The sequence below is a fragment of the Ochotona curzoniae genome, unplaced genomic scaffold (genome assembly GCF_017591425.1).
Source record: "Ochotona curzoniae isolate NIBS_2020 unplaced genomic scaffold, NIBS_Ocur_1.0 contig_883, whole genome shotgun sequence".
In the NCBI taxonomy this organism is placed as follows: domain Eukaryota; kingdom Metazoa; phylum Chordata; class Mammalia; order Lagomorpha; family Ochotonidae; genus Ochotona; species Ochotona curzoniae.
The window spans coordinates 61783050-61855138 of NW_024466599.1; the positions used below are offsets into that span (position 1 = coordinate 61783050).

A 72089-nucleotide genomic window follows, 5' to 3' on the forward strand; every position below is an offset into this window, starting at 1 on the left:
TTTTCAAGTGCTAGCATTCTAGTTTCTATCCTCCTGATTTATTTCAATTCTCTCATTTGCCCTGGTTTTTTATTTATTCCAAAACCATTATGAATCATGTTTATCATTTTAGAAGAGCTCATTTGTGTAAATTTTCAGTCTTCCAATCTTGTTCTGGTAACATATCTTACGTCTAATTAGTTTCAGATATTTCAATAGAGGCGATAGTCTGGCTCAGACTAATTACAGCTGTTAATGCAAGATAATGATATGGTAGTAATAAAAAGACCACATCTCCTTTTACATTTTGGAATTTACTATAAGCTTCTCTGGAGCGTAAAGAAGACCATGTTTTCATTGCTTATCCCTCTGACTGAAAGAAATGTCAAAAATTACATTTCAATACACCATTAATATTTCTTTGCCCAACTGACTGTGTGGGCTTTCAGACTTCATATCTAATGTGTTTTGCAAGCCTTTCTACCTAATTCTTGCCTTTATCCCCAGATTAAATACTGAATGCTGTTTCAGCTGCTGATTTCTTTGGACAGGCTATTGGTACTATAAAAGAGGCAATGTTTTCATTAATAATCACTTCTCAAATCACAGATAACCTGTAGTTTTCAGTAAATCAGCTAGGAAACTGTATCAATCTCTTACCATTTATGAATCTCTTAAAGATCTGGGGACAGTTAAAGTGAACAACAAGCAATTGACAACTACCATAGGGGAAGAGGCATAAAAGGGTGAGGGGATTGCTTTTATTTAAAAACACAAAGAAGGGCCCGGCGCGGTGGCGCAAGTGGTTAAGGTCCTCGCCTTGCACGCCCAGGATCCCATATGGGCGCCAGTTCTAATCCCAGCAGCCCCGCTTCCCTTCCAGCTCCCTGCCTGTGGCCTGGGAAAGCAGCAGAGGACAGCCCAAAGCCTTGGGACCCTGCACCCGCGTGGGAGACCCGGAAGAGGCTCCTGGCTTCGGATCGGCATAGCATCAACCCTTGCGCTCACTTGGGGAGTGAATCATCGGATGGAAGATCTTCCTCTCTGTCTCGCCTTTCTGTATATCTGCCTTTCCAATAAAAAAATAATAAAAATAAATCTTTAAAAAAAACACAAAGAAAAGCAAGAATATATCATTAAAATCTCTACACGCAAAGCCTGTGAATAAGGTAGCCAAGGAGCTATTCAAAAAATTCCACAACACAGTCACATTCTAATCTAAAGGAGGTTTGTTGCAGAGGTATGGAGGACATTGTTAATCCAAGATTAAAATTTTCTCAAAGCACACTACAAAATGCACTTATCATTCCATATATGATATGCAAATGTGACAAAAATCCCAAAGTTTTAAAATAGCCCGTTGTTATGGTTTCTTGTGTGAAATAAAGACCAAGAAACTAGAACTGAACTCAGAAAACTAAAAACAGAAATTTACCAACACTGTAAGCAAGAGCCAGGCCCCACTGCTGCACATGGCTCTGGAAGGATAAAGCAAGTTCTAAAATATTCAGTGTCAACAACTGCTCGAAGATCTTGCTCTGTGTCCCTCGGTCAATGAAAAGTGATTGGAGGTGTGTAGGCTGGATAGTGGGGTTGGTTGGGTTGAACTAGGCGTCAATGTCCACTGACATGCATGAGAGCTGAATGGGATGTAGGACAGACTGGACCACTCTGCTGTACATCATGGCAAGTATGGGAACCAGGGCAGGAAGCAGGGCTAGTGGGGGTTATTGCAAGTTATTCTGATTAGGGGGTTGTTCCCACTACTGTATGTGAAGGCCAAGTGTGTGGTGGGCAGGATTGGGCTGGGCTGCAACACCCATCGGTTTGTCTAAAAGACCTGTCTTTTACACAAAATTGACCCAGCAATTGCAACCACCAGCATGTGCATAAGCTGACTGGGATGACAGACTGTGCCAGACCCTATGTGTGGCAAGCACACACATCAGGTCTGGGATCATCCCAGATGAAGTTTCTCTGGGGATCCCCCAACTGACTTGCTGGACTCAAAACCTCAACCATGGAGAGAATGGCAGGTTCCACGGTCTGATCATGAAGTGCACGTGTCAGAGCTGGGCCTCCTCTGGTTTAGATGGAGCAGTGGACAGCACATCCAGGAGCACATGGAGGATATGGCAGTACCCTGGAGCCTGCAGAGGACATTTGGTAACACAATAGATGATGGAGGACAGAACAAATCGATCAAATACCCCAGCCAAGTGTTGGCAGCGAATAATTGGACAAACGGAGACTCGAAGGTGGCTTATCAACCAGTGGATTCTGGAGAGATTTCATCGTGCATGCAGTGGTGAGATCAGCAGTAATTCAGAACTGCTGAATTACTGAAACCTCATGAGTAGGACCCTGGGAGCATGCTCCACATCGAGGACCCTGGTATGGTGTCGAGGGGCTGCCCTCCATCCCAGGATGCAGAGGCATTTGAGAGGTTGGGTGTGGCTTCTCTCCTTGTCTCTCCCCTTCCCCCAGATACAGGAAGAAAAAAGGAGAATGTGGAAATGGTGATCTTACCCTCCTTCCTGTAGCTCTTCACTCTCATCACCCTAATCAACTATTTAAAAATCATCAAAAACAAAAATAATTAATAATGAAAAAAAAAACAAAAAGAAAAGTGACTGCAAAATGTTGACTTTACCTAACCCTAAACCTCTAGGATCCATCCCCATACTACCCAAACTCTAACCCTGATTATAACCTGGGCTGATTAAAAAAAAAAAAGTGTGAGTATTTCAAGATTCTATCAAAACTCTGCCCTTAGCAGTTTTCTCCCTCATCTGGCAATAACTTGAATAAACCAACTCATTTGTTCCTGGGTGATCTTTGAGATGTCTACAGCATTTACTGGCTGAGCTTTCATTTGCTTCTGCTTTTTCTTCTTTATTTGTTTTTATTGCAAAGTCAGATACACAGAAAGAGGAGGAGAGACAGAGAGAAATACCTTTCGTCCAATGATTCACTCCCCAAGTGACTGCAATGGCCGGTGCTGTGCCAATCCAAAGCTAGGAGCCAGGAGCTCTTCTGGGTCTCCCAGGTGAGTACAGAGTCCCAAGGGTTTGGGCCATCCTCGACTACTTTCCCAGGCCACAGGCAGGAAGCTGGATGGGAAGCAGGGCTGCCAGGATTAGAACCAGCACCCATATGGAACCCTGGAGTGTTCAAGGCGAGGACTTTAGCTGCTAGGCCACTGCTCCGGGCCCTGCTTCTGCTTTTGTTTTTCTTCTTTGGTTTGAAATCTTGAAATGTTTTATTTATCTATCTATCTATCCATTCATTCATTCACCTATTCATTCATTCAAAAGGCAAACAGAAAAAGAAAATACTTCAATTCTCTGGTCGCTAAGTCCTGATCCCAGGGCCGGACCTCCAGAATGTCAGGAACTCAATCCAGGACTCACTCATGAGTGTCAGGGACTCAACTCCTGCAGTCACCACTAGCTGCCTGCCAGAGACTGCACTGGCAAGGAGCTGGAGCTGGGAACCAGCGCTGGGAACTGAAGCCAGGCTACTGGATGCAGGCATTTTACCTGGGCACTTCTAGGCAAAATACTAACCTTTTTGCTCACATTATTTACATCCGTATCTATAAACACTCACACCACAGCCCAGGTGAGCAGCTGAAGGTTCATCCTTGATACCTTGCTCACATGCATTCCATGTCTACCCACCCAGCAGCTGCCTCGGGCTGTGAAGTCATGGTTTTTATTCAATCCATCATCCTTCTCCTTAATGCTGAAACCTTGCAAAATACTTCTCCTCCTCAGTGACTCCTAAGACTAGAAAAGTTGTATGAATACTATGAAAAAATACTAGGTTCAAGTTTTAGACAATTGAAGCTAAGTTCTGATTTCTCTACAGATTTTCTCCTTGACACCTGCATTTCCTTGCAATTCCACTTACAGAATGGAGAGCTCATAAATCCAAACCAGACATGCTTAGACTTAGAAAAAGTATCACAAACCACACTCACACACATATACAGACTCACACAGATTCCACCACCATTACAACTTCAAAATGACTCTTGTCTTAACAACAACAACAACAAAAAAGCAGAAGGCCCTAGCACTTACTATACAGAAATGCTCACTGAAATGAACTTCCTTCATGTGGCATAGCCACATCGAGCCTCTCTTCTTCCACTCCCGGCCCATGTGATTTACCTGTCTTCTTCCTCTTCTCTGCCAACACTTCAACGTGCATTGCAGTCACGTGAAGGGATGCATTCCAGGGTTTTATGGCATGGGAGTTCTGGGTCAGCAGCCAAAAACTTGCATTGTTACCATGTCCCTGGACAGTGTGGATTATGCAGGGATCACTCTTGGAGAGCCACCTGCACAGGCCACCTCAGCTTGGCCGATAACATCTTCCTCTTTCTTCGTGCCTTGAAAACTCAATCTCTAACGTTCTGATCTCCTAATTCTCCACCACAAAACTACCAAAAGTGTAAGTCTGAAATATAATTATCTAAGGCAGGTCAGGCTGCCACGACCAAATGCCACAGGCTGGGTAGATTGAACAATAGGATCTATTTGTCACAGTTCTGGAGACTGGACATTCCAAGATCAAGGTGCTGGTCTGTTTGATTCTCCAGTGAGGTGTCTTTCTGCCTTGTCATCTTCATGTGGCAGACACAAAGCACACTCTAATTTCCCTTCCTTTTCTCTCAAGGCTACTAGTTACATCAGAAAAAGCCCCTATGCTCATGATCTCGTCTAAACATAATAATTAGCTCCCAAAAGTCCAATTTTCATGTATTATCACACTGAAAGTTAAGGCTTCAAAATAGGAAATTGGGAGGCCACGGACATTTAGTCCATAATACTAAATTCTCCTAAGACAATAAACATGGAATTCTTCATACTTGGCAGATCATATAGAAAAAAAACTAAGCAGACTCATTAATAAAATATGCACTATAAAGTGTGCAAAATATGAAGAATTGTGCATGAATTTTCAAAATCAGAAAACAAAAAAACTGAAAAACAAAAGATTATGTACTATGTGATTTTATTTACATGAAATACTAGAGATAGCAAAATCACAGTAGCAGAAAAAGATTAACGTCTGCCTGATGTGAGGGGCCTGGAGAGGAAATTCATTACAAAGAGGCGCCAGGGAACTTCTGGAATGATGGTAATGTTCTAATTCTTGATCAAGCTGGTGAATGCAGTTGTATTCAGATGCCAAAACTCATTAAATCATATACTTTCAAAGGAGCAAATTTTACTACATGCAAATTACATCTCAGGAAAACAAAGAAAAATTTAGATACATATTATTGTAGAGTAACATAGGTATTAATTGCATCATGTACTATTTCATATTATAATAGCAGTTACACATAATTTATTAAAACATAATTAAGTTGACAGTTGTGCTATATACTTATTTACATATTACATAATTGGTATTTTAAATACAAAATATTGTAATTTCTCAAGAAATTAAAATGTATTGCAATGCACAAATTCTGTTTAACATAGTTCTGATTTTAAAAGGACATGCTGATTTCAGCCTGTTTTCTCGTCCTCCACCCATGTGCTAACGGACATCACCGAGGCTGCATTGCACAGACAGTATCTAAATTACTGCAAGCAAGAGAGGCTCACTGGCTAGCCCTGGGTTTGGTTCAAACCGTGTCTATGAACTAGTGATCACTGCTGGCATTTGCTTTAGTTGCACACAGCTGGCCTGAAGTAGAGAGTGTAAACCAAGTTCAACCAAAGAAAGTACCAGGCTATGGGCAGAATCTTCAAAAATCTCTCTCTGTGGTAATGCTTAGTATGGTCCCTCTGTTTCATCTCCCAAAAAAGCAATTACCCAAGTTCTGCTTTCTGCTCACCTGCCTCCTCTTGTCAGATGTGGCATCTCTATCGCAAGATAATTGCTGCCTGGAATATTCAATTAGCTTTTAATTAAATATTGCTCATTAATATAACTGCAAGACAATAAAACATATGTCATTTGATTAGCCAAAAATTCAGACATAAATTACATTCATTTTTATGCAAACATGTACTTTACCTAATGGGACATTTGTCACCCTACTATTAAAAATGGTATGTGATCTTATTTTGTTTTAAAAGTTCTCTAGGCCCAGTGCAGTGGCCTAGTGGCTAACGTCTTCGTGTTGAATATGCCAGGGTCCCCATTTCCCATCCAGCTCCCTGTTTGTCGCCTGGGAAGGCAGTCAAGGACTGCCCAAGTTATTGGGACCATGCACCCATGGAAGAAGCTCCTGGCTCCTGGCTCCTGGCTCCTGGCTCCTGGCTCCTGGCTTCAGATCGGCTCAGCTCTAGCCGTTGTGGTCACTTGGGGAGTGAACCATCAGACAGAAGATCTTCCTCTCGGTCACTGCTCCTTTATATATATTTCTGACTTTCCAATAAAAATAAAATAAATCTTTTTTAAAAAAGATTCTTTAAATGTCTGCTAACAAAGTTTTAAAATCATACTTTCACACAACAACTGATATTCTTTCCCATACATCTACACTAACTTCTTGGAACAGATATACACAGTTCCATAGCAATTTTTTATAGCAGCAAGTATTGAATATTAGTTTAATGGTTACAGAATAAAACTTTGAAAATACAGAAGAGTAACCTAGCATTTCTTTTCTATTCTTTTCAAAAGAATTTTTCTTATTTTTCCATTGTTTTTTAAAAAACCATACATTTATCATAACATTTAACTTGTTTTTTTAATTTAAGAATATACTGTAGTCATATAATATGCCACAAACTACTTTGAATTCAGAGATCTAAACTAGAACTGAAAAGTTACATTATATGGCATTTTATCACATTATAATAAGGGGACATTGTGTTTTTCCCCCAAACTTTTCACTATGCTAAGCAAAAGCAAAGCAGATACAATTATGTGTAGGTCTTGGCCAAATCTGAGTGTCTCCTTAGGGCTAGTTTGCAGAAATGAAATCATTCACTCAGAAGTAACGAAGAAAATACCTTCTGAGTTTCTCATATCCTTACAGGGCACTGAGAAGCTTGGCTGCAAACACGTCTAGTCCCTAAGCAAACCCTGAACAGGACCCTCCCCGAGCAAAGAAGGCAGCGGGCCGGGAGTGCTCACTGAACTGAGAAGAGCAGCTACCCCTGGGCTCCTGTGATTTCTGCCAAACACATTTCACCCCTTACCCCTTGGCTCACTTAACTCTAAGTATAACGTCCTTGGAGCAGTCATATCCTGCCAACATCAGCACTCCAAAGCAAAGTGAGTGCTGTTTAAAGTTTCTCAATTTGAAGTGGATGGGACGGGGACAGCCAGTAGGAAGTTAGTTATCACGCCCCAGGTCCACGACTGGAAGGAGGAGAATCCCCAGATTCTCTCATCAGCTCTGCTAGGACAGTTTGTATTCACTGGCTCCTTTGGGGGGTTTACTTCACCTGCAAGAACCCAAGTGAGAAACACTGAGAGTAGATTGTAGGATTCAGGAATCAAATGTTTAACTAAAACTGCAACTAAATGATATGAAGCAAGGGCTTGGGAGAAATGCAACAATGTTTTATCTTTTGAAACACTAATTCTGCTCCAAATAATCAGGAACAATGAGGAAAACACATGAAAACAAATAATAGAATAATTGTTAAAACTGTTAGAGAGAGAGAGAGAGATGGGTTCTGAAACCAGTTCCAGAAAAGTAATACAAAAGTCAGATTTGAGCTTTGGGACAAGGTGCAAACAAGAACCATTAGGAATCTAACATCTGTGAAAATAAAAATGGCCCCAGAGCTGGGAAGGTGATGAGAGAAGAAACTCACTGCCTGAACCAAGATTGTCTGAACATCTTCAATTTATGAAAGCAGACTTAAGAAAACTATTATAAATGCTATCCTAAGATGGCAAAGTGAAATATCCATGAGTTCAGAGTACACAAATGAAACAAAATGTCAAATGATGTGGATATGTCTAATGCTAAGATTAAAAAGCTGACATTATGGGCAAAAATTCATGCAAATGAATTTAATTTTACAGATCAGACCAAGACTTAAAAATGTTAGATCCTTCATGAAGGAAATACAGTCATACAAAGGAAAGGAAATTATGAAACAAAAGCAAGAGGAAATTTTTTAAGGAAAATTGATATAGAAAACACCCAACTAGAAATCTTGAAAAACCATGATCATTAAAATTTTTTACAAAATTAATAAATGAGATAAACTATTGAATTGACACAGGCGAAGAACACAGCCTGAGGATTTGCCAAACCAATGAAGACAGAAAATACACGTACACACACATATTTTCACACCTACACCTGTATAAATATATATGATACAGAAGTAAGGGACATAGAGGGAAAAAATAGAAAATGACAGCATACGAGAGGAATCTTATAAGCTACAAGAAAGACCAATGGATCAATTTTTGATGAGTGGCTGAGATTTTTTTCAGAACTAAAGAAAGTGGATGTTCTCAGAGCAAACATTGACCCCAACTACTGAACAGGGTAAAGAAAAATAAATTCATGCTAGACTTGATGAGAGTGAATGGCAGATTATAAAGAAAAGAAGAGAAAGTTTTAGAATCTATCACAGAAAAGACATTTCAAAGAAGTTGTTAACAGTACATTTCTCTTTTACATAAATTTTGGAAGATAATAGCATAAAAATCAAATCACTGCTTGATAATTCCCATCAGTCTTCCCTTTTGTTGTTTTGCTCTTTTCAAAGTCTACAACATCTAAATTTTGGAGCATCTCGGGTTCCAATCTTCAAATGACCTTCTTTATCTCTTCTCATTCCCTTATAAGCTCATTTAGACTCATAGATTTCTAAGACCTTTGTATGGATAATTCTGTTTATTATTTCATGTTGCATGACAAACCTCCAAAAAATATAGTGGCTTACAACAATAATTCATGGGACTGGCATTATGGCATTCTGGATAAGTCACACTCTGTGGTGTCAGCATTCCAAATGGGTTCCCATTTGTGTCCCAGCTGCTCCACTTCCAATCCAGCTCCCTGCTAATAGCCTGGGAAAAGCAGGGAAGATGACCCCATGCCACTACAAGCTACCCACGTGGGACACCTGGATGAAACTCCTGGGCCAGCCAGATTAACCCTGGCCACTGTAGCCATTTAGGAGTGAACCAGTAGATGGTTCTCCTTTTTTCTGTAAGTCTTTAAAATAAATGCATTATACTTTCTGTCTGATTGCTTTGGGGACTGACAGGCTTAACTGAGCAGTGCTGTTTAGGTCCTTAAAGGGTTTGTGATTGAGGCTGGAGGTAGACAAATGCTTATTCATTTATAGACTCAGTGCCTGGGTTAGGATGACTAGCACAGTCACGGGCACTTAGGTAACTCAATTGCTATAAAGAAGTTTGTCCACATACTGAATATTGATCTCTGGATAGTAGATATCCTTATGTGGTAGCTGATGCCCAGAATGAATATTAGGAAAGGCAGGCTGAAGTACAATTATTGTTATCTATTTGGAAAGCATAAGAGAAAAAAATAGAGATATAAACAGTGAGAGAGGGAATCATCCACCACTGGTTCACTCCCAAATGGCCACAGTAGCCAGTACTGGTCTGTCTGAGGACAGGAGCTTGGAACTCCATCTGAGTCTCCCACATGGGTCCCAGGAGTACAAGTACTTAGGTCATCATCTGCTTCTTCTCATGGTACATTAGCAGGAAGAGCTGGATCAGAAGCAATTAGCCATGATTCAAAATCAGCACTCAAATATGGGATGTGGTCATTCCAAACAGCAACTTACTGCACTGGGCCACAGCATTCACCCTGCAAGTTTCTCATTACCTAGTTCTGAAAGTCTTATTGAGTAGAACATCATTTCTGCCTTAATTGTAGGTTAAGAACGTCACTAAAACTTAGAATCTGTGTTCAGCAAGGCTTCTAGAGTGATGAACTTTAAAAAAGGTATCAGATCGCCTTACTTCTTTGTCCAAAATCTTTCAGTAGCATCCCACATAATTTGGAATAAAAAACTTGAAGCCCTTCCCCGAATGACAAGACCTTATACAAGTCGGCTTTTGTTATTCCCTGAATTCAACTCAAACAATTCTTTCTCACACCCTACCTTGCCTTCTCCTCAGTCTAGGCATGAAATCATTCTTGAAATTTCTTGAAAACATCAAACACAGGAAGCTCTGCTCCTCCAGAGATCTGCACTTGTCTCTTCTGCTCAGAGCACTCTTTCCCCAGCTATCTGTCAAGCTTGCTCCCTCACCACAGAGCTTAGCTCAGATATAAAGTTTCCAGGGTATCTCCTTTTGTAAATCTGCTCCCCATCCCAACCACTTCAACCCATCCTTCACTTTATATTTTTGCCATAACATTTGTGTCCATCAAGAACACTCTTTTTGTAAGAATCAACTATATAAATTTTCAGAGAGGTTTCGACATGGACCCAGCTTGGAAGCCAACACCACATTCTAATAAGGAAAAGCTGGGCAAGCAGAATAATCAGTGACTTCTTTGGGGTCTTTCATAGAATGGAGGGTACAGGGAGACCAACCCTACCAATCTGGAAAGAGACAAATCCAGAGAGTCATGGCCAAGGTTACTGATAAATGTGTAATGAACAGTCACAAAGACAAAAAGAAAACCAAAACCTTGATTTACACAATTTTTCAGTTTTTATGATGTGTAGATTTCTACCAAGATGAATTTTGACTCATGTAACGTTGAACAGGAACTTGAAAAGTGATAGGTACAATGGGCTATTATGAGCAATTACAATTAAACTTTAGATGTAATTTGTGCTAAAAAAGGATGAACTTTTTAAATGAAAGAAGAAAAATCTTTCATTCACAAACTTCATAGAATAAGCTATGAAAGAATATTTTAGTAAGAAAAACACACAGTGATTTTATAGGATACAAAGCACAATGATGGCACTGGGACTAATAAAATGTATGGCTAGATATGTTTACTAGTCAAATGTAAGAAAAATCCTTAAATATAATTCTATATATTTGTACACATGAAACTACAATACCAGACACCAAAATAAAGGTAGAAGTCCATAATAAAGAAATTGTTGAAGGGCCTGCATTGTGGCACAGCAACTAAGCTGCTGCCTGCAACATGGGTATCCCATATTAGAGTAATGATTCCAGTCCTGGCTACTGCATTTCTGATCCATCTCTCTGCCAATGTGTCTGTAAAAGCAGCAGAAGATGGCCCAGACTCTTTGGCACTTGAAATCCACATTGGAGACCCAGCTAGAGTTCCAGGTTCCGGTCCAGCCTAGATAATGCTTGGTCCATCCGTAGCTAATACAGCCATTTGGGGAGTGTACCAAAAGATGGAAGACCCAACTGTCTGTCTATCTCTCCCACATACAGACACACCCTTTGTCACACTGCATTTCAAATAAATAAAAACAAATCTTCTAGAACAAAGTACTAATATAGGTTTTATTTAGGAATTGGACAGAGACAGATATTGAGCATGCACTCATCATTTCAGAATAATCACTAAAAATCTAAAAAAATCTAATCCACATCTTCTAAACCATCTTTAGCAAGAAAACAGGAAAAGGATATGAAAGGCTTCATAGACCAAAATGTGATGAAAAACAAAGAATAATAAAGAGAAAACAAAGTGGTAGAGATAATCCATAACATGCATGAACAGAATCAATGCACCTCTCAATTGGCAAAAGCATGACTTTTTGTAACCCAATTTTATTTTTTCCAAAGCATATATTTAATTGAAGCCAACAAGAGATACTAAAAATGGGTGGAAAGAAAGCCATCCTAGAAAACAAGGTTAAAAAAAAAAAAAAAACACGTGGACTTGCTTGTGAGCTATTTAGAAATCTCAATAAAATGGAAGGTAATGTTTTCAGGCTGAAAACTACAGAAACAGTGTCGAAGACATTTGATATGACATTTTGAAAGCTGGAAAGCAGTGGATTCCTGGTAATTGATTTGGCTGGTAGTGAGGAAGGCAAAAAAACTAAAGTCATTTACACTGCAGACTCAAAGGGCTTAGGCTCTGGTGGCACAAGGGATCTCCAGAATGAAGTAAAATAATGAAAATTATACTGTCAACAGAAAGACTGGCTGGCAGTGTTTGAGTAGTGGTTCCCCAGGTCCTTTCACAAGGTTGCCTGGAGGACTTGGTAAGTAATGTATGTAAAGCACTCAGAGAAGTTAGTGTTCTGGCTCTAAGTAAGCGGCTACAGGTGTTTGGCTATTATTACTTCACAGTTGGAATACGTAATTCTACTTAAAAATGGCAAAGCCACAACATACACACACTACAGAGACAGAGATTCACACCAAACGAATCACATGAAAGGACTTAAAGTTGTTTCATCTAGGGGGAGGGAGAGGTGGATTACTCATTTTTTATAACAAACTTCATAGAATATTTGATCCTGTGGCGATAAAAGCAAAAACTTAAAGAGAAAATGAGTTCAGAACAGCAGAGTAACCATACTTTAAAACACCCTATTACCTATGAGTATTTTTAGAAGAACTACAAGAAGAAGAGAGTTTTAAAGATTCTGAACACTCAGAACTTGCACATCAAGAAAATGTGAAATACCCAATTTTGTTATTACACATTGTATACATGTATAAATTATCACAATCACTCCATAAATATATACATCATGTATCAATTAAAATTTTTAAACTTTTGAAGAAGAAAAAAGGGGAATCTGGCAGGCCGTTCTGTGGTGTTCTTGCTCATAAGATTTTTGACATTGGACATGCTGGGTTGTTCTTCATGCTAATCAGTCATTTCTCCGACTAAACAGACAACGATTGAATTTGTTGTAACACGTACAAGTTTGGCAGTCTGAGAAGGAAGGGAATTAATATCAGGATGTCAGCAGAAATGGGGACAGCATCAATAATGTTTGCCAAAAATGCTCCACCTCTAAAAACAGGAATGGGAACATGAAAAGATATGTTCGGTAATGAAAGCTCTATGTCTATAGTTCTTTTCTTGGTCTTACTACAACATCAAAACAGTATAGCTTCATGTGTTTGAAAGCTGTAGATAGAAAAAGATTATCTTCCATCTGGCGGTGTACCCCCTAAAGACTGCAAAGGTCAGAACTAGGCCAGAATGAAATCAGAAGCTTCTTCCAGATCTTCTGCCTGAGGGAAAGGGCCCAAGATCCAGGGCTATCTCCTGTTACTTTCCCAAACATTTTAGCAGGCAGTTGGACTGGAAATGGTGCAGCCAGGACTCAACTCAACACCCATATTGGATAACAGCACTGCAAGCAGCAACTTTATCTGCAAAACCAAAATGGTAGCCCTAGAAATAGCATTTTTTAAAAGATTTATTTATTTTTATTAGAAAGACAGATATACAGAAAGGCGGACAGAGAGGAAGATCTTCTGCCTGATGATTCACTCCCCAAGTGGCCACAATGGCCAGAGCTGAGATAATCCAAAGCCAGGAGTCAGGAGCTTTTTCCAGGTGCCGGGTCCTAAGGCTTTGGGCCATCCTCAACTGCTTTCTCAGGCCACAAGCAGGGAGCTGGATGGGAAGTAGGGCTGCCAGGACATGAAGTGGTGTCTATATGGGATCCCAATGCATGCAAGGTGAGGACTTTAGCTGCTAGGCTACCGCACCAGGCCCCAGAAATAGAGCATTTTTTAATCTTGATCTGCAAAGCATCAAGCCAACAAAACCTCATTTGCATAATCTTGTATGACTTGGCTGACCACTGACCACATGATTTCATGACATCAAGTACAAAATGAGGTATCTCAGAAGAAACAGATAGTCTCCCACCTCTTAAATGCACAAATGTAGCAGAATCTGGCAGCTCTGGGTTCCTGCTTGTTAACAACTCTGTTGTGTGTAAGCAGCACCCTGATTTTGCCAAGCTGCATTTGTCTCAGGCTAGAAGGTTTCTTGGTTGTGGCACTCCTGAATGGACAGGTAAAGGATAGACATCCAAATAACACATACTGAGAGTACAGTGAATTTCCCAGCTGACTGTTCCAAGCTTTGGTAGCCTGCATGTTTTGCTTTGTCATGCCTGGGGCCCAGAGGCAAGCTTCATTCGGCATAGAAATCAGTAGTGGTTGACTTCTCCAAAGACAACTGACCTCAAATGCAGCTAGTTTTCTGGACATGTGGCCCATGTGCCTTAGATCAAAAAGCTATACAGTACCTAGATCCATCATCAGGTAAACGTGAAGGCAAAAAATCCTACCACATCTGCCCCCGAATTCCCTGAAGCATCCCCTCCTACAGCCAGGATGCAGGATGTGTGGCACAAGGTTTGAGTGTTCAGCACTGCAGCAGGCTTAATATTTGCACGCAGATCCAGTAACAGCAGAAACTGATATATCCATCAGAATACATGATATACTTCCTGGATTGGCAGTAACTAGAATGGATAACGTAGGGGTTCAGGGACAGCAGCTACAAGAAACTGCGTACAAGCTACCATCTGTGCCTCATATTGATTATATGCAGTAAATAAATCTATCCAGAATCTTCCAAGTCTTGGGAACTGCTTAGACTTCACCCAGTGAGATCTCAAGCTGCCCAGAGAAACTATCACCCAAGTCCTATCAGGGTCTGGGGATGGGAACATAGATTATCTAGGCCAGGCCAAGCCAGCCACCAGACACACTGCATGGTTCAGTAAGAGACCCAGTTAATTTTTAATCAGCAGACAAGAGCAACAGAATAAATACTACCAACTTTATCCTTTTCTCTCAAGCAAGGAAGCCCACCAAGCTCAGTTCCCATGTAACACTGTAGTCTGACATTTTCAGGTGCAGCAAGGTTAAACAGATCTAGAAATGGAGCTGCAACAGCAGCAGGCAAAATGGAAAATACATCCTTACAGAAGTGGAAAGTCAAAGCCAAAGGAGACAGTGCCATCATGTGGGAAAAAATATTTTTTCTAAAAGCTGTATTTATTTGTATGAAAATCAGAGTTAAAGAGAGGGAGAGACAGAGATGGAGTTCTTCCAGCTGCTGCTTACTTCCCAGATGTCTATAACAGCTGGCACTGCAACAGCCCAAAGCCAGAAACTAGGAGTTTCATCTAGGCTCTTTATGTGACTGGCAGGGACACAAACACTTGGGCCATTTTACACTGCTCTCCAGGCCATTAGCAGGGAGCTGGAACACAAGCGGAGCAGCTGGAACAGGAACCAACACCCGCATCAGAGGTCTGCATCGCAGGCAGCAGCTTTACCCACTATACCACAGTGCTAGTCATGAAAAAAAACTTTTTTTAGACAAAATCCTATGCGAACCCTGTGGCTGACTATTTTTCAAAACTATATTTAAGAGGTGGGACTGACATTTGGTGCAACAGTTAAGTTACCTCTTAAGGACATCCACACCCTCTACTGTAACACCTTATTTGAGCTCTGGCTCCTCCCTTTCCCAGCCAGCTTTCTGTTAATACAGATCCAGGGAGGCAGCAGGTGCCTCCCTTATGGTAGACCTGCCTAAAGCTGCACAAGCATGGATTCACAGCGTCCATTCCTGATTACTGTGGGCTTTTTAAGTCACAGGATGGAAGCTTTCTCTCCATCTGTCTACCCCTCCCTCTTATGTCCACTCTCTCTGTGTCTTTCAAATAAAATGAAAATAAATACAAAATTTTAAACAACAGAGCATATTATTTCAATATGTTGGGAATTTCAACCTATGTAGAAGTACCCTCTTTAAAAGAGGGTGGGGGGAATATGCAAGAGGCAAGTTCATTAACAGCAGTAAAACGACAATCCTTTACATACCAAGATGGTGGAAATTCTGAAATCAAATATTACCATGAAATATTCTGTTGATGGAACAGATGACAGATTTTATCATATGAAATTTAAATTCCAGTGGCAGACATTGTCCTAGCAGTTAAGATAATGGGTAAGATGTTCGTATTGCTAATTTGAGTAAGCAGATTTGATTTCTGCCTCTAACTCCCTGTTAACACGGCCTTAAGCAGCAGGTGAGGACTCGAGGAATCCGGCAGTTTCACCCCTGTGACAGATTGTGTTGCTGACTCCTAGTTTCATCCAAGCCCAACTCTAGGCACTTCTCAGTTTCAGAGAACGAACCAAGTGATAGAAAGACGGCTCACGTGATGAAGGAGGTCTAAGATTCTATCTTTAGCCACGCCCCAGCTCTGGCTATTGAGGCCACTGGGAAAATAAAAAAGAGGATGAAAGATATATATGTAGGGCCCAGAGCTATAGCCTAACAGATAAATCCTCACCTTGCATGCGCCAGGATGCCATATGGGCAAAGGTTTGAATTCCGGCGGCCCCACTTCTCATCCAGCTCCCTATTTGTGGCCTGGGAAAGCAGTTGAGGACAGCCCAAAACCTTGGGACCCTGCACCCTCATGGGAGACCTGGAAGAGGCTCCTGGCTCCTGACTTCAGATCGGCTCAGCTCTGGCTGTTGCAGCTGCTTGGGGAGTGAGCCATCAGATGGAAGATCTTCCTCTCTGTCTCTCTTCCTCTGTATATCTGCCTTTCCAATAAAGATAAAATAAATCGTTTTTAAAAAAAGAAATTATGTGTGTGTGTGTGTGTGTGAGTGTGTGTGTATGACTGCCTGCCCAAAAATTAATCTTTCTTAAAAATGAACAAACATCTAGTTAATAGAAAATGTCTTTTCTATTCCTCACTAAATAAGAGTGAATTTTAAAAACAGAAACAGCTTGAAAGAATATCTAATTTGTTTGTTTGTTTGTTTGTTTAAGATGTACTTTATTTTTATTTGAAAGGCAGAGTTACACAGAGAAGGAGAAACAGATTTTCCATCTGCTAGTTCACTCTCCAAATGGCTGTGATGGCCAGATCTGGGCCAATCCAACGCCAGGAACTTGGAGCTTCTTCTGGACTCCAGCATAGGAACAGGGCCCAAGGATTTGAGCCACACAGATTCTTAGCCTGCTGTGCCATGTGCCACCCTCCTTGATGTCTAATTCTTCATTGTCTGAACTCTAACACATCCACAAAGAAACAGGGCCTGGACTGCACAAGTTCATCAGTCTTTTTTCCTCCCTGAGGATGCCAGGACCAATAGTGTTTGGGAAGTTTTTTTAGTCCCTAAATATATAGCAGCTGCCAGGACATCTCTGGAAAGAAAAGTTGGGAGGAAGAGAGAGGAGGGTCCGAACATGCACACACCTTTAGTGCAAGGTCTCCAGTAGCGCACAGCCAGAAGTGCTTGGGAAGGTCCCTCTAGCTCTGTTATTGTGCCAGTATCTAACCCACCACAAGAGATCAGCAAACCCTACAAACCAAGGTTTTGTTCCTGTTACTTTCTCTCATTCCATAAGTACTGTAACTTGATGGTTTCTGCTGTGCTTGCATTCATCAGGTGTATCCACACTCCTTTGGGCCTGTTGTGTTTGTTCTACCTGGGAGCACTCTGGGGAACTACATACGTTCTAAACTCTCGCCCAGCCCATAAAACTATATTGCTTACAACCTTAACAACCTAGTCTTGCCCTGAAATTTCCCAACCAGAGTCTAAGCCATTTCCTTCTAATTCATGGCACTAAAGAATCACTGGAGGGTTTTTCACACTTTGGGGTGGTGGAACCATTTAAACCCATGGTATGCAGTCTCACTCTCAAAGTGTCTTAGTAATCTGTGTACTGAAGTTGCCCAGCTTAGCGCCTCTGAATGATACCCACTTTCTCGTAACACATTCATTATCACTCTAGCGCTCACACTCTGCACATTACCTCACTTGCTACTGTAAAAGAAAAAAATAAAACAGAAGCCACAAAGTAGGAATTCTTTGGATTTCTTGATGGTCATCTACCAACTACATATTTTTTCTCTTATTCCAGTTAACTAATTATTCATGAATTACTCCTTATTGTATTTCAATTTCTCAGTTATAAAATAACAGCACTGACTTTATAGAATGTTTTCAAGTATTAACTAAGTTAATACACTGGAAACATTTTCTAAGACTTCAAAAATATCATCCCTGAGATATAATTCAAGTACTATGAGATTTACACATTTCAAATATACAGTTCCATAATTTTTAATATATTCTTACAATCGTACCATCACCACCTTACAATACAAATGTAAGACATTGCAGTGACCTGTAAAATGACCCTGCACCCACTAGCAGTCTGTCTTCCCTCTCTTCTCCCCTCACATCACATGACAGCTTCTCCCCTGCTTTCTGTCTCTATATATTTGCCCACTCTGGACATTTTTTATAAATGAAATCACACGTTTTGTGTTCTTTTATGATTGACTTCTTTCACTTGGCATGTTTTTGAGTTTTACTTTGCAAGGCTTTAGCAGTCTCTGATTCATGTTAAACATAGCATGAGTATTGTTGCTTGTAATTATTATTCACAAGCTATTGCTCATTAAAGACTGAATCTCAACTCAGGCTTCTAGATTCCTTTCTCTGTAGGATTTTCAACTCTTCATCTCTGTCTTGGCAAATAAACCTTCTAAAGTCTATTTAATACTTGCTTATGTCACATTCTCTCTGCAGATAAAATTAATTTTAAAACTAGTCTTCTTCTTCCACATTTTTCTACTCTCTCATGATGACTAGCATAGCATCCAGTAGGAATCATAGGAGAGTTTCTTCATTTAGAATTGCTACTGGCTCTTCAAAGCCACCACCATGCCTGCTATATTAAATTGAGACATATGGAATGGCCAATGTGCAATCATTTTCGAATTATACAAGTTAATTTTATATTGCTCAATCTGTCAATACCCTCCAGCCAAAGACTAACAAGGACACATTTGTAGTTGAGCAAATTGTGTTTATTGCACATGGCGATGAGGGAGAACGCACACCAATGGAAACTGTGGGATGTCTCAGTAGGAGGGTGTTATAAAACATTGCAGGGTTTGAACTTCTCTTAGATGATTGATGGGAGAAATTAAGGATGCAGGGTTCTACTTTAGCTCTAGTGCTGCTAGGGAACTGAAGCAATTCTATCATTTAGTATTTTCATAAATCTTATCTGGGGAGAGATGAGAGCAGAGCAGCAATGGTCACTTCTATTAGGTAGGGTAAGAGGACGTTAAATCATTTTTGTGATTTGGACAGTGTGCATGGACATAATTACAGTGGACTTGTCTTTTGTCTTGATCCATTGTAGCCACAGTATGACCCAGCCTAATGTTGCTGGCCTATGAAGTAATTTTGATACATCACAGAAATATCTCTGCCTACTAGCAGGGCAAGTCAGCAACTAACAACACATTAGCTTGATGATGACGTAGACACATTCTGGAAAACAGAGTCTGCTTGGCTTTTCTTCAGCTCCCTTCCAAAGGCAGATGATACTTAGACTGTTTTGGTCATTGCTGCGATTTTGCTGATAAAAATCAAAAGGGTAACCAAAGTACAGTGTACAGCTGGATGAGGGTAGGCTCCTCACCCTTCAGTCAAAAGATGAGGTGTTGAAAGATCCGACATACTATGCAGTAACATTTTAGGACTGCAGTCCACACATACTGGCCATGTAAAAAAAAAAAAAATGCAGTAGCCTAGACAAAACGATCAGTCATTTACCTTCACACTCAATCTCAAACCCAAGAGCTTACACTATACAACGAGGTAATGACAACACATTCCAGAATTCACCTCTGTTTTTAGACAGTCAGGTAAATTTTGTATCACGGACTGTTCTTCCTGCCCTCTAGCACATAAAAACAAGAAGAGATTGTTGTAGCATAAGTTTTCCTCAACTGGTTAGTGCCGTGTGATTATTCAAGATAATTTTAGCCAATGAATTTAATTCAAATTGTTTATCAGATTTCCAGAGAAACAGCTGCATAATTTAAAGCTTTGTTAAGTTCAAAGGCAAAACTTTCAATCCTTTTCCAGTACTGATTTTAAAATTATGGGAATCATAACCCATATAATATGGATATTGGGCATTATCTTCCTCCATATTTCCAAATAGCTTGTTCAATCTATTTTTTATAGATTTTCTGGACATTCTTTTAAGCGAAATATTATCAGCTGATACTTTTTAAAAAGGGTTTATTTACTTTATGTGAAAAGTAGAGTTACTGACAGCAAGAGGAAGAAAGGGAGAGAGAAACTTCTATCCACTGGTTTTTACTACCCAAATGGTTGCAATGGTAAGCACTGGACCAGTTCAAAACCAGGGGCTTTGGAGCCCGGCGTGGTGGCGCAGTGGTTAAGGTCCTCTCCTTGCACACCTGGGATCCCATATGGGCGCTGGTTCTAATCCCAGCAGCCCCGCTTCCCATCCAGCTCCCTGCCTATGGCTGTTGCGCTCACTTGGGGAGTGAATCATCGGACGGAAGATCTTCCTCTCTGTATATCCGCCTTTCCAATAAAAAAATAATAATAATAAATCTTTAAAAAAAATAAAATAAAATTTCTGTTCTTTCAAAGTTTTATTTTGTTTATGTAGCTTATATTGGTGTATGTTACTTATTCCCATTGATTAAGGTTGGCATAAGTTTATTAATAATTAAAAAAATAACTACAATGATCCAAAAATACATCCAACATGTTTAATCCTTAAGTGTATATAAAACTTCTGAGACATGCTAATTGCTCAGTATTGAAGGATATTGTGAAAAAATTACTATTCTGAAACCTAGTAAAGAAAAAGAAGGTAGGGCCGGGCGCGGTGGCGCAAGTGGTTAAAGGTCCTCGCTTTGCACGCCCGGGATCCCATATGGGCGCCGGTTCTAATCCCGGCAGCTCCGCTTCCCTTCCAGCTCCCTGCTTGTGGCCTGGGAAAGCAGTCGAGGACGGCCCAAAGCCTTGGGAACCTGCACCCACGTGGGAGACCCCGAAGAGGCTCCTGGCTTCGGATCGGCATAGTATCGACCCGTTGCGCTCACTTGGGGAGTGAATCATCGGACGGAAGATCTTCCTCTCTGTCTCTCCTCTCTGTATATCTGCCTTTCCAATAAAAAAATCATAAAAATAAATCTTTAAAAAAAAAAAGAAAAAGAAGGTAATAAATGTGTTTTTAAAGATTTATATTTATTTTTATTGGAAAGTCAGATATACAGAAAGGAGGAGAGACAGAGATGAAGATCTTCTGCCCGTTGATTCACTCCCCAAGTGACCACAACGGCCAGAACTGACTCAAAGCCAGGAGCCAGGAGCTTCTTCCAGGTCTCCCAGTGGGTGAAGAGTCCCAAAACTTTGGGCTGTTCTCGACTACTTTGCCAGGCCACAAGCAGGGAGCTGGATGGGAAGCGGGACCACCGAGATTAGAACCGGTGCTCATATGGGATCCCGATGCATGCAAGGCAAGGAGTTTAGCCACTAGGTCACTGTGCTGGGCCCAGTAATAAATATTTATACTCCCTTTCCTACACGAATGATGCTGCTGAGTAATCCAATATTAGACAAGAAATTTATTAAAAAGTATCATGTCTAATATAAAGTTTGGAAAGATAAAAATAACATATTATCATTTTTCAAGTCTTACTGAATTACTGAAACTTAAATATTAGCAGCATTACCACCATTCATATATACAACACACAAGGAAAAGTTAGACATTATTCATCTCTTGATGGAAGAAAACAACCTTTCCTATGAGGTATTCTTGCCATAAAAGTTGATTTTGGAGGCAGGCACTCTGGTCTAGCTACTACTTAGGATACCATATCAGAATGCCTACGCTTGAGTCCACCTCTGCTTCTGATCCATCATCTGCTGATGTGCAACCTGAGGGGAAGCAGGTGATGGGTAAGTCAGCTTTTCTGGCTCCTGGGTTTCTATTGGCCCAGCCACACTGTTCTAAGTATTTGGAAAATAAAACAACAAATGGAAGCATAAAGTTACTCTCTTTATCTCCCTCCTTCCCTCTTTCTCTCTTTCTACAATTAAAACAAATAAATAAAACCTGCTATCACAAACTTGAACTTCAATTTGAGCAAACTTCTACGTAGAGAAAATATCAGAAATATACAACCTGTTTAAAATGACACCAAGTAAAAGCAATCAGCAAAAATCAAGCTCTGGAAAACATCTTGTTTCTGGTTTGTTGTTATTGCTGCTGCTGCTGTTCTAAGAGGAAAAACAAGAGGCTTAAAAGGGGGCCTCGAGCCCGGCGTCGTGGCCTGGCAGCTAAAGTCCTCGCCTTGAACGTGCCGGGATCCCATATGGGCGTCAGTCCTAATCCCAGCAGCTCCACTTCCCATCCAGCTCCCTGCTTGTGGCCTAGGAAAGCAGTTAAGGACAGCCCAAAGCCTTGGGACCCTGCACCCATGTGGGAGACCCGGAAGAGGTTCCTGAATCCTGGCATAGCATCAGCCATAAGCTCACCTGGGGAGTGAATCATCGGACGGAAGATCTTCCTCTCTGTCTCTCCTCCTCTCTGTATATCTGACTTTGTAATAAAAATAAATAAATCTTTTAAAAAAGCCAACAAGGGTTAAAAAGCATATAAACTAGTCTCAATTTTAGGGCCATGTTTAGATCTTGATTTAAACAAACTATAAAAAGCATTTATGAGAAAACCATTAATTAGACATGTTTGTGATAGTAAAGATCTGTAACTGTTAAGTGTGATCCTTGCATTATAGCTTCAATTAATTTTTTAAATAGTCCATATGTTTTTCAGAGATACCTCAAATATTTATGGATGAAACCTGGCTATGATTTATTTCAAACTAATGTGTGAAGAAAAGTAGATGAGAACAGACATGAAGCAAACGTTCCATTAGTCAAAAATTGTAAGCTAAGTGCTAAGAATTCACTGAACTGCTCTACCTCATCAGTATAACTGTTTAGAAGCTTCTCACAATATAATTTTTAATGGACATCCGAAGGAAAAAAAGTAAAATTTGACCCCATTGCAAAAAAATCTCATAGGAATATTATAGATATACTTCTTTAACACAATAACAGAATGCTTTCTTCACTAAGGTAACAAAAACATTTCTCATATAGCACACATAAAGCCCAAATAATAAAGAAAAGTTCAAGTAAACTGCATTGTGTTAACTGGGAAAAAAATAAGAATTTAACTTGATCAAAATACCCATCAGTAGAGGGAAAGGGCAACCCCAAAACTACGTAACTCACTGAAAATGTATCTATCAACAAAAAGGCTTACACACAAAGAAAGATCATTCACCATCAAGGAAAAAGAAATAACTCAACAGAAACATGGACAACAGACTTGAACAGGCAATTAATAAAAGAGAAATTCTAGAAAACCTATTAATCCATATGTATGTGTGTATGTATTTATGTATATTCACATAAGTATACATATTCGTTACATAAATGAGGAATCATCCTCATGACTAAGCAAGAAAATTCAAAGCCCTGACGGCTTAACTGATTGGATTTCTGCCACACACGTGGAAGACCTGAAGTAAGAAATCAAATCCCTGTGTTAAACAGTACTGGGTTCAAATACATTCTCTTCAACTCTACAGTTTGAGTAGGAAGCATACTGTGTGTGCATGCTTGCTAAACCCACTTATTCCCATAAGAGCCTGCTTCTGGAAGATAAGATTGTGAGCCATGCCACGTGCAGAAAGACAAATTACACATGATCACACTGCTTTATATGTTCTAAAAAATATCAATCTCGTAAAGTTGACAGTAAAACAATGGTGACTAGAGGCTAGGAAGAGTGGAGACAGGCTAGTCTCTGAAGACAATGTTACAGTTACATGTGAAGAACAAGTTCTGTTATTCTACTGCATAGTACGGTGGATACAATTAACAACAGCATATGTTTCAAAATATCTAGAAGACAAGATTTGCAATGTTCTTACCATAAAGAATGATAAATGAGTGAGGTGTTGCATATAGCAATTAATCTAATTGGAAAATTACACATTGTATGCAAATATTAAGACATTACATTGTATCCCGTAAGTATGCATAATGATGTGCCAATCAAAATAAAACAATAGCAACAATAATGAGAAAGCAAAAAACAACTTTGAGCCAAATAAAAACAACATACTAACCAATATTAACAGTTTTCTCAGTCAGGCACACGTCAAGACTTGGCACCCCTGTACCCACCAATCCTAGGCTGTTACGCAATAAACTCTACCTAAACCCAGGTAATTCCATTTCTGGCAAGACCTACTTTACAATCACAGCCATATGGGCTATTATGGATAGTACAACAATGAATGCTGAAGTACTAATACTTCTTTGAAATCTCAGTTTCAATTTTCTTGGATAAGTATCTCAAAGGGAGAATGCCGAATCATACAACATTTCTATTTTTAAGGTTTTTTTCATTTTAGGAATGCCAAGTTATTCTTAGTGTCTATACCATTTTGCCCATCAACAGATCAAACTGATAAACTTTGCTGCACACACTGAAATATTATTCAGCCTTTAAAATAAAGGAAATATAGCACTATATGACAGTGTAGATTAACTTTTGAAACACTGTGCTAGGTGAAACAAGGCAATCACTGAAAGACAAATACTGAAAAATTCTACTTACATGAGGTGTCTAAAATAGTCAAACTCAACATCAGAATTTTGGTTGCTATGGATCCCAGGGAGGGGAAAATAGAGACACACTAATCATTAGTCAACAAATCTCAAATGTGAGAGATGAACAAGCTCAAGAGATTTGATGGACAATGTTGTTCCACAGTTGACAGCACTTGACAATTTCTTAACAGGTACACTTAACATGTGTTAAGTGCTCTCACCACAATGAATCAAGTCAGTCCACACCTAGAAATCCTAAAAACAGACCTCGTTCTCTCTCTCCTCCTCTCTTTCTTTGTCTCTCGTTCTCTGTCACTCTCCCTTTCAAATGATAAGTCTTTTTAAAAATAGATGCTGAGGACACTAAAAACACAATCAGAACTTTATATTTATAGATGTCTCCACAATATCTAATTCTCAGAGGAAGTTAAAATTTTGTTCTCTAATAATGTTCTCTGATACAGTCTAATAATAACTGTAGCAGCTTGGCCTCAAAATGAAAATATACCCACTGCTGATAAGACAGAAGGGTAAAATAGCATATTAAGAAAGGAGGCAATTTCCAAAACGTGCAAGAAGCACGTTTCTCACTAGAGGGCGCTCAGAACTCGCCACTAGCAAGACAAGCTGAACCTGTTTAAATAAACACAACATTTGATTTCCAGAACCTGGGGGATTGTTATATGCAATTTTCTGCCACCATTCAATTCTGCAATTATAAACTAGATAAAAGAGGAATAAAGCAAAGTCTCACAATACTCATCTGATCAATTAATACACTTGTATTGTAACTAAGTGCCATGTTGAGCAGCCAAGAGATATTGCACTATTTTTATCCTCTTGGTAGAAAAACAAGGCTAGTATTCATGAAAAGTAACAGAGAAATAAGATAAGGTCTTGATAAATATGAGTTCATTTAGTGCCCACTGGACACTAGCACTATAGCAACTAAGAAAAAATCAAGATGAGTAATAGAAAGCCATGTCAGGCAGACAGTGTGCTTTCCTCTTTTTGTTTGTTTTTAAGCTTTACTTATTTGAAGCATAGAGCAACAGAGAGAAGGGAGAGGCAGATAGCAGGGAGGCAGTGTGTTTATAACTGGAGAAGCAAGCGTCCAGTTCACGTTAGAAAACCATTCTGAACACTGATCTCTGCCTACTTGGAATCAGTTTCCTCCCTGTAACAAATATCCGAGAGAAAAGACAGGAAAGCAGATGCTTTATTCTGACTTACGGTTTTGGAGGCTGATGGTCCCACTGGGTCTGCCATCTCCTGAGGCCAGAGAATTTCAATGAGGAAGCGTATGCAGGACAATCCCTTCAAGAGCCAGGAAGCATGGGATGGCTTTGTGGCCACAGCAGGTTAGGCTACTACCAGCAAATGTAGAATCCCGTATGAGTGTCAGTTCAAGTCCAACTGCTTTGCTTCCAATCCAGTTCCCTGCTAATGCACCACAGAAAACAGCGGATGCCACTGACACCCAGAATCCCAAACATCCTTGAGGGTCAGACAGAGTTCCAGGCTCCTGGTTTCAACCTAGTCCAGTCACAGCTGCTGTTGTGGCCATTTGGCGAATGAAGCAACGAATACCAGATTAAATTTTCTCTGTAACTGTGACTTTCAAATAAATAAACCTAAAGAGAAAGAGAAAGAGAGCTAGAAAACAGAGATACAGAGAGCCAGCTGTTGGGCCTGACTGAAGCTTACATAACCAACCCTCTTGGGAGAACTACCAGTCAAAAGCATGCTCCAAATGACCTGAGGATCTCCTACTGGGCCCATTTCCTAAATGTTATAATTGAATGAAGTCTCCACTCTCCCAATACCACCAACCCATAGCATCAGGTTAAAGTCCTACATGAGTTCAGGAGCTAAGTGTTTTCACAGTTCTAGCAGTCATGGCTTCTGAGTTGGTAAATTTGAAACAAAATGGCAGCTTCTGGAATACCAACATCACACATGGATTATCTGGAAGTAAATCACACCTTCCTGGGCAACACTGGAAGGGACTTCTCTCCTGCCAACCACCATCCTAACAGCAGATGTAATTTCAGAGACAAACGGGAAACTCTTCTGGAGAAGGTGCAGACATTCCTATGAAGGATAACTTCTAGACTTAGATAGCAAGCACCATGAGCAGGTTTGAATAATAATCTTACCAGGACTATTTAGTTTCCAAATTTTTAGGTGCAAAATTGAATTTATATGCTATTACAATCTTATTAGTACAGTAATCTTAGTAAAAGATTTCTGGGTCAGAATAGTCAAACTCTGTCCTTTCTACATGTCTTTAGTGATTACAACCAGTAGTAGGGTGGTAAATGTTTAATGTTTGACTTCTGGGAGAAAAGTCCTTAACTGTAAAGTCTTGCAATGTTTCTTGCACAAATATTCCCATGATGGTGGATTTCAAGCCAAAGTGACATCACTAACAACAGATTCGGAAAGAAATGCATAGTAGCCTCACATTTACAGAATTTCTCTGCAAATTTACTCTATAAATACACAAGGTTAAGCTACCATAAGGAAGCATAATTGTAAGCTTATGACTTCTTTTTTAATAAAGATTGTGGTTAACAAAAAGATCGCACACTTTCTGCACATTTTCCAGCTTCTCCAGAGTCAATAGGAGCTGATCCCAGACTTCCCAAAAGAACTCATGTTAGGTATTTCTAAGCTGTGACTCCCACCACACGCAAGAAAAGAACTGTAGTCCATCCTCAAAGCTGATAGCCTAAGAAAAAGGTTGCAACTGGTCTTGACGGGTCATTCAACTGTATATTCTGATCTTGTTCGCCTCTCCCAAGAGGCAGACACAGATACAGACTGTGTGGGGACAGAAATTTCTGGAAAATTGGCTTATTCATAAGTATTATTCTTCCTCTAGAATGTACTATCTGGTCCACTGTATCCACAACTCTCTCCTCTAACCAATTTTAAGTACACAACCCCTGTGATAATGCCCAGACAAGAAATGTTGTTCTTTTCTTTTTTTGAGCAACAGGGTCTTCCATAGAGAGTAGAAAGAAACTGGAGTTTGTAATGGTCATCCATGATGGTGGTTAATTCTTTTTCTGTTTTAAATCCCTTTAGGAATTTTTAAAACCCTAGCAATTTTTAGGTAGATAAGTTCTTCAGTTTTCATTATAAGTCTTGACAGTTGCAAGAATGCAATTTCTGGCGTGCTATACACTCTGGGACTTTTTTTTAATATAAAAAAAAATCTAACACCCATTTAAACCTATCTCATGTACTGAAACACCAAATCTGTTTAATTTTCACCATCAGATATCTAATAAATGCACAAGCCCTTTGTAGTTCTTTCTTGCATGAATTCGTATTTCTATTCCTTTACATTTTATCTAATGAAATAGTTTGGCTTGAAAGCATATTACTGATCTGGACCCGGTGCAATAGCCTAGTTGCTAAATCCTTGCCTTGCATGCACTGGAATTCAATATGAATGCCAATTTGTGTTCTGGCTACTCCACTTCCCTTCCAGCTCCCTGCTTGTAGCCTGGGAAAACAGTAGAGGACGACACAAAGCCTTGGGACCCTGCGCTCATATGGGAGGCCCAGAAGCTCCTGGTTCTTGGCTTCCGGTCAGCTCAGCTACAGGCACTGTGGCAACTGTACAAGTATTGTGGCCACTGTGAACCAGCAGACAGAAGATCTTTCTGTCTCTCCTTCTCTCTGTAATTCTGATTTACAATAAAAGTGATAAATAAAATCTTAGAAAAGTATATTCAAGATCTATCTATATTATCCTATAAAACATATATAATAATAATAGTAATAATACACATAATAATATATGCATATATAAGAAGATACTTTTAAAATTTATTATGGAAATATGGAATTAACAGATAACCTTAACTTGGTGACAAAATTGCAAATCTATGCAGGACTCAAAGTCTTCAAAATTAATGAAAATGGACATTATAAAAGAACTGTTCATATACTACAAATAGTACCAGAACAATCTTATCCTTTAATTTTATCTTTGTATATATATACATACATGTACATGTAAATATATACAATATATTATTATTACAACTTACTGTGTTTGTAAGGCTCGAGGTGACCTTTTGCCCTGGACTGAGTTATTCTTACAATTATTAAATTGAAAAAGTGAAAAACCAGCTCTTGTAAAAGTCCAGATCACTGCACTGCAAACTCCCCCAGAGTGACAGCTGCCTTCTCACCGACGCCAGCTCAGCCCCACTGCCCTTCCTCGGCTCCCCCTGCTCGTCGCTAGGTTGTCCCAGCTTCCTGACAGGATGCAATCTAACTCGTCCTGCTCGCCTTAGCTCTCCTTCAAATCTCCTTGCACAAGCCCAAATCATATAATCAACACCCTCTTACCAAGATGTACCGTGATTTTATTGCTGTGTGCTCTCCTCTGCTGATGCAAGTTAAACAAATCTATGTGACTTCATGGCCCCTCTTGGCAGCCTTTGGTTTGAACAACACTACACACGTGACCAACAGAGCACAAATACGTCCAAAAAATTAACAAAACAATGTGTGTTGGAAATTCAAAGCCACATTTAGTTCATGCATTAATAGCCAATCACTTATTGCTAAAAAGATGTACTGCTAGAAATGTGTGCTTTCTCAATGTCTGACAATTCTTATAAGTTCTGAATTACATGCAAAAATTCCACTACTCCACCAAAACAAAAGTCATATCAAATGGTTAGCTGGAAGATAGATTTGGTCCTTCCGATTGTGTTCAAAGACACGGGAAAGTGATCTGCAAGAAGCCTGTTATGAAGACATCCACTTTGTTATGCTGAAAACAGAACACTGCTGAGGTTTCCACAAGCGGGGGGGGGGGTGTACTCCTTTACAAAAAGCCTATGTTGGCACAGGTCAGCATATACACAGAGTTTCTGAGCAGGACTAACTTTAGAATACAGGGACCACGGTTTGGTAAATCAAAGTAACTGCTTGGGGTGCCCAAGTTTCATTTTGGAGTGCCTTACTTTGAGGCCTGGATCGGCTTCTGACCCCAGCTTCCCGTAATATCCTCTGTAATGGGCAGGGGGTGACAGCTCCAGTCCTCAGATCCCTACCACCCACATGGGACACTGGACGGAATTCAGCCGCCTGGTTTTGTCAACCTAGCTGAGCCCTGACTGTTGCAAACAAGCATTTGGGCAGTGAGATAAGTTTAAAAAAAAAAAATTAAACTATCCATATAGTAGCTGACAGTCTAGAAATTTAATCTCATCTGTAAAAATTTTGGAAAGTCTTTTTGAACTCTAAAGCAGGGACAGTAATGTTGCTGTTGAGCGCGTGAGCAAACCCAACAAGAGGAGTTATTCAATACGCTGTTCGCATATAAAAACGGAGAGACATCCAAATAACAGTACATCTTGACAAGGGGATCAGCCCCTCCAAGTTCATAGTGGAGGCTTCCTCCCGTCAGCAGACATTAATGACCAGAGCCCAGGCTGACCCAGTTGTCCTTCTTTATGCACCTTTCTAAATAACACCCTTTCCTGGATACTTCTTTTATAGGGCAAAGCATTTAACCAGATTCCCTCGAAGTCCTGCCTCTTGAGGTTAACCGTCTGATGTTTTGCTTACCCGTGCGCTTATCATTTGTACGCAAACTTTATAGTTCATCCTTCAAGAGGCATCACCCCAGCACCACACACGTGCGCCGTGCACGCAAGTGTCCCGTCCAGGTACACAATACAGAGCCCTGGGCCCACTTCACAGATGCGGCAGGGCGTAACTGCTGCTCTCCCTGCGATTCGGCCGCGGGAAGCTCCTGGCAACCTTTCCCCTCCACAGATTCCCGCCAAGAACACTAGAGGGCCTGAGAGGCGACGCACGCATGCGCAGGACGAAGCCGGAGGCGCCGGGCGCGCGGGTCGGGCGCGTGCACGCAGGCCCGGCGCGCGCACGCAGCGGCGGGGGCGAAGGTGGCTGGAGCGCGCGCCCTGCACTCACTGGGCGCTCCGAGGCTCGGCCATGGCGCACAAGCCGAAAAGGACTTTCCGGCAGCGCCGAGCTGACGACAGCGACAGCGACGGCGCCGAGGAGCCGCCTGTGGGGCTCGGGACGCTCAAGGAACGGGGCCAGCCCACTGGAGGGGAGCGTGCGGAGGCGGAGGAAGGGCCCCGCCGAGCCCCGGGCCCTCGCGGCAGGGGTCGGGGCCCGGTGTGGGCGAGCTCCCGGCGCGCCGCACGAGGGGCTGCCGCCCCGGACCGAGGCTCGGGCGCCCCAGGTGACGCGGGTGCGCTGGGGCTTCCTGCAAGTTTCCCTGACAAGCTGCTGAGCCAGCCGTGCGGGGTCGCGGGCCGGGTGGGCTGCCCGCGTGTGCAAGCCGGGCACCTCGCGGAAGCCGTAGCTCTAACCACTTGCATGACAGTGGGGTGGTTGTTGCTTATGAAGAATCTAAATGGTCACAGAGGGGTTCAGGTCACAACTTTTGTGTACCTTCTCAACTTGCCCAGTTCACTTTTCTGTAAATAATCACTTGATCAGAGATGTGCGCGGGAAAAATCTAAATAGGTTTTGGTGCTTTCTTGTGTGCTTGTTTTGTTTTAATCTGTAATGTACAGAAACTAAAATAATTGGGCAACAATAAATAGATTATAAATGTGAGACAGTACTAGCAAGTAGTACAGTAGAATCATTGTCAAATCTCTTTGATTTTTAAAATACAGGCAAAGACATTAGACAATAGGTTGTTGCACCTGGCGCTCATGCATTTTCTTACACAAATTGAAAAAAATTACTACTAGGGCCACATGAGAGCTGAACTGGCAAATCCTCTGTCTTGTGCCTGCATCCCGTGTGAGTGCCGATTTGTGTCCTGGCTGCTAGGCTTCCCATCCAGGCCCTTGCTTATGGCAATCCCCCTGTGGTCACAAACAATGGAGCGGGGCTGCTCTGAAGCCCAATGCTGCTTATAGACCCTGCTCATGCTTACGGGGCCCAAAAACTGGGCATTTTCCACTGCTTTCGCAGGTACTTTAGCAGGGAGCTGGATCTGAGTTGGAGCAGTCAGGACTCAAGCTGGTACCCCTATGGCACTGCTGCACGTGGTAACTTTACTTACTTACCACAGATCTAGTCTCATGCAGTCTTTTTTTTAAGATTTATTTATTTCTATTGGAAAGTCAGATTTACAGAGAGCAGAGACAAAGAAAGAGCTTCCATCGTCTGGTTCACTCACCAAGTGGCCACAATGGCCAGAGCTGAGCCAATCCGAAGCCGGGAGCCAAGAGTTTCTTCCTGGTCTCCCAACAGGTACAGGTCCCACACTTTGGACCATCGTCTCCTGCTTTGCCAGGCCACAAGCAGGAAGCTGAAAGGGAAGTGGACTAGCTGGAACACAAACTGGTGTCCATATGGAATCCCAGGAATGCAAGGTGCAGACTAGCCACTAAGCTATCACACTGGGCCTTTCCTCATTCTGTCTTAGAAGTTTTGATTTGGTTCAGACATTTTTGAGCTGTATATAGATATAAATTAAGGTAAAAGTTTAAGGTAAACGGATTCTGTGGTCATATTTTAAGGTTTCTGTTTTTTCATGAAGATTGGAATATTATTGTGAATTAAGGATTACTTTCCATCAGATAACATCATTTTCGGTGTTGTCTCTTGGTGTTGCTTAGTGGATTAGTTGAGTATAGCCTATGATGTCACCTCCCTAAATCACAGACTGAAGATGTAGCCCTATGCTTCAGTTTTGACCAAAGTGTTTATTGCAATATTTCTTGCCACCAGCCATTAAACATGGTATAATATAAAGAAAGCCTAAATTCTGGAATTGGCTAGAATTAGGGTGAAAACCCTGCTTCTCCATTTACTTTCTGTTTTTGTCCTCTCCAGCCTTAATTTCTTCATCACTAATAATGTTTACTTTATACATTTATGATGACTAAATGAAGTAAATCTTGTAGCATAGGTTTCAGTGACCCTAACACATCGTAAGCGTACATTATTTTTTTTCCTTTTCTATTCTATTCACTACCATTGTTTTTCTTTTCAAAATACCATTTCAATTCCTAGGCCTTTATTTTTTCACTAATGTTCCCTTACCTCTTCTCATTGCGTCCTTTGCAAATTTTTTATTAGATATGTAGATGACACAAATAGGTTAAGTCTTTGTGTATATATTAGATCAGAAAATTCAAGAGTTAAAGATTTGTATGTCGTCTTTTTAGAATCCAGAGTGATTGATCTTTCATCAGATGAAGAGGGTACGAGCCATGACTCCTCAGAAAGCCAGGGTAACCAGAGTCCATCATCTGACACCTCTAGCCCTCTGGCAGAAAGACCTTTGCCAGCAGGTTGGTAGCATTTGCAATCTGGTAAGAACTTTGTAATTCTTAATTCTCTGTGTATACAAGATGTGTGCTGCTGGAATCTAGAGTGGCTGATATTTTCCCAGGGGAAGAGGCTGCAACTCCCTTCTCCTCAGGAAGCAAAGGTGATGAGACTCCATCTTCTGAAAGCTCTAGTTCTCTGGAAGAAAAAACATTTTCATCAGCAGGTTGGTGGTTTTAAGAATTTTTCTTAAAATTCTCTATTTTGGGCCCGGCACGATAGTGTAGTGGTTAAGGTCCTCACCTTGTACACGCTGGAATCCCATATGGTCGCCGGTTCTAATCCTAGTGGCCCTGCTTCCCATCCAGTTCCCTACTTGTAGCCTGGGAAAGCAGTCGAGGACAGCCTAAAGCCTGGGGACTCTGCACCTGCGGGGAGACCCGGAAGAAGCTCCTGGCTTCAGATTGGCTCAGCTCCAGCCGTTGCGGTCACTTGGGGAGTGAACCATTGGACGGAAGATCTTCTTCTCTGTCTCTCCTCCTCTGTACATCTGCCTTTCTAATAAAAATAAATAAATCTTTAAAAATAATAATAAAATAAAATTCTTATTTCTACTAGCAATATTTTCTATACCAAGGATTCTTACTGTTGATAACAACAGAATATAGTGTAGTGTGGTGATTGTCAAATTTTCAAGACTGACTCATTTCTGTTACCTAGCAAGCTGGAGGTCAGATTGCTTACAAGGAGACTGGGATAATGAAGACTGGGATAAGGAAATTAAATAGAACTCTAGGATGGACGTTCAGCCCAGTACTGGAGACGTCAAAGCCCCTGGGTTCGGATGTGGGCTCTGGCTCTGGGCTCCTGCTTCCTGCCAGTACAAATCCTGGGAGGCAGCAGTGAGGCCACAGCAGTGGGGGACCAGCCACCACCGTGGGAGGCCCAGGCTGAGCTTCCATCCCCAGCGTCAGCCCTGGAGCTGAGCCCTGGCTGGTAGTGGGCCAGTGCATAGGCACTCCCTTTCTGTGTATCTGTGCTCTCAAAGAATTAAAAGTTTGGGTTTTTTTGTTTGTTTGTTTGTAATAAAATAGCTGTTTCTAAAAATGTTTATTTGGGAACTTAACAAAAAGAAAGCAGGAGAGACATATTGGAAGCCTATAGGGCATGGGAATCACCTAAAAAAATTTTTTAAGGATTTGTTTTTATTAGAAAGACAGATATACAGAGAGGAGGACAGAGCTCATTTTCCATCTGATGATTCATTCCCCAAGTGGCTGCAACAGCTCGAGCTGAGCCAATCCAAAGCCAGGAACTTTTTTCGGGTCTCCCATGCGGGTGCCGGGTCCCAAGGCTTTGGGCCATCCTTGACTGCTTTCTCAGGCCACAAGCATGGAGGGAGCTGGATGGGAAGCCGGTCCACTGGGATTAGAACCGGCGCCCATATGGGATCCCAACGCATGCGAGGCAGTGACCTTAGCCGCTATGCTATCGCACTGGGCCCAAAATTTTATACTAGTAGATGTTGACCATTTTTGTTCAGGGCTTGGAACAAATCTGACCTACAGATTTTTTAATGAATTTTTTTAATCAAGTTTTAGTAAAGCACAGTCATTGTGTTTGAGTTACTCATCTGCACACTGTGATTGATTGCACACTAAAGTGGCAAAGAGGAAGCTGTGACCCAGATCTTTTGGGCTGACGTGAGAGTTGGCAGCTTGTTTTGTGCTGTGGATTTCTTTACAGTACAGTGAAGCTAAAGCCTCTTCTAAGAAAATGCAAGGTTCCCTAATGGGAATAAATTATATTGGAATTATGATTGTCAAAATATACTTTAAGGGACTTGAGTATAATTGTAAATGCTTCTTTATAATCCTTTATTACAAATACCTACATCAAAGTGATGCCTTTTTTAAAGTGGGAAGAAAATTTATTTCTGTTGGTATTTGGTTTTCAGCATCTTCCTGTTTGTTTTCTTCAGTTAAGATGCCTGATGCAGCTGTCATTCAGGCAGCCCGCAGAAAACGGGAATTGGCCAGGGCCCGAGATGACTACATTTCATTAAATGTGAAACAAAGTTCCACCCTCTCTGGTCTGAAGGGAGGCAGCGATGAGGACAGCGAAAGTGAGCCTGATGGTCCAGAGGCAAGAATACCATTTACCGCGAAGCCCCAGACACTTCGGCAGAGAATGGCTGAAGAGACAAGTGTGTATTGATCTTATATCCTAATATTTGAAGAGTAGATCACTTTTCATCAGGATATAACATTTCTGAATGTTGATTTTTGTTTAATATAAATTTGGTCTCAGACATTGTGGTCTCTAAAGTACATCTGCATGTGTAATACTGATTGCTAACGTGTAATTCTCACGTGATGTTTTTGACAGGTTAAAAAATTGTACAGTGTGTTGTTTTTAAAACTATCATTATGACACAACTATAAACATTTTTATTAACATGAAAACATAAAGATTCTTTAGGTGTTGTTCATTAAAGTCTATCCTGTGATAAAACAGCTTCTATCAGTAAGTGATGAAGGATTATTTCCGCATTTGTCATTTAAAACATACATGCCAAGGTTTTTATTAAATCAAGTAATACTTTTTTAATTATTTTTATTTTGCTTATTGTAAGGCATATACCCTGGGGAAAGACAGAAAGATCTCCTATCCACTAGCTCACTCCCCAAGTGGCCACAATAGCCAGAGCTGAGCCGATCCATAGCCAGGAGCCTCTTCCAGGTCTCCCACGTGGGCACAGGGTCCCAAGGCTTTAGGCCGTCCTCAAATGCTTTTCCGGGACATAAGCAGGGAGCTGGATAGGAATTGGAGTAGCCGGAATGTGAATTGGCGCCCATATGAGATCCTGTGCATGCAAAGCGAGGATTTCACTACTAGAGCATCGTGCATGACCCCTCAAATAATTTTTGTTTCAAAATGAGACTAATTTCTAATAACCCAGAAATTATTTTAGATGTTTGGATTTTAAGCAAAACCTCAGAGCTCTTTGATGAGGAAAAGAGGGATTTTATTCTTGATAGTTTTTCCCATGAGGCTGTGGTATTTTGACTGGAATAATGGAGTAACAAGGATGCAGTTTACAGAGTTTGTTACTGCATTAAAGTTCCCCAGCTTCCCCGGAGTCCTCATCAAGCTGTGTACCCTCACACCACCTTAATTTCCTTATTTGTAAAATGACAGCAATAATAGTACTTTCTTCCCAGAATTATTGTAATGAATAAGCAACAAGAAAAGTGCTTCTGAGCCTGAATATAGTAAGCCACTCAGAAATGTTAGCTGTGTAGATTGAAAAGGAAAAATATTGAATATTTATCTGTTACTATTTTACCCTAGCAAGCAGACATGAAAGTATAACTGAAGAGAACCAGGAAGATGAAAATCAATATATTTGGGAAGAGCAGCAGATGAGGAGAGCAGTTAAAACTGTGGAGGTAATAACCACTTATGCCATGTATGCTGTTTCTGTGGCTAATGAACAAATTAATACAAATTCAGCCAGTCTCCTTCAACACGGGGCTGGAAATCTGAAATCAAAGCGTTGGCAGGGCTATGCTTTTTGAGTTCTATATTTCAGCCCACTGTACTGATTATATTATGTCCTTTTCCACTAGTTATAAACACTTTCCATTTATGATGACCCTGTCTTTTTTTAGCTTTATAAATATGGACAGTTTACCTTGTATGGAACGCATGTTTAAAAGTAAAATTTAAGCATAAGAAGCCCAAGATGGATTCTGGATCTGCTGTGAGAATGTAAATCCATATGGTGTGTAAAAAAATAAATAAATAAAAGTGGGATATTTGGATCACTGAAAAATGCTGATGATTTAAAGAATTTGAGACCAAAGCCAATAGGAGTATGTAGAGATTTGCTGTTATGATTAGGAACTGAAGGATGCTTAGTCAGAATTGAGGTGAACAATGATGGCATTACATGGAAATTATAAAATGGATAATAAAGCCAGTGAGTTGGCTGAATTTTGTCGTCCACGTGCTTGTGTGTCCTGTGTAAGAGTTCTGCATGACCTTTGAAGTAGGCGTTTAGCCTAGCAGTTAAACTGCAGTTTGAACATTCCTAGCATAGTTGTGATGAGTTATGATTAGCCAAAGAATACTAGTGTGAAACACATCATATTACAATATGGATGTATAGGTGAAAAAGGGATTACCCTACAAGTAACTAAAATCCCAAATAACAGTGGATTAGAGGAAAGTCAGAACTTTGCCTATAGAGCTCCAGCAGACTTCCATTTACTTTTCATGAACTACAATGGAGTTGGAGTTTGATGACTGAATCACAGCTGCATTGTTCATTAATGGCTCTCTATCATGGAAATAAGTATGACTTTAGTTAGACAACTATTTATACCACAGAAAATAATCACCAACAGCACTTTGACCTTGTAGAGTACAGTAGTTTGTAAACACTAATATTAAAAGCCATTGGAACTAGACCTTTTTGAAAAATCAAATTCAGATTACCTCTTACATTTGAATTTAAAGTTCCAGATTTTAAAACTGAGAATTTTAAAAACATTTTATTATGACCATGAAAATTTACAGAGGTATCAGAGTTTTAAGAATAAGGGATCTTGAATTATCCTGTCTCCTTTATGCTATTTTTAAGGTAAATTAAATATTTTCTAAGAAATAAATTTTCATATTTTTAGAGAGGAGGCAAAAAGTTATCCCACAATGGGGAAACTCCAACTGTGAAGAAGTTAAACACTTTGATTTCATTTCCACCAGTAAATTTAGAGATTATAAAGAAGCAGTTAAATGCGAGGTGAGTAGTATTTGTTTTGAAATTTCCATTTATCCTGGGATTTTTAATAGTTAATGAATACACTCTATTTCAGAACAGGTACCTTTTTTGTGCCTTTTTAATCTATGTATTATATGCTTAAACTCTATAGTCTTATTTTTACTTAATATGGTTTAGAAGTATTTTATTGCATGTTAGATAACCCCTGGGTTTTTTTTAATGTTATAGTTATCCATAAAATAACTATAATTTACTTAAGTACTCCCATATTACTCATCATAATTTCTAAAAATTCCCTATCATAGGAAATGCTATAGACAACAAACATTTTATTCTTGTTAGGACTTTTAATAAGTTGGGTTTTTTCCTTAAATTTCCAGAGAAAGTTTGCCATGGCAAAATTAGTGTTTCTGTGGTGTTTGGCAGAGATTGTCTTTCTAAATACCAGCTGTCTTATTTCTGTCAGGGCTAATGCTTATCTCTTAATAAGCAGTGTTAATCTTATATATAATATTTTTTTCTAAAACTAAAGCAAACCCTATCGCAGGTGAGTTTAACTACTTATATTCTGTATTGTACTCATTCCATGGAATGTTCCATAGATTTGTGTACTAGAATATGATTAAATTTTAATTAGTCCATATAGCAGTTTTGATACAAGCATATTACCAAAGCAAGTATTTCTAAAGAATATTTTCTTTGTTTTCAAGATGTATTTTTTCCTAGTACCTGAAAATAAATCTTGAACTATCTTTTTTGTAAATCAACTTCATTGTAACTTTACTCATTATTCACATTGAAATTAAATTTGATTTTGCTTATTTATTTACATGAATAGTTTTATGTGGAAAGGACACCATGTAGAAATTGTTAGTGAAGTGTAGTTATTTCATCTGAAAACTTATTACGTTTAGCCATATTTTACTTACTCTTTATAATTAGTTCATTTAGTTTATAAAGAAAATACATTGTTCTGGTTAAAAAAAAAATAAAAGCACCTTATTCTGGAATATTATTGCTGCTAATTCCTTGTTTCCTTCCAAAAGTGTTCTATATTTGTATGTTTAAAAGTAGAATATCCAAGGAAACTTCAGAAAGTTCATGGAGATTGAAATTAGAAGATAAGTTTATACGGGTGGTATTGTGGTGTTATAGGTTAAACTGCTACCTGCAGCCTACATTCCATATGGGTGCCAATTCAGTTCCCAGCTTTTCCACTTCCTGTCTAGCCTGGAAAAGCAAAAGATGGCTCAAATGCTCAAGGCCACCTGCTCCCCACGTGGGAGACTCACATGTAGCTCCTGGCTCCTGGTTTCAGCTTCCCCACCCCTGACTGTCGCAGCCATTTGGGAAGTGAATCCATGAACGGAAGATTTGTCTGTCTCTCCCTTCTCTCTCTCTCTTTCTCTCTCAGTCTCTATAAATGCCTTTTAAGTAAATGCATCTTTTTTTTTTTAAAGATTTATTTTTATTATTTTTTATTGGAAAGGCGGATGTACAGAGAGGAAGATCTTCCGTCCGATGATTCACTCCCCAAATGAGCGCAACGGCCGATGCTATGCCGATCCGAAGCCAGGAGCCTCTTCCAGGTCTCCCACATGGGTGCAGGGTCCCAAAGCTTTGGGCCGTCCTCGACTGCTTTCCCGGGCCACAGGCAGGGAGCTGGAAGGGAAGCGGGGCTGCTGGGATTAGAACCGGCGCCCATATGGGATCCCGGGCGTGCAAAGCGAGGACCTTTAACCACTTGCGCCACCGCGCCGGGCCCAGTAAATGCATCTTTTTAAAAAATGGGTTTATTTGGTGCAAAACACTTTTAAAACCCTTGGTTAGTTTTTTCATAACACATTTTTCCCTGAACTTTCTGGAGACTATTCATATGGATAGTTGAATTTTTTTAATCATAAATTCATTTTATTTTGATGATGTTTACATAGTTGAAAGGGATGCATGCCCATGTGGACCACCAGTTAGGGTGGGGAGAGGATATAGGGAAGTGCAGTGGAGCAAGAACAGGAAGCAGAGCAATGCACCTCAGAGGACATCTAATTCTAATGACAGATAACACCAAAATGATTATGAAAAAAAGATACATCGAACCAACCCATTCCATGCTCATATGGCTGTAATTCCAGCTCATTTAGATGACTATACTAACAGTGATGCTACATGGACTCCTGTGTTTGGGGTATAATATCATTGAGTGTTCTTACAACTCACCTGCTTTGTAAATTCTCATCAGTCTTGGCTGGAAAACCTAACCACTTAGGCTTTTTCTCTGAAACAGTAGCTGCAGCCTCTGAAAACCTGTGTCTTCCTGTGCCACATGCCCTTCGTTGTGGCCTCCAGCAAGTCTGATAAATCTAAGCTTATCCACTCATCAGTTTCCTTGGTAATCTGTGAAAACATTTGCATTCCGCAGTTACTTTTTAAAAGAATATTTGAAAAATGAAACAAAGCTTTTTTTTTTTACTCATTTAGGTTAACATTACTGCAAGATACTCATCGCTCACACCAGAGGGAATATGAGAAATACTTGCAAGATGTGGAGAGCTCAAAGAGTACAATCCAGAACCTAGAAAGCTCATCAAATCAAAATCTAAATTATAAATTTTATAAAAGCATGAAAATTTATGTGGAAAATTTAATTGGCTGTCTTAATGAAAAGGTATGTGTAAGTAGTTTTATTTTGTTTTCTGGGAGAAACCTCTGACATCAGTTACAAAACAGAATAAAAGGAAAGTTTGAATTTGGCCATTAATTACTTTTCTCTAGTACTCTTCCTTCATATTTTAACATATTCTTACATTAAGCCTTCCGTTAATGTTGACTATTTAGAATTTTTTGCAGGATTTTAATCTGGTAAGTAATAATAAAATCTTGAATGTAAGCTTTTCTTTCCAGATTTCATCTGTTTAAGACAAATTCCTGAAAGATGAAGGGACATCACTGAGTGAAAGGATGTTGCCCAAGAAACAAAAGTTTCAATTAGTCGCACCTTTCTGCATCACAGCTTTGTTACCTGTTTCTGATTAGACCTCTTTCATTCTCTGGCTTTCCAGATTTCAACAGTTTCTTATGGCATCCCTTCTGTATACCCCATGCTGTGGAAACCAGCTTCCCCATATATATAGATAGAGGTTACAATATGTTAGTTGATTTTTTTTAATTGAAAGTATTTGTAGGTCTGTTGTACATAATATTTTTCCTCATGTGATATGCTTAGTATTAGAAATATTTTTATGACAGTTGAGCATATGCATTTATATACATATTTTCTTAGTGTTACCTCTTTATGCATTTTATGACTTATTCGTGACAAGCTGCAAAACGGTACTTATGTATATATTTCAGGTTATCAACATACAAGAAATAGAGTCATCCATGCATGCACTCCTCTTAAAACAAGCCACGACCCTTGTGAAACGCAGGCAAGATGAATTAAAACATGAATCAACGCATTTACAGCAGTTATCATGTTAGTGTTTTTAATGATCAGTATGCTTTATTATTTATTTAATTACCATCTGAGGAATAAAAATCCTTTTATTCCTATATAAAAAATACTTTTTATGATTTTTGCCACTAACCCGTTACCTGTCCCCTTCCAAAGACCTAGAATATTTAACAATAAAAATTACAACTTCTAATTATTTAAGGAAAAATATTTATATGACCATTTCTAAGATTTAGATTATGCTTCTTCGTTCTCACACTGGTTTTGTATATTTTGTCTATTCCTTTGAGTAAAGTGCTCTCAGAGGATAGCAAAAGAGATGAGACCATAACCAAGGCGCTGATAAAACAGACACAAAGTGAATTTCAAACACACAACATTTAATTAGTCACAAATAATGATATACACACACACACATTCATGGTAATGCCTTTATTTTCAATATTTTTGAGAATTTGGAGTGCAAAAATCAATTTTATTCATTAACAGGCAAAGCTGAAACAGATGGAAGCTTGGCTATAGATGAAAAAACTCAGTGGATTTTAGAAGAGATTGAATCTCGAAGGTAGCTATATAAAGTGAAGACTTACCACATCATTGAGCAAGTACTTTTTACTACTTAAATATAAATGACTTTGTGACCTGATCAGCTATAACCCACCAGTAATTTATGAGAATATTGTAAAACCAAAATTTTGTTAGCCATTCAGCTGTTGTAAAGATCCGCTGGTATATCTGAACCAGTTGGAAGGGGTTTGTAAAAGGACATCTCTTCCCTTGGGTTCTCCCCACCTGACTACTGCAGCAGGAGACGCCTTGCTTTGAATAAAGCCTAAAAAAATAAAGTGATGGGTAAAATGACATTTTTCAACCTGAACTGCTCCTAAAGAAAAGGTGACCCTAATTATATTGTCACCCTCTATTGAGACTCTAGGTAGCCTGTGCAAGTGTCCTAACTGGGAATGTCATGTAAGGAAAGACATGTCATTCTCATGTCAACTCAAATCCATGAGAATAAATATGTCAAGAATTAACATAAAATTGTGTGCTGAAGTGATGCTGTGCTTCTGGCCTTTTTAAATGAATGATAACATTTTGTTCTTCATTTTAAACCAGTGGTTTTCAGCAAGAACTATTTGACTTTTCATTTGTTTTTCGTGTATGAAAAAAATATAGGCAAAAGCGAAGACAAACCAGGGCCCTTTCTGGAGAGTCCGGCCATCAGGAGGGGACATCCAGTGACGAGGAGCTGTCCTCTGCGGAGATGAGTGACTTCCAAAACAGGTCAGGTCAGTGACCAGCTCTGTACTAGGCCTTTGTTTGAAATGCTGAGAAACGTTTTGCCCTAAATTATGTAACCTACATAAAAAAACAGGAAAGTTCAGGGAAAATGAAAGATTTTTTTTTTTCCTCCTTGGAGACTTCCTTTTGGTAAGTATTCTTGGAGCTTGATACTAGGATACTTCAAAAATACCATAGAAAAATGGCATTAGAAGATTGAATTTATTACAAAGCAAAAATGATTTTTGGTGTAAAATTTTGTATGTGTGAGAAGTATGTTATGAAAATACTGTGCATATATTTGCCAAGCTTGTTGTACCAAAATAAAATCATGCTTTTTATTCTATTTTTCCAAAATCTTGAAGTTTTCCCTCAAGTCTTTCTCCCTAGTCTTTTTTCCTATTGTAAGTGAACATTTTGGTTTTATTTCTTTGCCTCGTATTTCTATAATTTTTAATTCAGGGAACCTGGACTCAAGGAAGTGATGTTTAGCATTATGAACTGGCATGGTGATGTACAGTTGAAAGAGTCTGCACACTGGAGTTGAAGTAGACTTAGGTTCAAAGAGGGCTCTCTTCCTTTGATCATGAGCAGATTCCGTCACCTCACTAAATCTAATGTTTTGGTTTTTTCTGCAGTTCAGTTATGCCTTACTGGAAGATAATTAAGGTATTGAAATGAGATAATGAATTTGTAATATTTTAACATAATAGCAAAGACTCAGGAAATGGTAGATTTTATTGGTGTGTTTTTACTTTTACCAAATTGACTTTTTAGTAATTGGAAATGTGTGTGTTAATGTCAAAGGAAAGGTTTCAGATCTGTTGGTTATATCATCACATGACTGTAAGGAAGCATACTTAAAGTTCATAAACTTGAGATTCATAATCTAAAGAGACTTGTTTTTTATTTACAGATGACATTATAAAGGATCATAAGAAAGTTTTTGAAGATGTGCATGATGATTTTTGTAACATCCAGAGCATTTTATTGAGATTTCAACAATGGCGAGAAAAGTTTCCTGATTCCTATTATGAAGCATATATTACTTTATGCATACCAAAGCTTTTAAATCCGCTAATAAGGGCCCAGTTAATCAGCTGGAATCCTCTTAAGGTATGCCTAACATGAGAAGAAATCTCCTGCTAGATTAAATTGCCTTGTTGACAGATTAGCTGTAAAACAACTTAAAGTTGGAGCTAAAACATAGAGCTTTGGGATACTAGTAGTACAGGAGTATGCATTTAAGCTATATTCATTTGTTCTTGGTTCTCATGTAATTTTTAAGACTGAGAAACATTAGCCATCAGTAATCCAGTTTTTTTTTTAACTTTCTATACTAAGTTTGAAATCCTCCTTCCTCCCAAAAAAATGTTAAAGTAGTATTAAATTTGGGCCACTTAACACAGAAACCTTGGTCCAAGGGTCCTGAAGCTATTTGGAAGACTCAGAAGGGAAAACTACATTGAGAAAGAAAAATTTAAGCAAGATTCTGAAGGGCATACAGGATTTACATGGGAGGAGAGAAAAAGGGGAAGGCTTTTCGTAAAGGTATAAAGGGAAAGGTATTAATTCAAGGGCTAGAGAGTGTGGAGTTCAGACCCTAAATTAAGAAGTAAGGGTTGATTTTTGTAAATAATGGAAGGGGTGACATGTTGAAAGTGACATTCTAGAAGCCCTAGTAGCAAGCTAACTTGGAAAGGAGGAAAATGAGAGATAAAGGCTATTCTGTAGTCTTCACTTGAAAGTGTTGGATTGGACCTGGCACAGTAGCCTAGCGGCTGGAGTCCTCACCTTGCACATGCCTGGATCCCGTATGGGTGCTGGTTCTAGTCCCAGAGGCCCCGCTTCCCATCTAGCTCCCTGCTTATGTTTGGGAAAGCAGTCAAGCAGTCAAGGATGCCCAAAAGCCTTGGGACCCTGCACCCGCGTGGGAGACCTGGAGGAGGCTTCTGGCTGCTTGAGAGGTGAATCAACAGACAGAAAATTAAAAACAAAAAAGAAAAGAAAAGAAACGAAACTGTTGGATTCATGTCGTACTGGTGGAAAAGGAAACAGAAAGGATAGATGACAAGAAGTCTTGAAGTAAGAACTTAAGAGCCCTCAAACTATAAAGATGAACCCTAAGATTTGGTTCTGGAATGTCAGAAGAGTAATGGCGTTAACAAAGATGGAGACTTCAGAAAGAAAAGGACTTAAAGTAAATTCCACTTTGTAGACAGCAAAACAGTAGAGATCCATGTGGATGTACTTTGTGAACTAGCAGGCAAGTGAAGTCCCAGGAAAAGAGAATTAAAGATAAAAATTACAGAGTGAAGGACCAAAGCCGACCTTGTCTGTCTGTGTCAGTCATGCGTGCCTGCTCGTCTAGGTTACATTCAGGATCATACTGCGGTAACTGAGCTTCACCATGGGAGGGCAATAAGTTAGGCATCCACCTTGTTATTCTGAAAAGCTGAGATGGATATTTTGTAGGCCTAGCAGAGATCCTTCAATTCTTTCATTCAAAAAATAAATAAATAACCATCTGCTCCCATTTGCCTAATAAGCTAACCCACACAGAAATTACATATTACGCTTGTAAGAACAGAAAGAACCAAAAATAAGATTTTCTAAGAGTGAATGAGTTTTTACAGATTCTGTGTTTTTTTTCATGTGCCCAGCAAAGATATATTTTACGCCTACCATAGTGTGCCATTTGGGACATAGTAAGCATTTGTTGAGTGTTTGTATGAGTGAATGGATAAAATGCAGCAGTTTGTTAGATTAACAGATACCGTATTGTAAGTCATACTGCCTTGCCTAATGGCTAGTGATGCATATATAGTGTTAAAGAATTATTGCCCTTTGAAATTCAGAAAGGTTCTGTTTATTAAAAAATTTAACTATTTTAAAATTAACTAACATTTAGGAATTCATTTCTAACTTGTATAATTTTGTGTTTAAGTTGGATTCCATAGGTTTAAAACAGATGCCATGGTTCATATCGGTAGAAGAATTTGTGGACAACAGTGTGGAAAACTTAAATAAGGACAATTCTGACAAAAAAATCTTCTCTGCTATCATCAACAAAACAGTTATTCCACGGCTGAAAGGTACTGTTCTCTAATCTTGCTCTGATTAAATTGCTTTTTTGGCAGAATATAAGATTGTTCATGTTTGTGGCAGGTATGTTTTTTTTTCTAGAAATTTTTGCACACAAACAAATGTTATGCAGTAAAGATAACAGATATTGGGTAGACCTTTGCCACGTGGGGCATCTGTATTCCAGATCAAGGTTCCTAGGTTTATATTCCAGATTCCTGCTACTGCATACCTTGGGTGACAGCAAGTGAAAGCTAAGGACTCAAGTCTTTGCCATTACTGTTGGAGGTGCAGACTGAGATCTGGGCTCCTGGCTTCCCCCGCTCCAGCTCAGTCCTCACTGAGTCATTTGGAGAATGAACCATTGGATGAAAGACCTCTGTCTCTCTTTTGTTTCCCTTTCAACTAAAATGAAGTTTAATAAATGCTGATTTTAAGCTGGTTAAAAAAATTTTTAAGCTGTTTTGGTCAAGTGGTTGATTGCCGACCCACTGGTACTCTGAGCAGTTAACATTTCTGATATTTCAGTTGCTTTGGGGACACCTGAATCATCTGTTAAGGGTTTGCTTGTATCTGTACTGTATGTACCTTTTTCTTTCCCCTTACTTCTCCCATGAATGTTTCTCTTTTCTTTCCATTTAAAAAAATTTGCTGAGCTGAACCAATCGGTAACTAGGAGTCTCCTCCAAGTCTCCCACGTGCGTGCAGGGTTTCATGGCTTTGGGCCATCCTCCACTGCTTTCCTAGACCACAAGCAGAGAGCTGGATGGGAGGTGGAGCAGCCGAGACATGAACCGATGCCCACATGGGATGTGGGTGCTTTACAGGGGGAGGATTGGCCCACTGGACCTGACTAGGTTGCTTTAGAGACTGAATTCTCGTGGGGGTGGGGAGAAGGTGGATGTTTTGGCACAGGTAACACACATTCCCGAATCAGGGTACCTAGGTTTGAGTCTACCTAAGCTTCCAGTCTAGCTTCCTATTTTGTGTATCTTGTGAGGCAGTATATAATGGCTTAAATGCATTGGTCCTACCACAATGTAGGAGAACCAGATGGTGCTCTTGGTTCCTGCTTCAGTCTGACCCAGCCCCAGCTGTTAACAGACATTTGAGAAGTGAGCCAGCAGGGGGAAGGTCTCTATTTCTATTGTCCCTTTTTTCTCTCTGCCTTTCAAATAGATAAAACATTTGTAGTGACTGAATTCTATATGTATTTCCAAATTAACTGTAACAGTATTTGCTAATAGATTGGTTATGAGGCAAGAGAAGGAATCAGGAGTGTTTGGATTGTTCTGGGCCTGAGCAGCTGGAAGGCCAGAGTTGCCGTTTCCTGAAATGGAAAAGGCTTAGAGGATTAAATTTCCAGTGGAGAAAGTCCATCAGGAGCTCTGTTTGGGATTTCACTGAATTTGAGACCTTGTTATCTGAGAGGTAATATGAAAGATAGTTGGATATATGAATCCTAAAAGAGATGTTGAGGCAGAAGGTATGAATTTAGAATTTTATTAGCATGTCTGTGATTCTTATAGCCACAGAAGTGATTTTAAACACTACAAGAGTGCGTGTAAATAAGAAAGGAAAGGTATGTAACCAGAGATCCGAAGATTCTCCAGCACTTTGGTTCAGGAAGCAAAGAGGCGGCAGGTACCAAAGCAGACAGCAGGAAAACTGGGAGTCTGGCACCCAAGAGACAAGTGAAAGAAATTTTCTAGGAGGGGGCTGGTGCAGTGATGTTCCAGGCTAATCCTCCACCCACACTGCCAGCATCCCTATGGGCACTGGATCGTTTCCTGGCTGTCCCATCTCTAATCTGGCTTCCTGCTTGTAACCTGGGAATGCAGCAGATAGCCCAAGTGCTTAGACCTCTTTCCCCATGTCAGACCCGGAGAAGTACCCTAGCTGCTAATTTCAGATCAGCTTAGCTCTGGTCTTTGTGGCCATTTGGGGAATAAAACAGTAATGAGAGATCTCAGTTTCTTATCTGTAATTCTCCCTTTCAATTAGAAATAATTTTTGAAAAATATTTTTTAAGCTTTCGAAGAAAGTGATGAAGTCTTGCAGTTGTCAGCAATAAAATATGTGAAGTCTTATGTACTTGGAGTTTGCTAGAGGATTGTTACCTATGAACTAATTTAAATAGTTTATGTAGAGTGGTGAGTGAAATGCCTAATTAGAGGGAAATCAAGAATAAATGGGAAGAGGAAAGTTTGAGATAGAAGTTTCAGGAATTTTATTTCAGAGATAGTAGTTGCAGATATTTTACTATATAAGAAAAAAGAGAAGGGCCCAGATCAATGGCATAATTGGCCAACCCTCCCTTTGCAAATGCCAGGATCCCATAGGGTTGCCAGTTTGTGTCCCAGCTGCTCCACCTCCCTTTTTGCTGCCTGCTTTAGGGCTTGGCAGCAGAGAATGGCCCAGATTTTTGGACCCCTGTATCTACATGGGAGACCTGAAAGAGTTACTAGAAGCATAAGTATGGTTAAAAGGAGATTTAATTTTAGTGCCAGAGAAACAACTGTTGTAGGATGATGGGAAAGATTCATTGTGAAAGGATAGGACAGAATTCCAAGAGTGGAATCTCAGGTAAGCAAAAGGGTTGAGATCATGGGCACAAATCAAGGGTTGGCTTCGCTGGGAGAAATGGATGTCTCGTCCATTGCAATAGAGGACAAGTTAGAGCACCTGGGCACGGATGCAGGTATGTGGGTACTGCAGTAGGAGCTGTGGAACTTCAGGTTACTTTTTTTCCCCCATCAAATTAGAAAGTAATTATGTTGGAGGGAACAAAGGAGAAAGTAAAGTCCATCTACTAAGACTAGTGAAGAGGAAGAAGAATGTATTGAATGGCCATCTAGACAAGAAGGGTAATCAGACAAGAGAAAGAATATGTGATTGCTGTGGAGCATTAAGGATTTCCTTGAATTTTACGGTGATACATTAATTGTGACTTTTTTCAAGCCACATACTCTCTGCATGCTTGCAGGCAGATTTGGTGACAAGAATAGCTAGGATTATGGGTTAGTCAGATGAATTCAGCAAAGCCCAAGAAAGACAAGAAGTGGAATTTGTGTGTAAATACATGATGCCCATGACTGATGTGGGTTTTAAACCAGGGAAGGAAGTCTTTGCCAGAGCTCTCACTCTTTGTCAAAGCAGTAAGTTGTACATCACTGAAATATGTGTTTCAGACTTTATCGAATTCATCTGGGATCCTTTGTCAACCACTCAGACAAGAAGTTTAGTAAGGCACTGCAGCATGATTTCTGAAGAACTTTCTACTTGTGAAAATGAAGTTAATACAGGCAAACCGGTAATGTTGTTCACTACAACTTCTCTGATTTATAAATATTTTTGTTATAAACCATTGTAGAAGATGGAGATATATTATCAGGAAACTGAGGGGAAACATGTCTGGCTCTGATTTATAGAACCGGAGGATTGAATACAATTTTGTACTTCTAAGAGATCTAACAGGAATGTAATCACTATAGGCATGCACTATAAGATCCGGATGATTGCTTCCCTCCTCACTAGAGTATTTCTCTGAATGATCGGATTTCTGTTCTTGTGACCCAAGAAGCTCTCGGGTTTGTGAATATGAACTGGCCATTAATGTGTTGGTGCAATCTTATTCCTTTTAAAAGAAAAATAAAACTTCTTGGTCCTTTTTCAAAAAAGTCTAGCTGAATTGTTGACTTTATCCAATAGTGATTTCTAAATCGGGTAACATTCATGATGTTAGCTACTTGTTTTCAATCTGCCAAAATTAAGACTAATAGTCTCTTCATTTAGATCAGTTAATTCTTTGCTGCCCAGCTCCTTGCTTGTTGCCAGGAAAACCAGTAGAGGACGGCTCAAGGCCTTGAGACCCAGAACCCATGTGGGAGACCTGGGGGAGGCTTCTGGCTTCAGATCATCGTAGCTCCAGCCATTATGGAGGACCAGTTGGGGAACCAGCTGATGGAAGATCTTTCTGTCTGTCCGTCTCTCTGTAAATCTGCCTTTCCATAAAAATAGATAAATCTTTATAAAATAGTTTTTAAGATGCAGCTAAGATACTGTTTACAGAACATTTAATATCTGCATTTTTATTAACTTATAATGAATATACATATTAATGGGTACATATTCAGTGCATATACACAATGCACAATAATCAGTTTAGAGTAATTAGCATATCCATCACCTCAAATGTTTATCATTTGTGTGAGAAACAATGTGAATCCTCTTCATAAGCTATTTTGAGATATTTACTTTTTTGCAGTCACTTTGTTGTGCTTTAGAACATTGGAAGTTGTTCCTTCCATCTGACTGCACTCTTGTACCTGTGAGCCATCCTTCATCCATTCTCTGTACTCTCCTCTTTCTAACCTCTATTCTACCTTCTATTTTCATGAAGTCAGCACATTAGTGGGAATATGTTGTGATTGTCTTTCTGCATCTGACTTCACTTAACACAGTATCCTTGAGGCACATCCATGTTGCTGCAGATGGCAGGACTATGTTCTTTCTTTAGCTGAGTAATATTCTATTGTTCATAAGGCATCATATATTCTTTATTCTTTCACCCATCTGTGGAATACCTAGGTTGATTCCAAACCATGGCTATGATGAATAGTGCTGCAATAAACATAGGAGTACAGGTATTTCTTCAGCCTCCTGATTTCCTTTCCTAAGGATGTGTGCATGCAGTGGAATTGCTGAAACAGATGGTAGTTCTGTTTTTAGTTTTAGGAGGAAACTCTCTGCTGTTTTCCACAAGGGCAGTACTGACTTATATCTCACCAACAGTTTACAGTAATTCCCCTCTCTGTGTCCTTGCCAGCATGCGTTTTTACTGTTTCCATTGCTAGCCATTCTGTGCTGAGACAATTTATATTCATGGTGATTTTGAACTCCCACTTCCTGTAGTTGAGTGAGCATTCTTACATGTATTTGTTGACCATTTGTATATCTTTAGAGATATGAGAGATATGCCATTCAGATAGCTTACCCACTTTTAAAATATTATTTGGAAGATGGAGTTAGGAAATAAATGATCTTCAATCTGCTGGTTCACGGCCATAGCTGGCCACTGTGGTTGGCCATGACCCAGGCCAAAGCCAAAGAGCCTGGTATTTTACTTGGTTTCCCAAATTGGTGCCAGAAACCCAAGCACATGTGCCATCTTCCACTGCTTTCCCTAGTGCATTGGAAGGGAGCTAGATTGGAATTGGCACAGCCAAGACTCCAACCAGTGCTCATATGGGGTGCCAGCTTTGCCTATTTTTTTTTCTTTCTTTCTTTCTGCTGTGTTGAGTTCTTTATACATTCTGGGTACTAATTCTGTCATGAATAGCTTGCAAATATTTTTCTCCAGTTCTGTAGGTTATATTTTTACACTTTTGGCTGTTTCTCTTGCTGTGCAAAAAGCCTTTAGTTTCATAATCCCATTTATCAATTTTTGCTTTGTTTGCATTGCTTTGGGGGCATCATATCCCAAAGAAATATTTATCTAAATCAGTGTTTAATTTCTCGTTAGTTTTAGATTTCACATTTAAGGCACTGATCCATTTTGAGTTGATTAGGTCTAGTTTCATTTTTTTTGAATACAGATATTCAGTGTAGCCAGCATTACTTATTAGAGAGGCTGTCCATTCTCTATTGTATGTTCTTGTTTCCTTTATTTAAAATTGGTTGTTTGGAGGGCATATGTATTTATTTTCTGTGTTCTCGATTCTGTTAATTGGTCAGTGTGTCTTTTTAATCTAGTACCAGGCTGTTTTAGTTATTACAACTTTGTAGTATGTTTTAAAGTCAGGTAATACTCTGGCAATTTGAGGTATTCTGTGGTTCAGTAGGCATTTTATGATTGTTTTCTCTTTTTCTCTGAATAATGTCATTGGTATTTTGACAGGGCTGGCTTTGAATCTGTTTTTGAGTAATATGGACAGCCAAAAATATTAGTTCTTCAAATCCATAACCATGAGATGATTTTATGCTTTTTAGTTAACTCTTCAATTTCTTTCATCAGTGTTACAGTTTTTGTTGCCAAATTATTTCACCTCTCTCCTGCAGTTTTAATAGATGTTGTAAATGGGATTGCATTGTTAATTTCTTATTCCATCTTATATGTTACTGGATGTACTGAAATGTTAATGGTTTTTGGAAGCTGATCTTGTATCCTGCATTTTTTAACTGATTGTATTTATCATTTTTAATAATCTTTATGTATATATTTTGCGGAAATTTTAGTTTTGTAAATGAACAATCATATGTGCAAACAGGGACAGTTTGACATCCTCCTTTCCAGAGTGGTTGCAGTCGGACTGACATTCGGACACAGTGCGTTAATCTGCTTCCTGCAGTACCTGTGTCCTATAGGAGTAGCAGTTCAGGTCCTAGCTGCTCCATTTCTAATCCAGCTTCCTGCTGTTGTTCCTGGCAAAACAGCGTATGGTCGCCACTCATTTGACAGATCCAAATGATATTCTGAATTCCTGGTGCCAGCCTGGCCCACCCAGCCATTAGAGCCCACTGCAACCAGTATTTCTCTTTCCCTTTCAGAGTACATAACTTTGCCATTAAAATAAATAAATGTGTGTGTTTTTCAAATGCATGCGCTTGTTTCCTTCTTGCTTAATGCTGTGGGTAGCACTTCCAAAGATACTGATTGAGCAGCCAGGAGCCTGTGGTTTAATTACTTTCATACTTCCTCTTGCTGATTTCTAGGTTTTTTCCCATTGTAATCAGAGAAAATACAGCATTTTAATTATTTAAGTTCAATTTTACGGTTAAAATTATGTTTTTTTGATAGCTTCGTTTCCACTTATACTAACACTAATGATGTTCTTCAATTTTTTGTAAATAGGATTTATTTAAAACTATCATTTTAAGAATGAAGAAGGCAATAGAAGATGATGTTTTTATTCCTCTGTATCCAAAGAGGTAAGAGCTGCTAGGTGTACATTGCTTGAGACAATGAATCACTTAATATAGATTTGCTTCAAAAGTGTAATTCAAAGAAGCTGTAATGAGTGTTTTCAAAATATGTGTATATACATTTGTTAAGATACAAACAGATTATGGCAAATACTGCCCAATCATGTGCTACACAAGGGGGATTCAAAAAACTAGTGAAATATTCACATTATTTTTTAATTCTCGTTTTCCATAAACTTGTTTTGGAGATCCCTCATGTGCTTAGCACTTGGACATATCGTTTGTTTCTTTTTCTTGTTGATACAATAATGTGCATTTAAAAATACAATTAAGGTATAAACTCTTAGTCATTTCTAGTTTTTTACAACACATATTTTCCATGAACTTATAGACCATACATGCGTGGATTTCTTTCTTTTTTTCTTTTTTCCCAAAATGAACAATTTCCTTTTTCTTCCATTCAGAAATTTTTATTTATCTGAAAAACAGAGTTTCCAATTTCTGGTTCACTTGGCAAATGCCTATAACAGCTGAGACTGAAACCAGGAACTTCTTGCCTGGGTGGCGCGAACCCCATAGCTTGAGGTGCCTCCCAAGGGGTGCTTTACCTGGGAGCTGAAATTGAGAGCTTGAACCAGCAGTTAAACACAGATACCACTGTATAGGATGGGATGTGGTTGGCTGGCTTTTGTTTGTTTGTTTGTTTGTTTAATTTTATTTTTTATGATTTTTACATAGTTGATTAGGGTGCGAAGAGTCAAAGGCTAGAGGAAAGTGGGTGAGACCATTGTTCTCTTTTTTCGGTCCTGTATCTGGGGAAAGGGGAAGATAAGGGGAAAAGCCACACTCAGCCTCCCACCCATCCCAGGGTCCCCGATGTGGGGCATGCGCTGAAGGACCTGTTCAAGTGATTTTGATAGTTCAGCAGTTCTGAATTGCTATCGATCCCACCACTCCAGTCATGATGAAATCTCTCCAGAATCCACTAGCTGACATAGTCCACCTTAGAGTCTCTGTTTGCCTAGATATTCACTGCCAACGCTTTGCTGGGGTAATTGATCAATTTCTTCTGTCCTCTGCTATGGTATCAAGTGTCCTCTGCAGTCTCCAATATACTGCCATATCCTCATGTGCATCTGGGTATGCTGTCTACTGTTCTGCCTAAACCATTGAAGAGACCCAGCTCTAATACATACACTCCACAGTCAGACCATGGAACCCGCAATTCTGTCCATGGTTGCATCTGTCATTGGTAAAATTAGTGCCTAGCTCACAGGACTTCAGGAGTCATAGGATAAGGCCTAGAACATGACAAAGGAGCCAAAACCTGCATCTGTGAATTCTCTGTTCAGTTTAAATCATGAACCAAGTAGAGGGGATTGTCAGTGAGTTCACAGAAATTGTATATTATGAAAATACTGTGCATGGATTTAAGAAAATATTGCACCAAAACAAATATATGTTTTTAATACCATTTTGCCAAAGACTTCAGAAATTTTTTATTATTTAAATGTATTATCTTTTATTTTGTCTGTTACACAGCCTGGGCAGGGTTCAGTCAGGCTGGTAGCTGGACACTCAGTGCATGTCTCCCACAGGAATGGCAGGGACTCACTGCTGTTTCTCAAGGTTCACATTAGCAGGAAATTGGAATCCAAAGCAGAACTGGGACTTGAAGTCAGCCATACCTGTGTGGGATGTAGGCATTTTAACCAATGTCTCAACAGCTAAAGCAACACCCTCCTCCTCCAAAAGTTTTCAAGTACCCATGTGTTCAGTTCATTGCATAGTCATACGTTTGCCAAGAAAGCATCAGTTGGCAACCATTCATGAAAGGCTATTAGCCATCAATAAACAGAAGATGAAAAAGCTTTGTGGGAGGAGGGAAAAAGGAACCCCTGAGCTTTCTGTTTCAACTCATGAGGAGATGTCTGCGTATAAACATTTTTGCCCGGTAAATTTGTTTTATGTTTCAGTTAAATGTTACAGTCCTAAGATTCAGAGTTGTATTTGTTCCCGTCCGTAACCTGCAATCATGCAGTTGGTATTTTTCTGTCTGTAAATGGATAGAAAACCAGTAGTAATGACTGGTATTAATTTTATCTTTGCAGAATTCTTTTTCACAGATACAGCTAAATACTTACACATGCTGTGATCTGACTACCCCTACCTTTTCAGAACAGAGAATGTATATTGTAGGGGCCGTTGTTTGTCCCATCAGTCAAGATGTCTTCATCCCACATAGGGATGTATGGGTTCTGTACCCAGCTCTGCCTCCTGACTCCAGCTGACTTCCATCGCAGAACCTGTGATGTAGAATGTGGTGGTTCGGTTGGGTCCCGCTTACCCATGTGGAAGACTGAGACTGAGTTTTTAGCTCCTAGCTTGAGCCAGGTAGATTCTAGGCCATTGCAGACCTTTAGGAAGTAGAAGTGAACCACCGAAGAGAAGCTCTCACATACTCACTCACATACTGTTTCTCACACTATCTGTATAATTTTTAAAAATGAATAAAACTTGGAGAAAGTTCCAACTAGTTCTGGGCCTTCCTTTACTCTTTAAGAATCTTTGCATGTTATCATCTAAAGTAGTTTCCTCTTTCTTTTATAAGCTGGGTAGTAACTGCGCAGGCACTGAGAGCATGTTAAGTGGCAGGCTGTCGCCAACAGCCTAGTAAAGTTTTATGGACAGATCATTCCTCATATGTGCATATGGTGAAGAAACTGCTGGGACAGAATGTCTTCATCTTCATACATATCATCTACATACCCCTCATCTCCATTTATATTCCCTTAAAATTTAGTTTGGTCGGCTTAAAAAAATCTGTTTGGTAATCTCTGATTCTAAAAGAATAACAGTTATTTGTATTTTTTAACCCTTGTTTTTTTTGTTTCAAATTAGTGCTGTAGAAAACAAAATGTCACCACATTCAAAGTTTCAAGAAAGACAGTTCTGGTCAAGTCTAAAGGTAAGAAGAAAATGACAAAAAAAATCAGAACACAGATTGTCATGTAATTTGTTTAAAGATACAGTTTATTATAGAAAAGAAAATAGGCTTCTCTAAGGACCAAACTGTATTTTAGGTTTGGTGGCATATATATTCTCAAGAGCCATTTGAGGAGGCAACCAGCAGAGGGCAGCACAGGCTCTCCCTCACTTGTTCTCTTATTCTCACTCTCTTCATTTCAAACAACTTTTTAAGAAATAAGATGAATTAACATTTGCCATTTGGTAAGGGAAAAGACTCAAAGGAGCAATCTTAGCAAGAGCATAATGTGTGAAAAAATATAACAGACTAGCAAACTGCATATAGTCCAGCACTCGGCAATTGTACCTCAAGAAGTTAAGGGAAAATGCATATTCTAAAAAAAAGCCACGTGTGGATTTTTCATTTTTTGAACCAAAATGAAAAGAATAACTTTTTGAGATACCTTACGTAATATTAGGAAGAAAGTGACATAGACTATCAAAGTCACAGAAAAATGTGGATTTAGAGTAGGGAACAATAACCAATTTTTGACTTACTAGAATATGTTTTAAATATTTAGGTATTTTTATACTTACAGGTGACTGTTAGCCTTATTGTAGATATGAGGCCGTTAGCATTGCACATTGACTTCTCAAAGACACACAGTTGTGACAGTGGCACTGGCTTTCCAAGCTGTCTTTTATGAATCCTAAAGTTCTGATAGTAATTGTTAGCCCAAGCTCCACTAGAGAATGGATTGAAGAGGAACATTTTTTGACTGGGAAGGCTCTAATATATGTCAAGACAGATTTGGAATATTATTCTAGGAAATGGAATAGGATGAGCAAATTCATGGAGGTTGGAAAGATTTAAGCATTTGTTCAGAGATGTTTTCTGTTCCAAAATTGACGGCTCTAATAAGCTACTGGGGTAAGAGTTTAAGAATTTGACCATCTTTTTATGTTTGTCAGAAACTTAAAATTTCATGTCAGAGGAAAAAAATGCATATACCTGTGTTATCTTCCAGCTCTTCCGCAACATTCTTCTTTGGAATGGACTCCTCCAGGATGACACCCTTCAAGAACTAGGTCTAGGGAAGCTGCTGAACCGCTACCTTATGATAGCTCTTTTTAATGCTGTTCCTGGACCAGAGGTTGTTAAGAAATGCATCCAGGTAAGCTGTCTAGGACTGATGATGATTTTATCATTTTTAGAAATTCACCTATTAAAGGCTAGTTTGTTCAGCCAAGAGCAGTCAGTTCGGCAGTTTAGAAGTTTGTACCCTGGCTTCCAGTGCCACTAATAAAGGAGTGAAAACCACTACTTAGTAGAGGACGCTAGGACAGCTGGCCTGTTTACTAGAATGGTAGATACTCACCTCTCACTGCTTGTATATCCCTATGTAGAATTTACTTGAATTGAAACATGAGTTGTAAAAAGTGAAATTCCGAGTATACTATGATAAATGACTGTATCTGAGAACGAGAGAGGCTTTTAAAAGCTAAAGGTGCAGCAGGTGTTTAGTGTGTTAAGATGATGTGTCCCATGTTGGAGTTCTTGCGTTTGATACCAGGCTTTGGCTCCTGCCTACAGTTGCCTGTTATTGCAGTCTTTGGTAGCAGCAGTTTACGTTCTTGCTGCCCATATAGGAGTCTTAGATTCAGCTCCCATCTCCCACCTTTGGCTCAACAGTCTCAGCCCATTGCAGGTACCCAACAAGTGGTATCACTCTCTCTGTTGTTTTGTTTTGTTTTGTTTTGTTTTGTTTTGTTTTGTTTTGTTTTGTTTTGTTTTGTTTTTAAGGAAAAGGGAAGCCAGGGGTTTCTCCTCTGGGTCTCTCATATGAGTGCAGGTGCCCAAGGTTTTGGGCCATCCTCTGCCTGCTCTCCCATGCCATTTGCAGGGAGCTAGATCAAAAGTAGAGCAACTGAGACATAAACCAGTGCCCATATGGGATGCTGGTGCCACAGTTAGAAAATTAGCATGATATGCCACCATGCTGGCCCCAGTTTTCTGGTTTTTATTTAGAAATGATTCTGTACAGTTAAATGGATTAGAAGCATAAGAATATATAAGAAAATTTAGGTATAATATGCTTTAAGCTCTAAGTATTGAAAGTGAATTTTTAAAATATGTACAACCTTTGACAGTGAGATGAATGTATAAAAACTTTTATAGAACCAAGAACTTTAGAGTAACAGTCAACTTGCAGTATCGATAAAAGGTTATGCTAACAAGAATCCTTAGATCATTATTATAGCAGTATGTTTTAATTAACAGATAGCAGCTTGTCTACCCGAAAAATGGTTTGGAAATTCTGCCATGAGGACATCTATTCCCCAGCTAGAAAATTTCACTAAAGTTTTACTGCAGTCTGCACATAAGTTATCTGCAAGTGAATTCACGTAAGGCCTATTTTATTGTCACTCCCATAATCACTGGTCATGAATTCTTTATGCTGTCAGTAATTTTTAGAGATTTATATTTGTGTTATACTTGAAAAATCTCTTAGAGACTTTGTAGTATATAACATCTTGGTAGATATTTTTTATTTAATTTTTAATTTTAGTTTTGACGATGTTTACATAGTAGATTGGGGTGGGAAGGGTCAGGGGTTAGGGAAAAATTGGTAGATATTTTCATGGTTATTTTTTATTTTATTTTATTTTTAAAGATCTATTTATTTTTATTGGAAAGGCAGATATACAGAGAGGAGGAGAGACAGAGAGGAAGATCTTCTATCCAGTGGTTCACTCCCCAAGTGACCGCAATGGCCAGAGCTGAGCCAATCTGAAGCCAGGAGCCTCTTCCGGGTCTCCCACACGGGTGCAAGGTCCCAAGGCTTTGGGCTGTCCTCGACTGCTTTCCCAGGCCAAGCAGGGAGCGGGATGGGAAGTGGGGCTGCTGGGATTCAAACCGGCGCCCATATGGGATCCTGGCACATGCAAGGCAAGGACTTTAACCTAACTACACTATCGTACCAGGCCCATGGTTATTTTTTAAATGGCTCACTTTTTAGTAGTCTGTATTTTAACTTTATAATTATGTGGGAAAGACAGCATCTGTATTCTATGATATTTGCAATTAAACTTTCACCTTTAGATTAATGCCTAATATACCACAAGTCAAGAATTTACCACTGTGCCCCATATGTTTCATTTTTAAGGAGGAAATGCTGTTTTATTTTGTTTTTCAGGGATGAAATCAAAGAAATTATTCTTATTCTGGTGAAAATAAAAGCTTTGAATCAAGCAGAATTTCTTATAGAAGAGTATCATCTAGACAACTTTAAATCACTAATTGACGTCTGATTAAATCTTATAGGAAAGTCCTAAAGAAGGAGACTTTGAATACAGTCACATTCAATGCTATCACATGAAAAAAACAAAACAAAACAAAAACCAAACCTGGTCCCTCTTTATTCCCTGCACTGAGGCTGGACTCTGCGAGACGGCAGTGGCAGCCCGCACCCCTCTCCGTTCACACTGTCTCCTGGTGTCCTGAGAGGCTGCCCTTCTCGTTCTGTGCTCTTTGAGGAATTAAATGCACAGCCACATAAAAGTTCAACATGTTTACTTTTGATTCCTTTGACTTCCTTACTAATTTAAGAAATGTATTTCAGCCATGTGAACATATTAGTAAGTTGCTCTGAACAACAGAAATATCTGTTACTTTTTAAGCTATTTATGATAAATATTTCTATGTAAAATTAAGCTAATCTGAGACTCTTAATTAGAATGAATTATTAAGTGTTAAGTGGTTACAACATTGTAAGGCCTTTGATAACTAAGGATTGTCAAATTGTCTAACAATTTGTTGTAATCACCGAAATGTGAATTGTGAAGAATGCCAAAGAGCCGCCCCAGGGATAGGTACCATCATTTTGGTAATTCATTGTAAATTTGAGCAGAAAGAAGAATGTATTTTAATTGCTTATTTCATTATGGTTAGTAAACAGTGGCAGTGTGTTGATTTTGGCCATTTGTAATTCATTTTGAAATAACTATTTCTTATTTTTATATTCAAAATATTAACCTTTGCCTTTCCTATTTAGTTTTCTTTACATGCAGCTTTTGTTGATGTACTGTCATAATTTCATATCATAAAGTCATTTTTGTCATTAATGATAGGATTAAAAAGGAAGTATTTTAGAGACACAGAGCATGATTCATTTGCCGATAAATTTTTCTCTGTGAAAGAGGCAAAATAACTGAGTTTAGCGGTGATTTTTTTATCTTTAATAACTCAAGGGCAATGCTAAATATATATTTTGCAAATTCTTGCCCAAAAGATAAATGAATAAAGGGTGAATAAAGGTTTATATATGAAGTTTGAATATTTTCTGTGACCTAAATTTATATCACCCCTACTTTTGAAACTGATATAGTTTAACTGTTGGGTATGTTATTTCCATTGTAATTATTTCTATTGCCTTGTAATGTGCTAGTCTGAAGGATTTTCTAAATATATCGATTACGTTAATTGTATCATAGAATGTTGTCTAGCAGTTTCAACCATTGCTGAAAAGCGCTTAGCGTTCCTACACAGCTACTGTCCTAAAGTAACTGCTGTTAACTTTATCCTTTCAGAACATTTATCTATTTATAAAAATGTGTCTATCTGTGTAGCTATACATAGCTTTGTTTTTTATATAAATGGAGGTAGTTTATTTGAACATGAAATTTGTAATTTTTTCACTATTAAAATATTCATTTAGAAATTATCCTGTGCCTATGGGATTTTTAAAGATAGGTTTAAAATGTTTCAAATTATGCAGCACAACTCCTGTTTTTGTAGAAAGGGAAATATTAGAACTGTTTTCAAAACTGCAAATTGACCAATTTTAAAACTTCTCTAATAGCTTTCATTTCCGTTTCATTATGCCTGCAGTTAGAAAAAGGTTTTGTCTGTCATATAGATATAATTTAAAGAAGCTTTTGAAGTTTATCTAATTCTCAGTTTAATTTTCTTTCTTCCTATTACTGGGAGATGGATAGAAGAAAGGGGAGGAACACAACTAGCAAAGGCAAAATCCTGACCGGCCCACTCCTCTTACAGCATAGTTCCTTCCCTGGATGTTTCTGTTCACGAAAAGAATGACAAATTTTACAGAATCCAGTGGATTACCTGGAATATTTTTTCATAACAGAAAGCCACTTCAAAACAGTTGACTTTCTAGACTGTTTTCAAAATGAACTATATGAATGACTGCTAAAAATACCATATATGATTTAAGTCTGAAAAAGATACTAGACTAATATCCTCATGAAGATAAAAATGGAAATGCTTAAAAATATTAGCAGATTAAATCCAGTCATGGATTTATAAAGATGATAATAATACGCTGTATCCAGATCGGGCTTATTCCAGGAAGGCATAGACTGGAGATTGCTTGTCTTGTAAGACCTTGGTGGCTACCATTGGGGAAGTATGGGGAAAGCCAAAACACGTGGTCACTCCACTGCCATCACTAAACATGTCCCCTTGACATTGTGGATAACCGATTCATTTGGAACAAAATGACTTGCCTTGAATTTTACTTGAATTCTACTTCTTTTAGGAAGCATCATGTTAAATGCAGTGAATTTCAAGCACTCGCCTGTCACCTTCCCAAAAAGCCAGACGTGGTCTGGAAGCATTTTGAAGCTTTGTAAAAGTGCTGCTGTAAACATCTCTGAGTGTTGCCAGTCTCCTCGCCTGGGCCCGTTGCTTACCCCCTGAAATGCTCGTTTGGGCGTGTAAATAAATAGCTGTCTCACAGTGTGATTATGAGCACTGAGACATGCAGTGTCCAGCACACAGCAGCTCTTCTAATGGGGCATGCAGTAGCCCTTCCTAGGAATGTGAAAAACTTCCAACTTTTGAATTCTGTGAGTAGTACAATAGACTCTGGGATTTGTTTTCTAAACTCTCAGTTGCCCCCATAACAATGCTAAAGAGTAATTTGGGGCCCGGCACGATGGCGCAGTGGTTAAGGTCCTCGCCTTGCATGCCCGGGATCCCATATGGGCGCCGGTTCTATCCCGGCAGCCCCGCTTCCCTTCCAGCTCCCTGCCTGTGGCCTGGGAAAGCAGTCGAGGACGGCCCAAAGCTTTGGGAACCTGCACCCGCATGGGAGACCTGGAAGAGGCTCCTGGCTTCGGACTGGCATAGTATCGGCCGTTGCGCTCACTTGGGGAGTGAATCATCGGACGGAAGATCTTCCTCTCTGTCTCTCCTCTCTGTATATCTGCCTTTCCAATAAAAAAAAATAATAATAAAAATAAATCTTTAAAAAAAAGAGTAATTTGAAAGATACACACACTTGAGCTAGAATGGAATTGAGAAAATCAAGCTCTGATCCTCCCACAAACGTTGAAAAAACAAGTAGGAACAGGTAGAGGCAACTTTTTCAGAACTCTGAAAAACAGTGAAAAGCTTATAGCAACCAAATGAGCATTAAATAAAAAAATACAGAGCAACTTTAAGATGGTGGGAAAGCTTGGTGCCATTTTTTGCCTTCCCCTTGTGTGGCAGCAGTCCTAAAGGCAGCACAGATTCCTGGTTCTGGACTCTTGCCCCATTCCCACAGGAAACACTGCTGACCTGATGGGCATTGTATCTGTTCTAACCTGCCTGGAGGCTTGAAGAACTGACACAGAACACTCGTTATACACTCGTTATCTGTCTACACCCAACATGGCAAAAAGCAACCCGCAATACTTCAGAAAGTGTAAGGCGAAGTACCAACCAAGGCAAGATGATTGCCATGGAATCCGGAAAACAACCTAAGTTGTGATGCAGGGGAAAGTAGAAGGGTTAGGGAAATTAGGACTTTCGGTTGTATACATGGAGGAAAGCCATGCATGGATCCTTGGGGTAAGAAACCTGCTGAGAAAAGACTTGCAAAATCTTTTTTAGCTCCTTGCTAGGCTCAGGGTAGGCCTGGCCAAGTGCTCAGGGAACAGCGCAACACAAAGCCAGTCTGCAAAGCCTGGGAGAGACCCCTTTAAGTTGCTTTCCATGAAATCTATAAACACAAGCTAAGAGAAAGACTTTGGTCAACACACACGCACACACATAGGTGCATTGTTTGGAAATGCCAATAAACAGGTAACTGCAGTCATCAATGACAACAGGGGCCAGTGTTTGGCCAAGCAGTTAACATACTACTTGATTCCCTCATGGTCCTGGCCCTCGCCCCAATTCTGATTCCAGCTTCCCAGGAGGCACGTGGTGACGATTCATGTGCTTGTGTCCCTGCCACTCACAGCTGAGTACCAGACTCCTGGCTTTGACCTGTTCTAGTCCCAACTATTTCAGACATATGGGGAGTAAACCAACACCTGAAAAAAACTGTCTAGTTCTGACTGTAACCCTATTTTTCTTTGGCTTTCATGCAAATACAGATTAAAATGATGCAAATAGGGCCTGGCCCAGTGGCTTAAGTCCTCATCTTGCACATGCCAGCATCCCAAATGGGAGCCAGTTCTAATCCCTGAGGCCCTGCTTCCCATCTAGCTCCCTACTGGTGGCCTGGGAAAGCAGCAGAGGATGGCCCAAAGCCTTGGGACCCTGCACCTGTGCAGGAGACCTGGAAGAGGCCCCTGGCTTCGGATTGGCTCAGTTCCAGCCATTGCAGCCACTTGGGGAGTGAACCATTGGATGGAAAATCTCTCTCTGCCTCTCTTCCTCTCTGACTTTCCAATAGAAATAAATAAATCTTTTAAAAAATATAAAGAATGAAAATAAAATCAATCCTGGAGAGCAATAAGAAGTCTCACTCCTTGAGTCATCACATTATAATCTTCAAATATCTATTTAGCCAAAAATGCTAAAGTATTTTATCAAGGTTAAAAAAAAAAAACCCTTTAATAGCTATCCTATCCTCTGATAATATAAAAAAGAAAAATACAGGTAACAGGTTCTTTAACATTCTGAGAGGTTATTTGAATAACTTAATGAATGCTGGTCTCTCCAATCTTGTTGAATAGTGTGTGGCTGGGTGCAAAGAAACACGGAAGAGGCTGGGCCCAGTGCTATAGCCTAGTGGCTTAAGTTCTCGTCTTGCACATGCCAGGATCCCAAAAAGGTGCAGGTTCATGTCCCAGCTACTCTGCTTCCCATCCAGCTCCCTGCTTATGGCCTAGGAAGGCAGTTGAGGATGGCTCAAAGCCCTGGGACCCTGTACCCGCATGGGAGACCTGGAGGAGGCTCTAGGCTGCTGGCTTTGGAGTAGCGCAGCTCCAGCCATTGCGGCCACCAACAACTAGATGATCTTCCTCTCTGTCTCTCCTTTCTGTATATCTGACTTTCCAATTAAAAATTAAAAAAACAGTAATAATAAATCTTAAAAAAAAAAAATGAAACAAGGAAGAAGCTGTCACAGACCCCTCCAGCAAGCAGACTGGGAGCCTCTTCTCTAGATATCTGTGAGGGACCCCCAAGAGCCCACCCAGGTGGCCCTCAAGACAGTTCCTCTTCGGGTCAAACTACCATGTGCAGTCACATGCCAGCTTTCCAGTCCAGCTGGATAGATCAGCAAGGACACTTTTTGACCGGAGTTTGATTCATCATACTCTGATATTCAAAAGTATCGATTGCCTCTGACACCAGTCCAGGGTCTGCACTGTAACAGCCGTGTGGTGAGCCTGTTTAATAGAACACACAACCTCAGCCATCAACTGCCGAGAGAGAGAAAGCTGAAGCTAAACTGACATGAAGACAGGCAGTCATGTCAGCCTTGAAGCCCCATGACACGATTGCCCTGTTAGACTTGCTAATCGGTTTTTCAAAGTCAAATATATTTTTAAGACAATGTAGGCAAAAAGAAATGGACCACGGGGAGGTAAAGGACCGTGTCCACAGCTGAGGAGGGATGCCACGGCAGACCAGCAGTCATCACCTTAGATCCTAACAAATGTTCGGTTTTTGACCTAACACTGAATGTACTTTTGTCTTAAGTGACACCGTTGCTTGAGTCATTTTATCATTTTGGGACATCCCACCCTTTGCGCTTGCCCAGAGTCCACGAGCTCACGTCGGAGCATTCTGCGGATGCTTTGGTCTCTGCGGTAGCTTTGCCTTCAGTAAGGAAAGGGGTAGCAGACCAAGCACTGTGAACATCTCTCTTTAGGATAATAAGCATGTCATAATTTTATTTTTAAAAATACTAATAAAGTAATGAGTGTTCAGTCTGTTTAACAACTGTACTCTTACAAGTGAAGTAAAGTGGTCTCAAAGTCGGTCCTGAGAGTCAACACGTGCTCTGCTAGGAATTGGATTCCCCTCGGCTCAGGACTTTCTCGATGCTTCGATTTCATCCCATATTGCAGCTTCAATTTTTGAAGTATCATATTCCCTCATCATATCAAACTCGAGCCACGGCTGACTCCACTTCTGAGCCGCTTGCATCTGTTCTTCTGTTAAACAAAGATCAAATCTGATTCCTTTAATATTAAAATATGGACGTTCCCAGCGTTTGGACCAGGGCTTGGGCTTCATTTTCACTTGCAGCTACAAAAGATACAAAAAAATTTAAAAACAGGATAATTAGACTAATACATATAAGCAAAACTCCCCTTTAAAGTTTTCATCAAGAGAGATAACTAGGTTAATATAAATCTTATTTTATACTTGAAATCCAAGTCCCAATTGTACACTCAATACCTTATTAACAGGAACTTCTTTACTAGGCTCTCGTGTTACTGGCTTCATATTCATATCAAAAGTGCTGTATTCAGGGAGGGCATCTCGCAAGTACAGCAAGCTCTCATCCAGCCGTTTCTCTAATCTCACCACTTGGATCTCCTGGATTCGAGGATTATAAAGTTCAAAGCAAATCTCAACACCTGAAAAGAAAACATACTCCTAAAAAACTAACCCAGATGCTATACATGCCACGCCTGCCAGTTAAAACAATCCCATCAAGGAACTAGCTCAAACTTTGCACATAGGAAATATGACGTAAGTTTATGATTTAAGATAAAGAATATTAATGGAAACTAAAATCCACTGAAATATAAGTGAGTAAATCTGAATTAGAATGGTAACTCAAAACAAAGATGTTCCTTTTGTTTGTTGAGTCACATATTCTTATCAATTTTGATGATACACTTTGAGAATATCTGAATAAACCCTTCACTGTCATGTTCCTGTTTATTTCTGAATTAACCTGAATAAAAACTAATGTTCCACACTGAGTAACAGGATTAATGATGCAAACAGAGTCAATACAATTTTGTTTGTCAGAAGCCACTGTTTACCAATAGCCTAGAGCCCTTACATGACGGCAGGGGCAGCTTTGAGCACATCCAGGTGCTGCTACAAGGTTCCAGTCTAATTTATATCATCTTATTCCCAACACCTAAGAGCAAGGGCATATTATGAGGCTTTTCTGGAGTAAACTCAAGAGAAATAGAAACACTATTATGTTTGGCCAAATTGGAATCTAGTGTACAATGCCAGGACACCAATCTGTTATTTTACTATTCACCTATTCTGTTCCAGGTACTGCTCTAGGAAAGGTACCTACAAGAAAACCAATAGAAAAGAGCTTTCTCTTCTCAAAGCGTAAATTCTATTGGATGACAAACAGTAAGTAAACAAATCAGTAAGTCCATTTTATATAGTGAAGATAATACAGGATTATGGCACTGGGCAACTAGGCCACTGCATGAGGCAACTACAGAAGGTGACATCTGAACTGACACTATAAAGAAACAAGAATGCTCCAAGCACAAGAATAGCAAATGGGAGAGCCTTGGGCTGTTAACACTGGGCTAGAGCCAAGAAACATCACGTGGGCCAGGTCCCATGGTTTAGATGTGTCCCAACCAAAACTCATCTGAAATTCAATATCCAATATGGTGAGATTAGAAAGTGGGGAAGCACCTTGTAAAAAGGTTAAAGGGAACTAGCGTGGGTTCTCCTGTGCCCTTCCTTCTTGGAGCAGGGCAGTGCCCTCACCAGACACAAACTTGCTCCAAGTCACTGGAGTCCCTGCTGCTGAAGTCTGCTTTTAAGGACTATTGTTCCGCTCCCTCAGGGCAGTGAGCTAAGCTACCGCCTGCAATGCTGGCAATTTGATCTTCAACTTTCTAGTTTCTAGTTCCTGTCTGGGCACTCTTACATGAAGAGCACAGGTGGGCTAAACCAGTACAAGTATTAGGAGCAGATGATGACCATGGTGGGAGCAGAAGTGAAAACTGGGACAACTGGGTGACTGATTGTATGAAAGAGAATAAAAATCTCATCCAGGTTCTAGATATAAATAAATAGGAAAGAGGCACCAAAACTGTTTATGGAAACAGAAAAAACTGTGAGAGGAGAAAAAAGAAATGAGAGCTATGTTTTTACTTGTTTCATGCTTATAATACGTCCAAATGGAAATTGTGAATGGTAGTTGTATGTACAAATCTGAAACTCGAAAAGGGCCAGCCCTGGAGACAGCCATTTGGAAACCAGCATCATATCGATGGCACTTAAAGCCACTCAGCTGGAAGGCACCACTAAAATGGAGTCTGGCAGGAGAAGGTGAAGGCAGACCTCAAGAGTGAAATGCAGTATAGAGAACGGTGACACGGTCACTTTATGAGTAGTCTGGACTCAGTACTGCACATTCAGTGTCTCACAGGTGATTAAACCCTGGGAGATAGAAACTACGGTATCTTAACTCTGAAGATGAAGAAATCACACCTAGATTGATCAGCTCAGCACTCTGCTTACTTTTACTCACAAGCCTTCTCCAAGTAACAGAACCTGACTGGAAGCATCAATTTCAGTGTTCAATCAAGTCCTGCTGAGTTCCCAGGTGCACAGCACCAGACTGCTAAGAATAAGTAAGACAGCAAATGCTCTCACGTTTTCAATTTCTTTGAAGATAATAACACTTCACTGTTGGGAATCAGGAAGCATATAATCTTAAATACAAAAACATTACTACTCCTCTCATTGTAATTCATAACCTTCCTGGAGTCTTATAACTTCTTCCTCTGCCTGAAGAGGCACAGCATGCAGATATGACTTTGCCTTTTTAAAATGCCCCTGAGTCTTCCTAACAGTGATAACTACAGCAGCTACCTTATGTGATGATACAAAGCAGTGTCAAAACACATACTAAGAGAGAACTACTTGTGGATTTCAAAATACTTTTCTGCCAAAATAAGCTTATCTTTTAACTCCATTTTTCCACAAACATTTGAAGTAGCTTCATATAAGGCAAAATGGAGACCCACATTTTAGGAGCAAGTAAATCATAAAGCCATCAGTTATGTTTGCCTTAATATCCACACATATTATCTGACAGCTTTAAAGTCATTGCTGTCCCTGCTGCTGAAGTCTACTTTTAAGGACTGTTGTTCCTCTCCCTTAGGGCAGTGAGCTAAGCTACCGCCTGCAATGCTGGTATGTCACGACATTGGTTTGAGTCGTGAATGATCCAGCTAATGTGCCTGGGAAAGCAATGGAAGATGGCCCAAGTGCTTGGATGCCTGAACCAACGTAGGACTCTCAGATGGAGTTCAAAGCTCCTGTCATTACAGCCTGGCCCAGCCTCAGCTGCTGCATCTATTTGGGAAGTAAACCGCAGATGGAAGACTTCTCTGTTTGTGTATGTGTCTCCCTTGCTCTGAAAGGCAGAGTCACACAGAGGGAAATAAAGCGAGAAGTCACTTTCACTCCCCAAATGGCCACAACAGGCAAATCTTGGGTCTCCCACATGGGTGGCAGCAGCCCAAGTACTTGACCTCTACCTTCCACTGCCTTCCCAGGCTCGGGGGTTAGAAGCAAAGTAGTCAGGCCCAAACCATCACTATGATATGGGATGCAGCCACACAAGTAGTACCTTAACATACTATACCATAAACACGGGTCCTAGGTTATTATTTCCATCATAAAAGAAGACAAAGACCACCAATGGTGTCTCTGCAGTATCCCAATTCTAAAACTATGAGATTATCCCAGAATGCAGAAACAAAAAGCAATCCTGAGATGACATTTCCCAGACAGTCAAATTGAAAAAGGCAGCCTACCTTGTCCTTCAATAGTATTCCTAAGGATGAAAGTTGCTCCAAATCCTTTTCCTGATCTCTGGATACAAATCCCCAGGAACTGGCTGGTTTTTCCCTTGGCATATGGGTCAGCAGTGGTGACACGAAGTATGCTTCCTACAAATTCAGGAGAAGTGAACTTCCATGTAAGACAAATAAATAAACAGCATTCTAGGTAACTAAACCTCATAAATAGTTTAATACGATACTAGGACTAAGTACCTCTCCTGGGAAAAACCCAAATAGGTAAAAACAATATTTTCTATGAAAAAAAAAAAAAACCTCTCAAAACCAATAAGCATCTAGTTTTTACTGACCAACATAGAACTCTGGAATGTGAAGTACTTTTCTCCTTTCTAGCATATCTTTTCTTTCTAGCTGGAATTTCAGAGGATTTGTTCTTCCCCTTGGAGGAATGAATTCAGGACTCAAGAACCTATAGGGAAAAAGAAACACAAAAAACATACTGAGCCATACCTGTTATAAATTGTGTTGGAGAGCCAGCACGGTAGTTGAACTGGCTAATCCTCAGTCTGCAAATGCCAATTCATGACCCAGCTGCTCTACTTCCAACCCATCTCCCTGCAGTGGCCTGGAGAAGCAGCAGAAGATGACCCAAAGCATTAGGACCCTGTATACATGTGGGAGACCCAGAGGAAGCTCCTGCCTCCTGGCTTCAGATCAGCTCAGCTCTAGCCTTCGCAGCCATTTGGGGAGTGAATCAGCAAATAAAAATATTTCTCTCTGTGTCTCCTTTTCTATGAAAAAAAAATTTTTTAATCTGACTTTCAAATAAAAACAAATAAACCGTAAAAAAAAAGACTTAGCAAGTTATGTGGGGAAATGCATAAATACACAGCTCATCAACTGCCTTAAGAACGTTCTTCCTGATTTTAAACTTCTGTATTACAGTGACCATTCCTGCCTCTATCACCTCCCTCTCAGGAAATAAATTACCAGCTGAGCTGCACTTCTGTCCACGCTGCCAACTTCCTCCCGCTAACCACCAATCCTGTTCTGCTGACTATACTCATGAACTACCCAGATATTTCTTCGTTTTCCTCAATTTTCTACTTTGAAAATTTCCAAACCCAGCAGAAAGTTGAAATACTAATACAACACCCACATTTCCTCACCAGCCTTTATCACCTGCTAAAATTTCGCTGTATTCGCTTTCCCTGTAGTTTTTTGCCTACGCCATTTCAAAATGTCAACTATCAATGCACTGCATTCCTCAGTAACTCGGAAAGCTCATGCTAAAAACAGAGTCCTTCACAATATAACAACAAAAAAACAAAAACAAGGTCACTTCAAAAACATTATCTCACATGTAGTTCAGATGTGTCCCATCGTCCCAGACATCTTTTACCCAAAGTCTAAACCTTCCCACATTCTAACTAGTTGGCAGTCTCTTAAACTAGTAATTATTCCCCAGCTGTGTGTTTGATGGCATTGATTTGTTAACAGTTAAGGTCTTATTATCTCACAGACCATCCCTGAAGAGGAAACCTCTGGAGCAGGACAACGGCTCCGACCCAGGGAATTCCTACTGGAAGGTCAAGACCGGCTTGGGACTTCGGCGTTCAGAACCCCGTGTGCCGGGGGACCCAGCTCGCGCCAGGACCCACCTCAGCCTGCTCCAGGACCCCTAACTCGCGCCAGGACCCACCTCAGCATGCCCCAGGACCCCCAGCCCGCAGCCCCCAGGGCCGGCAGCTCCACAGCCGACGCGCCCACGTGGAGTGCCCGAGCACCTGTCGTGCGTCCAGGGCCTGGCCTCACCTCCTGTCCTGGTCCGGGACTCGACGCTTGTCCACGATGACGGGCTTCGGCGGCGGCTGGAACTTTGGAGGCTCGGAAGGCCCCGTGCTCCGCTGCCGGCCCACGTCCGTGGGGAGCCCTGAGGAAACGGAAGACTGAGATTGGGATGCTAGGGCGGCCCCGAGGTCGGCAGGGCGCCGCGACTTCCCCAACCCGCGGCTCCAGGGGCGGTGGAGGCCGGGGCCCACCCTGATCTGGGGGCGCGCCTCTCCCCAGCTCGCCAGCCTCGCTCCACTTACAGCAGGCGATAGAGGTCGGAGCCGGGAGCAACGCCCTGGCGGCGCGGAAGCTCCGGGTTAGGCCCATGGAGGGCCCGTAGAGCCCTGCAAGGCCGGCCGCCATGCCTGCGGGGCCCGGTGAGGACTACAACTCCCAGAGAGCAGCGCGATAAGGTCTGGCCCATCTCGGATGGTGGCTGTTACGGGACAAACTGCACAAGTCTTTTTTTTTCTCTGTCCCTTTTTCTTTAGTTCTTCCTACTGTTTTCCTTAGAACTTCTTAGGAAGAATACAGTTTACATTCCTCCACAAGGACATTTTCCCAGACAAGAAAGCTGTGTTCTTCCTTCTGATACCTTCACACTTTTTAGGTAAACTTTTCGTAGACTGTCATTCCTGTTAGGTGTCTTCCGTTGGCAGCCCTTATCTTATTTGCAGTATTTCATGACTTGTGTTTTTATTGGACTAATATTTAACTCTGCCATTATAAACTGCATGAGGAAAGGGCTACCGGCGTTTTCTCAGTGCTGTGTCCTGGCACCTAGCACCCATCTGGCCCTCCCTTGCTCTGCTGGGTTCACAGAAAGGAACATTAATAGCTGCCACAAAGTCCCGGGGCGCACAGGCACTGTCCTTTTACAAACTGAGTCTCGGCAGGGCAACTTGGAGTGGCAACAGGCAGAAGAGGGCAAGCTGGAAGAGAGAAGAAAAGCAATAAACTGCGGGTGAACCCTGCCGTCCACCACAGACGGGATGCGTATTCGCCTCGTTTTTCTACACAGTACAGAGCTGCAAGCAGTGCAGGGCACGGAGGAGTGGCAGCAGAACCCTCCAGGGGCGCAGGGAGCTGCCGGGCGCTGCCCCGTCCGCCGCTGACCGGCAGAGAAAGGGCGTCCAGCCAGTACCGCCCGCACGCGGTCTCGCTCCTAGCGGAATGGAAGAGTTGTCAGCCTTCTGGAAGGCTTTACCTCAGGGCTCCGGCCGAGCGCCACTGCGGGCGCGTTCGGCTGCCCTCTGGTGGACACCGCGGCACCCTGCACGGCTGGTCCTTCCAGGTCTCTTCAATGAATGCTTGGCTCCCCGGGAGAAAAACTTGACAAGAAACCTTACAACCTTCCAGCTTAACAATAAGGTCTTTGTGTTTGTTTTGCTTGGTAACCGTGTTCTGACTCAACTGCAAAAAATGTTCTCACGTAAGCCTTCTCCTGACAGGATGAGACAGTGGAGTTTGCAGGAAAGCCACGCTCGTGGGAGGTCACGCCTCATCAACCCTATTTTGCTCCGCAAAATCACAGGACATTGCATGCCCGCTGGGAACTGGTGGGCAAGTCGTTGACCTTGAGGAAGCCCTCAGAGCGATAATCGTCCAGACAGACTCGCCGCTGTGGGCTGCTGTCACACAGGGGGAGGCAGCTTTGCCCGGACTGAGATAACTGGGCAAGTCTCCCGAAAGAATGAAGAACTGAGCTGCAGCTTGGAGATACAGCAAGCATCCCAGCCTCCTCTCCCACCGACAGACACATGGACAGAAGGTTCCAGTTAGGAGACCCTGGACGAACAGAACAGCGTGCCACACCTCTGACAGCTCTGGAGTCTCTTATGTCAGACAAGAAGTTTTCCAGAAAGCTCAAGCTTGCTGTTTCCAGCCGTGTACATCTGTTTGAAAGCAGTGTAGACAGTGGCCCGCAAAGATCCATCACCCTTCACGGGCTTCCCTTACAGTGTGCCTTCGCCTTGGCTCCCCATCCCAGGGCAAGCCACACGCCCTGGCCACCTTCCTCGTGGATGCTCCTAACTATTCCTGCTTATTTTCATA

General features: G+C 40.3%; 2 protein-coding genes across 4 annotated transcripts; one reads left to right on the forward strand and one right to left on the reverse strand.

Moving 5' to 3' along the window:
• The first annotated feature begins 30369 nt into the window (after positions 1-30369).
• On the forward strand, positions 30370-58657 carry GCFC2 (GC-rich sequence DNA-binding factor 2). Of its 3 annotated transcripts, none has more exons than XM_040993632.1 (18): positions 30370-30658; positions 32607-32732; positions 32834-32935; positions 34691-34915; positions 36064-36161; positions 37401-37516; positions 39974-40160; positions 40847-40970; positions 41439-41514; positions 42126-42238; positions 43147-43346; positions 45178-45325; positions 48506-48627; positions 52168-52244; positions 55140-55206; positions 56234-56380; positions 57487-57611; positions 58403-58657. In XM_040993632.1, exons 1-18 carry the CDS (start codon positions 30403-30405, stop codon positions 58515-58517), a joined length of 2424 nt encoding a protein of 807 aa, XP_040849566.1. In that variant the 5' UTR covers positions 30370-30402; the 3' UTR covers positions 58518-58657. The 3 variants fall into 3 exon arrangements, with proteins under 3 accessions (XP_040849566.1, XP_040849567.1, XP_040849568.1); XM_040993633.1 differs by having other exon boundaries at positions 32607-32672; positions 32873-32935; XM_040993634.1 differs by having other exon boundaries at positions 30370-30649; positions 32607-32672; positions 32873-32935.
• Positions 58658-64189: 5532 nt separating this feature from the next.
• Positions 64190-70406, reverse strand: MRPL19 (mitochondrial ribosomal protein L19). The gene is made up of 6 exons (XM_040993635.1): positions 70295-70406; positions 70017-70134; positions 68552-68670; positions 68217-68351; positions 64855-65036; positions 64190-64701 (listed from the first exon to the last, which is right to left on the reverse strand). Exons 1-6 carry the CDS (start codon positions 70395-70397, stop codon positions 64480-64482), a joined length of 879 nt encoding a protein of 292 aa, XP_040849569.1. The 5' UTR covers positions 70398-70406; the 3' UTR covers positions 64190-64479.
• Positions 70407-72089: the final 1683 nt, after the last annotated feature.

Bases quoted from the DNA above. Each gene is read 5' to 3' on its own strand.
- GCFC2 (XM_040993632.1), top strand. From the start codon at position 30,403: ATGGCGCACAAGCCGAAAAGGACTTTCCGGCAGCGCCGAGCTGACGAC. The intron at 40,161-40,846 runs GTATGTGTAAGT...TATATATTTCAG, and splicing joins TTGGCTGTCTTAATGAAAAG to GTTATCAACATACAAGAAAT. The intron at 41,515-42,125 runs GTAGCTATATAA...AAAAAAATATAG, and splicing joins GAAGAGATTGAATCTCGAAG to GCAAAAGCGAAGACAAACCA.
- MRPL19 (XM_040993635.1), bottom strand. From the start codon at position 70,397: ATGGCGGCCGGCCTTGCAGGGCTCTACGGGCCCTCCATGGGCCTAACC. The intron at 70,135-70,294 runs GTAAGTGGAGCG...CCGTTTCCTCAG, and splicing joins TCCGACCTCTATCGCCTGCT to GGCTCCCCACGGACGTGGGC. The intron at 68,352-68,551 runs GTCAGTAAAAAC...CTGAATTTGTAG, and splicing joins CATTCCAGAGTTCTATGTTG to GAAGCATACTTCGTGTCACC.